The sequence below is a fragment of the Gavia stellata genome, chromosome 8, assembly GCF_030936135.1.
Source record: "Gavia stellata isolate bGavSte3 chromosome 8, bGavSte3.hap2, whole genome shotgun sequence".
In the NCBI taxonomy this organism is placed as follows: domain Eukaryota; kingdom Metazoa; phylum Chordata; class Aves; order Gaviiformes; family Gaviidae; genus Gavia; species Gavia stellata.
Genome location: NC_082601.1, coordinates 21,372,754 through 21,438,017, shown reverse-complemented (window position 1 = coordinate 21,438,017; position 65,264 = coordinate 21,372,754). Strand labels below are relative to the sequence as shown.

Here is a 65,264-nt window from a genome sequence, read left to right as displayed (position 1 = left end):
CTGTGAATCAGGTACAGTATTTTGAGATTCTTTAGTAAACATTTTATGAATGCATCTTAGAAACAAGTCCAAGCCAAAGTAAACATTAACAGAAGCCAATGCAAATCCTGAGCAACTTTAAATCTCATTACTTTTTATATGCATATACAATGTTCACAAATAAATGCACATACAAATTTATATGCATACACAATGGCCTCTTGTTTGTCAAGACTCCACCTGGAAGATGACATGTTTTCCATGCTATCACTACAGTAAGCCTTTACAAATTTTCCACCATCTCTTATGCTATGTCAAAAATTAGAACAGGTGACTGTATTCTTGTGAAATAGGAATTCAGTTATGTGTAATCTTATGGGCAAAACACAGATTATTAAGGCGAGGGATGGGGGGGCGGGGACGACAGCAGGGTGCCTGATCAGCTTTCATGGATCAAAATTTCTTCTGTAATAAAGAAAATTTATACCCCCTCAAACCACATACTGTATTCTGCTTTGCAGATCAAAAATTCTCGTTGCCATGGGAACAGCAAAAAAAAAAAAGCCAGTCATGACATAGCAAGGCTGTAACAGAAACATGTCTGCTGGGAAATTACCAGTAGTCCAGGTTTTCATATCAAAAATGCTTGGATATTTTCAACCTGAAAACAAAAAGCTTCCTTAAATCTTATTCCCAAACCCTCCTTCCACAAATATTTTGCGAATTTTCACTAAAACCTGCTCATATATTATTTATACAAAATAAGGTAAGCAAATTAGTGTTCAAGATGTACTATATACAAGAATACCAAGTTGTATATATGTCTTTTCAAGATATGCTTGGTACAAAGTGTGCCCTAACAATTAAATTGCTCAGTCCATCTATCCATAGGACAATAAACAGATCTTTCAAAAAAACACCAAAAAAACCACAAAAAAACCTAAAGCACTTGATGAGAAGCACACAAAAAAAAGAATATTGCATAAGACAGACTGTATAAAGCCAGATTTGTAATACAATTGTTTAAAACAATATTTCAAGGTTAGTTATACATGCATTTTGCCCTTTGTATCTGTGTTCTCACCAGATAACAAAAAGTAACGTTTGATTACTAAAATAGAATATCATGCCTTTTGCTTTGAAGTGCCAACAGCCTTCTCAAAGTGAAAATCAGTGTCAAACCTAGCATCCTGCAATTCCCACTTGAACACAGTTCCCAGAAGTGTGAATAAAAAACCCAACATGCTGATCAAAGGATCCATGTAATAACATGGAATTCATACTATCAAACATACCCTTTTCAGCACCCCATTATAAGATTATAGAGGTGCTAGATTTATTTTCCTGTCAAATACGTACATGATATGAAAAGTATCGGCAACACCACATGAGAAGTACTACATAGAAATGCTGTTAAAATGATGTGACCTTTAGGCCGTATGCTGATTTGTAACACAAAATGAAGCTGGGAAGAACCTTGGAGAAAACAGTTTTGCAGAACAGTATCTGCAAAAAATTGCTTTTGCATGTCGAAGCAGTCTCAATATGTATTTTTAAATACATTTTTCTTTTAACAAAATACATTTTTCTTTTAACATTACAACTACTTAAGTATCAGATTATGATAAACTACTTTAAAAAGAAACCTTGGAAACTAAACAAGTCTTATCTGCAGACTGGTTCATGGTTCCAGATGGCTCTGCAGAACTGCTAATTAGGAGATACATTCTTTTTTATCTGTTCTTAAATACATACTTTTTTTTAATCTGTTCTTACAACACTTGCTTATCAGACAGCACATTACACAGAAGGTAGTACCACTGAAATCAATTAGTTTTGATTAACTCTTAATTTCATCCCCCTCCCTGGAACACAAATTAGGGCAGCTGCTTACAAGTTAGCCATGCCCACTCTCCTTTATGACCTAGTCTGCATACCCTGGCACAGAACAGCACAGGTCTTGCAAAATGCTTGGACAAATCATCAAATAACTGAGGATATTCAGAGTAATGGAAGGCACTTCCAATGGAGCGTGTACTCACCTGGGGAATGCAACAGTTAGTTTTTTTTTACCTGTCAAAGCCATACAGTAAATAGGATGATGCCGGTTTGGGGGGCAAGGGGGAGGCAATACCTGCGTCTTTATCATGGCTTGCAAAAATTGTAGATGTATTTAAATTTGGCTCAAGAAGTCAAGCAATTTACAATAACAAATTGAAATAGTTAAGTGTGCAATACTTTTAAAGGTAAAATTTTATGTTCATAATAGTGTGGCATTATTCATTTGACAAGTTTTTAGAAATAGCAAAAATACAAGTGTCTTTTCCTCAGAGGTGACTGGTGAGGAAAAAGGGCTGTGGAGTAAGAAAGTAATATAATACAATAAAGTATACTACAAATAGTGAAAAACGCATGAAAATATTTAACCTTCTAGATAATTTTATCTGCATGCATCAGTCCTTCACTTAACACTGCATCTGTTTGATGAGTCATTATTTCAGTAATACGGATGCTCTGCGTTTCTCAGATTCACACAAACATTAGGCAGACATCTTCGGTGCCAGGGACATCCAACTCTCCTTTTCCTCTGGCTCACTGTTTCTCTAAATTAGTCACCAACAACCACCTGTAGAAGATTCCCCTATTTAGACTGATCTGTTTAGAAAAGAAACCAAACCACAGTTCAGCCCCTTTCAACCCCCTCTCCACTTTGAACAAATAGATCTATGTGCTGTAACATCTGTCTGCAGTTAAAGCAAGCTGCTACTTCTGCTACCCTACTACCAGTGTGACAAATACCAAACCAGGCTGTATTCTGATCTGTACCCTCTCTACAAGGCCATTTGTTTCCAAAGTACAACAATTTACAGTAGCGGATGTGTGTTATAACAACACAATTACAACCTCCTGCAGTTGTTTATTGCTTATTTCCCCCCCAGAAGTTGCTATGCAATCACAAGGGCAGGTAATAATTTTAAATTGTCACTAGAATAACGCGACAAAATCCAGAATCTAAACAGTGAGGAACAAGACATGTAACAATGATAAATTCACAGTAAGGTAACATTGCATGCTGTAAACACTTCTCTGTCTATTATGCAAGTAAGGGTCCCCACAGAGCGAAGAAGCCAGCCTACATTCAAGTGCTTTATATTCCAGAAATCTGAGACTACCTAACTCAAATTACAAACAGATTTCTCTAGGTTCAACCTAACTTAGACCACATGCTGCAGAAAGTTGTGTTTATTTCATGATAAAAGCTAGGTAGATCTAAAGAGCTAAGATATCTAAGAACATTTTAAAATAAAGGATGCTTAGGCACAAACAAAGATAAATAGAAACAATCTCTGTGAGTTCTCTGGTTTTCCTGCTCTTTATTGCATTCTCCATCTTAAACAAACGATAGATGAGATTTTTAGTGACTCGCTCTCAACTACTGAGGTATGTTGCTGGGCTAGCCTGAACTATGCTTCATACAACAAACACAAAAATAACATTAAAACAAAAACCACAGATAAGAACAGGCATACAGAAAGGGCAGACCTTTCCTTACAGTCAATTTTTAAAAGCGGTATTTTAGAGATCACAATTCCTATAGCTTGCTTTCCTCTGACAAGACTCAACAGCACAGAAGTCATCCTGGAGTCACCCCAGGGTATGCCACTCTAGCATCTTTGCCTTTGTGTCTTTATTTACTTTACCACTTCACAGAGTAAAGATATTAAAATTTACAAACTTCTTAGAGCTTTATTTTTGCCACACATACTATGTAAAAAATCCATTCTCCAATTTGCACACTGACGAAACAAAGGAGACAAATGGGTACGTGCAATCATTTGTGGTGGACTTTAGTTAATAAATCTTCCCCCAGTAAAACACATCCTCATTCAGAATACTGCAAAATCAGGTGGGTACAATTCACCCGCATGAGTGAAAGAAGATGGGAAGCTGAACATGCCTTTCATGCTGAAGCAACCTGTTTATTCTTTAGCTCTACTAGTTTGTGCCAGCCACTGCCCCTGCCCAACAGTCTGTCTTTCCCGCCTACTTAGACGAGAAGATATTTCAGGCAAAGAAAGAACTGGTGGTACCTGTTGCTCCAGGCTTTGCTGTGCTAACCAGATTCAGAACATAATTTTTCACGCAGGACTAGCACAGTCTTGCAGCAGCACAAGATTTATCCAGAACCACGGAAACCCCATGAAACGTTTCCCATTTATTCCGCTACCCCAGCGGACAGCTGTGGCTACACCAGCCATCCCCAGCCGCCCTCACACGGCTCTGCCACCACCTGTGCAGCAAGGCGGGCAGGCTTGGACCCCCACCTGCACCCCAGCACTCCCGCGCCCCGGTCTGGCACAGCTCGGCAGACCCACCTCCGCCAAGGGACTCGCTCGGTACAGCTGGGAGCGCAGGTGCTGGGGCACCTGCAGCGCCTGGGGACGGGGCCCTAAAGGGGTGCCGCAGGCCACCTCACCCCTGTTACATCTCAGGTGTCAGAAACACTAGGAAGGGTAGTTTTATAGATGAGGATGCAGTAAATCTTTGATTTGCAGACAACTACTCTCTCTGGGCAACTTAGAAACCCACGTACTAGTGGAGTTTGTCCTCTTACAAAGAAGCCCCCAGCTCCTGGGCCAACACCGGGTGCACCTTTGCTCCACAGCCTCCCCTGCGGTTAGAAACACCCAACGCGCTTACGGGTCCTCACCTGAAAAACTGGTACTTCAACTAATCCTTCCACCGCCGGGGTTAGTCGTCCTCCACTGGCAGTTATGAATAAGAGAAGTAACGGGAACGCCTGGCCCCCTGCCCTCCGTCGCCGGCGGAGGGCCCTGCAAGCGGCGCTTCCCAAGCCCTGGGGCTGGGTGACACCGAGCGGCTCCCGAAGGCCGCTGCCTCCCCCGCGCCGCCCTCACCTGCCGCCGAGCTGGGGCCGCCGCTCACCGCCTGCCCGGGCCGCCCTCACCTGCCGTTGGGCCGGGGCCGCCGCGCGCCGCCTGCCCGGGCCGCTCGCAGCCGTGCCGCGCGGAGCCCTCCTGTCGTCCGGAGCTCGCTGTCCCTCCCAGGAAATGAGCAGCCCTCGGCCTGCCGGCGGCACGCCGCGCCCTCACCGCCCGCCAGCGGTCCGCCTTTCCCCGCGCTCCCCTTACCTGTCCCCGGCGGCTGCAGACGCGGGCGGGTCCCGAGGCACCCGATGGCGGCCGGACTCGGAGCGGGCGCTCGCCACCTGCCCGCCCGCGACACAGCCCCCACCCGCCGCTCCATGCCGCGCCGCGCCCGCCGTCCGAGCGGAGGATGTGGCGGCGGCGCACCGCGCGGAGCGGCCGGGGAGCGGCGCTGTGCCGCAACTCGGCGGGGCCGGTGGCCGCTCCGCAGCACTCGGCCGTGGGAGCTGCGTCCCGGCGAGCGGCGGCGAAGAGCCAAGCGGCTACCGCCCGGCCTGTGCCACTCGCCTCAGCAAGGGCCCCCTCTCTGAGCCAGGAGGGCGACCCCACCTCACGGAGCGCTCGCTGCGGCTTCATGAAGAGCAGCAAGGGAAAGGCCACTGGGGCTACCGGAACGCTCGTTTCTCGCCTACCTCAATCCGGCCCCGATTGCCGCAAAGGCCGCGGGGGGGGGGGCGGGGGAGCAGAGGTCCTTCTGTAACGGAGTGGGTAAAATGCAGGAGATTGCTGTGGTGAATAAACTTGTGCATAATTGGTTTTCAATGTGTTAGCAGATGTTTTTAGTAAATCTACAGATATGTGAAAAAAAGGGAGGGAACCCAAGCAAAAACATACCTGCTACTTATTTTAATTGTACTAGTCTTCTGTTAAGTACGAATCCCTGCAAGAAGTATAGTGATTATTTTCTGAATGTTCTAATTCATACAAATACATTCTGTGTATCTGCATTTTCTTCAGTACCTTTCCCTCCACGAAACCAACCAGCCAGCTGTAACTTTGGTCCTTAAATTACAGAATTTCAGATCTTCTTATCTTTTTGTATCTTAGACCCTACCCTGACAACTGGTTTTTCATGGGCAGAGGAAAAAAAAATCTAACTGCAACACTGGGCCTAAGAGCTTGCTACATTGGTATAGCAATGCTCATTTTGGAGTAAACAATCTCAACAGACAATTAGTAGTTGAAAACTCTCGAGAGAAGAGATGAAAAGCACCACCCTACTGCTCCATTTGGAAGCGTTTCTCCTGGTCTGGGGTCCACACCCAAAGCTAGGACTTGCACATCTCATACATGATTGGGTATGTCTGGTTTTCCTGATACTCTACAGGTCTACACATCGTCCTTAGCTTTTAATTTGTTCAGTGTATCCTACCTTCAAGGCATTTACAACAGAGAAAATGTCTTTTTAAAAATAGCACTCCAATGTGATTGCTACTTAAAAATTTGGCTCTACTACTTTCAGTGTCACAAATGCTATTTTATTCAGAACCAATTTTAGCGTGTTTTACAGGACCACAGATGACTTTGCAACAATGTAAATGAAATCTCATTTTAATGCATTGAGAAGATAGTCATATGTCATAGTCAAAAGAAAGCCTAATGACAATGTCTTGTCCTTCGATTTGTCAGGAAACTGCTTTGTGTCTCAAAGTATAGGAAGCCCTGCTAGGGCAAAAATGAATACTTTGATACCAGACATTTTTCCAACACACTTCCAAGCATCTCATGAGGGATTCTGTAAAGGGGAGGTGGATTAGGTAATTTGCATGACAAGACTGACACAATGAATACTTATATTTCCCCCAAAATTCACTGCCACCACGCTTGCAATGCCTGTTCTACACCTACCTTCTGCATTCTGGTATCCGCCCTTTCATGGGCATGTACGCATCACTCTGTGTATGCCAGCTCCCTGATGGTGAAAAGTACTGTCTGTAAATTCACCATAGAAGTTTAAAATTATAGTATTTTTCACATTATAATTGCATCCAGGACCCTAAGATTAAAAAAAACCCTATGAATTTGATGCTATACCAAAACTTCCAGCAAAGTTTCTGCTGACTTCTACCTCTCATGTCTTAAAGCAAAACAATAAATTATAACTATTTACAAATTATGTAGCAAATAAAATTTTTCTTATAACACAAAGATAATTCTTCACTTCAAATGTAAAATATCATTGAAATTATACATACTGGTTTGCAGCCTTGATAGCTAGATAGTTTCTTTAACATCTGTTTTTCTAGTTGTCTCGGAATACCTGACATGAAAAAGGTGTTTAAGCATCATGTACATATAAACATTATCCTACTATAGAATAGTTTTAAACATAATTAATAACCTGAAAAGTATAAGTGCAAATCATATAGAAGATATTTCTGAAAGCATATGGCTTCAATTTTTTACTTTTTGAAAATATATTATCATGAGTTTTAATCACTACTCCTTATTTCTAACATTTTATATATTCATATTTTATTTTCATAGCACCTCTTGAGAGCCAATAGTTTTTAGTGATGAAAACAAAGACAGAACAATTAAATAGAATAAAAAATGAAGTCTTTATTCTTTTGGCTCAACTGTAATGTGGTTTACTGTTCTTTATGGTAATAGCATTTTCCTGCATGCAGTTCACCGACACACAAGTCAATATTTTTGTAAAAGGAGGAGTCAACATCAAATTTTTGCTTGTGTAAGAAACACAAAATGTCCTAATGTGATCAATTATACAAGTTTGCTATTTAATTCCTGTGGAAAAAAAAAAACATTGTGGATCCCACATTATAGTTAGAACAGTTCTAGTGCAGCATGAATCAACAAGAATAAGAATAGTCTATGTAAACAAACACTGGTAAAGATTTTATGAATAAAAAGACTACCTTGAAAGTTCTGATGCAGGCAGTGCTAGAATTTTAAACAAATCTTCCCCACCACATTTCAATTACAAGTTATATCTATTTGGAAGCAAGTGCATTTTGGACTCAGTTTGAAACTTATTTCACATTAAAATGTGTGCAAAAATACAGTACTAATAAAAAAGCAGAAACCTAAAGCTACCCCATTCTTTCCTTTGTTTCTTATTTTGTGAAGTTCTTGAATTAAAAAGTGCTATGGATAGAAAGTAACAAAAGTGACAGTGACATCAACCTGAAGATAATTCTCATTTCTTATTTTATGTACAAAACGCTGAAAAATAAAATAAAATGGTATTTTTTACAATATTTATATTTTCTTAGAAAATTCTATCCATGTATTTTTCAACAGATTAAGCAGTTTGCAACATATCCTGTACAGTCTGACTATACACCGTACAGTAGTCACTTAAAATTTTAGAATGCAAAGCAAGAAGCTCTTAAATAGCTGCAAACTATTGCTTGATGTCATGAAAGAATGATGACTGTTTGACCAATTTGTTTCACTTAACCACTGAGATATGGCTTCCCATATTAGACGTTTAACAGTGGAAGGAGTAAAATTACAGCAGCAAAGGCAAGATAAACATGCATCAGTGATAGCTTCCAAACTATCTATAATGGTACAGAATACTTCATATTAGCTGTTGAAAGCTTGCAAACTACACTTATTGTGGTACATATTTGATGCAATAAATATTGTGCACAGGTCATTATTTGTTTGCTCAAACATGCACCACGGGATAAAATAACTATTTACATAGACGGTACTTTTTTAATCAACACATACAATGTCAACCTTGCTGAGAGCAGAAGATGGCTAAACGATACTGCAGGGTGAAGCAGAACAACTTCATAATCCTTAAGTTTTGCAGGTTTTTGGTAAATTCAATTTTGCAAGTTCAGGTAAGCTGTTTTCTACAGAAGAATACTTAAAAATGGACTCTATGTCCCTTGGTAAATTTTTTATGCAGAGTTCGTTCAACTACGGTTAAATGACTTATGAAAAAATAAAACATCTGTTCTATTATTGTAGACTCTATGGGACTTTACAGGCACATTAAGATTTGTCTGAATGAGATACTAGATGGATACTGTTATTAAGCACCTCAAAAGATAGAGCCACCCTGAAACATGGAAGTAGTCAGACTCTGCTGCTTTGTGCGACGTCATGTTTTTCCATGCATGAACTACAAGTGCAGCATGCCTTCATGCAGATCACTTCTGTCTGTACATTATAGAGAATCCGAGAGTAGAACACCTGGTTCTCATACCCCCTTCCCCAACATAAAACCCATTTACAAAAATAGTCACATATAATAGTAAACAACCTGTGAATTAAAAAAATGATAAGTTCACCAACACTGATTCTTGTAAAAATATGGCGAATGTGGCTGTTGAAATGCAAACAGTGGATACAATTTTTGTACTGCGTGTTTCATGTTAAACACAGAGATTCATAGGTGTGCACCTTTTTTTTTAACTGGTCCCTACAGTCTGATTGGCCATTTTATCTTCTCTTCAGCAGTGTCAGCTGGTAATAAAAACAATAACCTCCTGTCAGGATGTTACCCTGTTTTACAGAGTTGCAGTTTGATGACGAGGGGTCACTGTCTTGTTATAGGCACTGACCTTTTTTATATATATATATAATTATATATATATTTATATATGCAAAAACTGTCAGTTTGGCATGTACCTCCTACAGGAGTCTTGTTGACACAAATACATACTTTCTCAGGCTGTAAACAGTTTATCACAAACAGAAATCTGTGTTACTTTTTACTTTCCCTGCTGTCTTTACCTTTATCTTCTTTTTCTGATTTGTCTTTTTCATATTTATCCTTGTCTGGCTTTGTTACACTATCATAGGATGGTGGGGAGGTTGTGGATGGGGTCATATCTGTTTTTTCTGGAGTAGAGTTCTCATTTAGTTTATCCATAATCATATCTTCTTTCATGGGCAGATCATCCTCATCTTTACCTTTATCCTGATTAAATATACATGAAACTTTTTTGACTTTTTGCCTTAAAAGGTGACGTCTGAAAGCACGCTGAATAATGACAGCAGATACTTCCTCCTGTTTCCGTTTTAATGTGGTTGTAATTGGTTCATAGGAGACTTTAGAAGGATTGGCTGCCATAAACCGATCTTCCATCTGTATTCTGAGGGCGTCCATCTCCCCACTTTCCCCCAAAACACGCTTTGTGAAAGCAAACAAGATGTCAAGGCAGTGAATTCTGTCGCCGCTTACCATGGGCAGATCCATTGCAATAAGCTGGACTTTGTTTGGTTTTGCTATAAGAAGAGGAGGATCTAACGAAGCTGCAAAATCTGATAGTTTACTGAACTCTATGAATTGTGTTGCATCGGGATCAAACTTCTCCCAAACTTCATAGAACATCTCAAAATCGTCCTCACTCAAGGGTTCAGCGCTTTCTTCAGTAGCAACGCTGAAGTTCTCCAAAATCACAGCAATGTACATGTTCACCACTACCAGAAATGATATGATAATGTAGCTGACAAAGAAGAAAATCCCAACGGAAGGGTTGCCGCAGTCGCCTTTCACAGAGCTCCCCGGATGATCTTTATGGGGGTCACAGTCTGGCTCCCCACTGTTAAGAATTGGGGCTAGCAAGCCATCCCAGCCAGCAGATGTGGTAATTTGAAATAGGCAGATCATGCTGTTGCCAAATGTTTCAAAGTTGAACATGTCATCAATCCCAACTTCCCGCTTAACATAGGCAAAGTTGGACATGCCAAATATCGCATAGATAAACATGACCAGGAACAGCAGCAGACCAATGTTGAACAAAGCAGGAAGAGACATCATCAAAGCAAAAAGCAGAGTGCGGATTCCCTTAGCGCCTTTAATGAGACGCAGGATTCGACCGATTCTGGCAAGTCGGATGACTCTGAATAGTGTCGGGGACACAAAGTATTTCTCAATCATCTCAGCTAAGAACATACCTGTTGAAACACAAGTTAAATTAGTAAAGAATATTATTACATTTAAAAACCACTGCTAAAGATTTATCCTACAAACATTGTAGAACTTTAAGAAGAAGAAGATATTTGAACAGATTTTAAAAATTAGCCATTCTGGTTTTTTTACAAAACCTTTACATTTTGCTATGCTTTGGAAACCCATAAATCCCAACAGAAATTCTGAATTTGCAGGATAATGAAAAACTGTGTCAATGCTCTAAGTATTAATTGTATGACTATGTATGCAAACATACACACAAATATACAACATCAATCTTTTTTAGAACAAACTGGTAACTAGTGTATGTAGACTAGCAAATGCTGAGACCAGAAGAATAGCTTTCTATTTAACTGTAACAAAAATAATCTCAGTTAATCTGAAGAAGGATCATATTTATAGTAGTATTAAAATGCCATGTAATCAAGTTACGGTATTCAAAGAAAGTATGTATATTTGAAGAGAACTGCAAATTTTTAATCACACATGAAATAACGTGACCACAAGTTTAGTATTAATGACACAGCAATTCCAAACATAAACAAACTGATAATAAAAAGGCTTCTTAGAACTCACTGGAGTGGAAGAATTGAGCATTATTTTATGTGCCTCAAAGCAAAAAAATAACTACATCCTGTTTCCATACAAAAATGGCAAAACCAATTTGCATATTAAGGAGTTCTGAGAAGTTAAAATGACAGAATTTTTACTCAAGTTCTTTCAGGTTTTCTGCTCTAGATAAAGCAAAGATTAGCGGAGCCATGTATTTATTACTATATCTGCTTCAGCTCTGCTTCTCCAGTTGCTCACTCTAGCTCAGGCATAAAACCTCTCAGGAGGTTTTACCCTGCTATCTGGGGTGCTTGCATGCTAGCCCACACAGATTTTGCTCTTGGATTTTGGATTGCTGGACTCTTTTCCTGCAACTGGCACTGTTAGGTTATATCAAAATTGCTTTTCATATATGGGTTTGTTTCTATGCTGAGGAATTTCTACTGAATTCAGAATGAAGAACTTATTTCAACTAATAGAAAAGTGAGAGTGTATGAAAACTATTGCTAAAAAATTTCTTACCAGTGTTCAGTTATTTTATGGATAATACGAAATCAAAAGAAGGAAAAATTGTGATCAGACTTTCTAGTGACAATGTTGAACCAAAATATAAATAGATTTTACACGCCAAAAATGTTTCAGTTTCCACAGAATTAGCCATCTCATAAAAATGAATTGTTCTTACCTACTATGGAGAGAATGACAACCACAAAATCGAAAATATTCCATCCTATAGTAAAGTAGTAATGGCGAAGTGAAATCAATTTCAGGACACATTCTCCAGTGAAAAGGACAATAAACACCAGGTTAATCCAATATAAAATGTTTTCCATGTCCTCACTCTGATCATCTGTTTCTACCATCATTGTGACCATATTAAGGCAGATAAGTATCATGATACTGATATCAAATGCTTGTTTTGTTACAAAATCAAAGACCATGCCTTGGAATTTGTTCTGGGGAGGGAAAAATAAGATTCATTACGATATGCATTGGGTAAAATTTCTTTTTCAAAATTGCTACAAATTATTTAAATCTAGTATCAAGGGGATTTTATGTCTTCCATGAAGTCCTCCATTTGTATGAATTTTCCGGTTTGTACATGTAAACACAAATTAAATAGAAATGCAACTACTGTGTTTATAAGCATTAAAGGGATGATTTAAAAATATGCATGGTGCATTTTTTTAAAGTTGCAAAGGAGACTTTGCCACCCTGAATGAGTGCACTGCAAGCTTTTGTCACACAGACTATTAACTGAATGCTTAGCTTGGCAAAATTTGAAAAAAAATAAGCGGGGGGGCGGGGAGAGGAGGATGTGAGCAGGCTGAGAGTTAATAGCACTTCATTTGCCAGAAAACTTATAAAGTTTTCAAGCCCCGAGTTCAGTGCTCTTCATGCCACCAAAATAACCTTTAAAACAGTAACTTCCATTTTTCAGCTATAGAGAATTTACTGATGGCTGGACTGACCACTGTGCAGGTTCCACAATCCAAGGTAGAATTACAGAGCTGGAATCACTCTCTGCTCCAGCCAAACCCTGCTCTGTAGTGCTAGGATAGCCCTGCTCAGGAGAACAAACCATTGTATGGATTGTGCAACAGTAATGTGAGGTGCAAAAGGACTTTTCTTCAGGCAATGATATGGTAACTTGCCCCCATGCAGCAGTTTCAGAGTCTTCCTCGATGATTGAAAAAGTCCGTGCCCTAAAGCTTTCACATATTTTGACAAATACACTGCCACATTTAATTGTTCTAGTCAAACCAGTGTTTTGAAAAAATGCCACATAAAATGTCATTGCCATCAGCAGAGAGAAAATGAGGGGGGAAAAAGGAAAGGGAAGAGTCCTCCATATTCAGACTACAAAAGAGAAGAAAATCGGATTTCAGATGAATAAGGCTTTTCTTATATCACCTGGCTTTTTAGGTTACAACTTAATTCAGCCTAAGGCATAAATAAAATAATCCCATTTTTAAATAAATGTAAAAATAACAGAAAATATTTTTATTCTTACTGCTGGTCGAGGTATAGGCTTTTGTGGTTTCTTTGAACCCAATTTTTTCATTGCATTGTAGTATTTTTTCTGTTCTTCTGTCATAAAAATGTCTTGACCTCCAAAGTAAACCAAAGAGGCAAAAAAATGGTTACAATCACATATCTCTATTGCTTACTTATAAACAAAGATACTGAATAATAATCATCAGTCTTGTTCACGTTCTCATCTGTGGGAAAGTGAGAACAGACATAAAAATCCCCTTTTATCATGATTATTAGTACTTTGGTAACAGAAGAATTGCTTTACAAATTCCAGTCTTACTGTTCAAGATTTTTTTGGAGAGACTCTTGAACTTGCATTGTTTGTGGTACACCTCTGCTTTTCATTAGGGAGAGGGGATGTACAGAGGAGGGAGAGGTGCCTTTTCTTTGTTCTACTAAATTCCATCAGTTATTACAGAGACACAAACTAACAAAATATTCCAATCCCTTTCTCTTGTTTTTCCTCTAGAGTAAATTTGGGCAAAATTTCAGAACTGACATCTATGATACAAAAGGAGTATTAGAAGTTATCCAGATGGTCATATTTCACAAACTCTTCTCCCTCCACTGGGGCAGGACTTGAAGCAGGAGATCCTGGAACTACTATGTGTAACGAGTTAAAAAAAAAGCCAATTTCTCTCCATCTCAACCCATTTCAGCACATGGATCCAACAGCACTTCCACCACTCCAATACCACTTTGTATAGCCAGATACTTTAGTTAAGTTCTGAAGCTGAAACACTGATACCGTTTGAGGCAATGTTGACAAAATACGAAAACTAAAGAGAGTACAAGTAAGGATAATATAATGTGTATTATTAGAGTTCAGAAATCTACACTGCTGAGCTCTGAGACATGAAGGTAGTATAGATAAGAGTTTTTATAGCTACATTTAGCTATTTCAATGGTTAGCATTTTTATGAGTCTATTATAGACTCCAGCCCCAAATGCACATCTTTACAAAGATGACATCGAGTATTCCACTAGCCATGGACAGACGTCTGTTGTAACTTGTCCATCAAACGCTCATCAAGCCAAATCATAAGCTTTAATAATTTAAAGTATTTAATATGCAGAGCACACATTAGCTTATCATAAAATGAAAAAATAATATTTTCTGAATAAAGTTATTGTGAATAGACCAAAAATAAGCATTTTTTTTAGCTTTCTTTTCAGAATAATGATGAAGTACTTATCTTCTTTTTCTGCTGGTTGAAATTGTCTATGATGACACCAATGAAAAGGTTCAAGGTAAAGAATGATCCAAAGATGATAAAGATGACAAAGTAAAGATACATGTACAGGTTATCTTCATACTTAGGTTGATCCAAAACCTGCAAAAAAGGCGTAGACACTAAGCCTTAGTTTAATTGTGAGCACAGAATCAAATATCTGCTGGATAGTATTTAGGGCTCTGTCACTCTGATCTTTGCTACTTATGGTCAAATTCCCCCATATCCATCCCACTGATCTTCAATGGATGAAGTTACATTCTTGACAAAGAACTTTTTGCTATCAAATTTGATATTTCATTTAAAAAAATGTAACTGGCCTATATGAGTGTAGAATAAATACTGAAGACACAATTGGTTTAAACTAGTATACTGCCATCTGCCTGAGTCTACAGACAACCAGAAACACCAGCTTGTAAAGCTGCAAACTTTTCTGTGTATCTCGTGGGAGGCCCCTGATGTGGGCTTGTGGAGCTTTCACTGCTATAGGCACTTAGGAAACTGCCCTGGATTATGGAATAGCGGCATCCAAGCCATGTTTAGAGTAAGCATATTTTCTTGGTACAGCTATGCACATTTACGATATTACAACAGGCCTCCCACTGTGAGTGTAGCTTACCAAAAGAGCTGGAGTATAGTTTATTCAGTTGTCTACTTAGAACTACAGGACAACTTGCACCAAGGGAGCAAGGGGAAAGCAAAAGGGTAAGAAAATGCACAGGTCAAGGTAAGAATAGGAACTGTGCCCTGAAGAAAGGAATCAGGTGGCTTGCAGAGCACAGTGAAAGTCTCAACTTTAAAAAAAGATCAGTGTTACAAAAAATCCTCTCTAATCTGTGTATCAGTGCCTGTTTCCAAATGAAAATAATGCCTCAATGCACACAATGAGAAGAGGAAAAGGCATTTCATGGAAATAGTTAAGTCTGCTGTGGCATTGAGGAATTTTGGTCCAACTGCACCATAGAGAACATGGAATCCTTTAGGACTGCTCCTCTGCTTTCTTTGTCTCCTGTATTTTTCCTATGGTTTCCATTTTCTTTAACTACAAAACTATAATAACTCCTTATTCTCTCATTTTTACTGTTATTTCTGAAAGATGTTAAAATTACATATTTAAATCTTCGAGCTCATACAGTCAAAACAAATGGAATCAAGGGACTATACTTACATTACGAGAATCCACAGCTGCGTACATGATATCCATCCATCCTTTAAATGTAGCCTATAAACAGAACACTGGTGTTTACCTCATGCTTTTCTTGGAAAATGGCTTGTCAGAAACATTGTTTAAGAGCTGAAGGCTAAGTGTCTTTAGCGCTTATCATAAACACCTGCACAGTGCAATGTTAATAGGTGACTCTTGCCTTCTATTGTATGTTTTATTCATATGCGAGAATTGCAAGCAAATTCTAATACCTGACTATAGAGAACACAGCATCTATTAATAACTTTTATCAATTATAAATGATATAAAAGTTGTTTTCTGTGTATTAGCAAAGTAGGTGTACTTGATGTAGATTCAATGCAGCTAAGGTGAATTAGGTTTGAATTATGTATTTTTTCTCACAGTCAGCATAGCCTCTACACTTTGTATTATTTCTGTAGTGTGATGGATTTATCCCACACTTTGCAATTCCAAACCAAGAAGTGAGAGACAAGATTTCTGAATGAACAAAACAATAAAAAATTACTTTTTACTGTTACAAGTAAACAATAGAGATATATAAAGAGAAAGAGAAATTAAGGAGTGGTGACTTACTACTTGAAGCAGAGAAAGATAACCAAGGCCCACATTATCAAAGTTAACCTTCACATTCTTCCACCGGGCAGTTTCATTGTTTTTTATGAGCTCCTCACATTGACTATAGTTGTTGATTTGACTGATATCAAATCTCTCATCAGTTGTAGTGTTAACACAGTAGTAAAATTTTCCAGCAAATAGATTTACTCCCATGATACTGAAGATCAGCCAGAATATAAGGCAAACAAGAAGCACATTCATAATGGATGGAATTGCTCCTAAGAGGGCATTCACAACCACCTAGAGTACAAACAAAACCAAAGAGAAACAGTGTAAGAACACGGGCATCAGTATCTTATAAATGCTTCATCAGCCTTTCTTAAATGTAACACTCTATTTTAATTCCAATATCTGTGTTACACTTTCTTAATTGTTGAGAGTAACAAGAAAAGCAGTATAGAGGAAAGATAAAATGACAACATAATTAGAGGGAAAAATATACAAACAGTAGCAAATGGTAGTTTTAAAGAATGGGAAAAAGAAGAACAAACAGGTAAAATGAACTAAAAAACCCCAAAAAATCAGCACTTATTAATTCTTTTTAGAATATTTACTTAATGTATGTCTGCAAAAACATATCCATAATATTTCTAATGACTGATTGCATCAAATACAATAAACTTTTTACTATTACATGTTTACTGGATAAACAGTCCAAATCAATGTTGCAGAGCAAAATTTTAATTGAAAGTAATTTTAAGACTTCTTTTAAATAAAAGAAAACTCAGGGATGTATGCATGTTCATTTGCATGGTTATATATAAAACCAGAAAAGCAAACATGTTCAAATCAGGAAACCAGCTGAGTAACTGAACACAAAAAAACTGGTAGTGTTCAGGCAAGTGGCAGGTAAGACTTGAAGAAGGAAAAGTCTTAATTCCCAGATGAATTTTGGGTAAAATCAGGCTTCAGGAAAGAAAAATATGAAAATGAGTTCAGGTATGATGATGATTAAAAACATGTGAGAATAAAAATAAAACAGTAAAGAAAATAAAAGTAGGGAGAAAGTAGGTCCATTATGAATGAGAATTATTTATTTAATGATTAAATTAATGAACTGCTAAATTAGTTAACTCCTATTTTTAATCTGTTTGTAAGTCTAACAATATAAAATTTAATAACTATGGAGCACTGCTGCCAATTTTCCCAAAACAACTGAATCAGATCCTTAGAACGTAATGAAGATTCTGTTTTAAAAATGCAGGATATTAGGTATTACATAGATGAGATTATTTATAATTCATTTAGTTTATACGATGTAGGTACTACAACAGGTCCTCTAGCACACTATGCTGTTTGCTTCTGTTTGAAATACAAATATGAAGCTTAAGCCTGTAAAATATTTTGGCATTACATTTATATCTACAATTAATAGGTTCCATAGAATCAATTACTTGTAATATTAGTCATCTAGGTAGATCACCTTTCATTCCTTGCCATTTTACAGAATAGAAAATAAAGCCTTTGAATGTTAGAGTAGGTGATGAACCACCACCATGTACACCATGTACTAGACTTGGGCTGAAGGAAAGGAGAAATACTTGGTTTACTTTCAGGGCTCCATTCCTGCCAAAACAATACCTCTTTGGGGTGATATATACTTTGGATAATATTCGAGATCCTACAGGACTTCAATGAAATTGTTGTCATGTTAAACTTAGGACCTGGACCAAATGAGATTCTTTTCAATATAAATTACTCTATGACTCTATAAAAGCACAGAAATGTGGATGAAGTGTTTATTTCTAATGGGGAAATTAAAAAAAAAAATCAAAATGGTTTCTTACTCATACTAAAAATCTCCTTAGCAATACCTATTATAAATCAATAAGCAAAAATAATATAGCATTTTATCACTCATGAGCCATGCAGAGAGGATTCCCTGACTAATGGATAAATCTCTTCTTACTATTTCACTATCTCAGCAGTGCTGTCTTATGTTGACAGACCTGTACTCTCAGCTTTGTCAATGACACGACTGTGGAAGGCCATGAGGAGTAGTTTGACCTAAACAAATGAATAGTTTAATAGTAATGCTGAATTAATTAAAATTGGAAATCTCCATGAACTCACTGATTTTAGTGGGAATTTTGACTGGAATATTAAATGGTGACATAATTTTTTCCCAATTTGAGAATATTTTCCAAAGATATATTAGTTATTATTTTTACGTTATTTTTATTTTAAGTTATCTCAATTCTTCTACTTAAAAATATAAGTAGATTTCTTAAATGTAATAATATAATCCATCAGGAATAATTATTGAGATATAAAGGGATAGTTAATGAAGTGAAAATATTTGTCCTCGAGCTTTCAGTCTCATTACACCCGAGAATTCTGTTCCTCTTTCTGCTACAGCTGCAGGTCCAGTCATGTTGTTCTTTCTTTAATTGCTGGATTTCTACAGCTGACCTACTTTCTCTGTTTTTAGTCTGAGTCCTGAAGCTATAGCAGGACCAGCTTGTAACATGAATCATTTGAAGATACACCAAACATGGTGTTGAGCATCACTGAAAACACTGATCCAGATACCTCCTAGCTTCCATTTGTAGTAGGGGTGTGAGAAAAGAGGGCAAGGCCTGACAGCAAATGAAAGTAGGGAAAGCATTAGAAAGACTTTAAAGGAGTTGTTTACCGGTTAAAAAAAGGTAGTATGTGCCTAGCACCATATAGCAGTGAGTGATACTGCTTGGGACAGAGCATAGACAGATTAATTATACTCCCACAGGCTACTTCATGAAGTCCCAATTGCACATTAAAGTGTATTCGCCCTAACAATAGTAGTAGTGGGAAAATGCAGGGGAAACATCATGTTTTCTATAGGGACAATGTTTTCTATTAATTACTGGTTTGGGCAGGCACAAGTCCTGATCCTAGAGAATAGTGTGGTGGATTAAAAATTTTAGATGTGTAGAATGGAATTTCTTGCTTGTGTATAGGAAGTATAATGCTCACTGGAAGTAATTTTAAGTGCCTATGCAAATATGTGCACCATACTATATTGTCATATTTTCAGTTCATAGATGTTAAGCACCAATGAAATTACTATGTTATGAACAGACATCTTGAATTTCCATGTATCAAACCTTAAAATCTTCTCATACTAATTTTTTCACCAACTTGAGCTACTGTATCTTTAAAGACATTAAGCCTGAAATTAGTTACTTTAAACGAGGCAAAATTCATTATATCCATAGGAAAATTTCAATGGTTAATTGCTAACTGATCAAAATATAGGTCACATTTCTAGTCTGAAGTTATCAAACTTCATCCACTACTTTTTATTATATCTATTGCTAAAGTCATAGATCTCCTCCTTATCTGGGTATTTTACAAAAAGACACAGTTAGCAGATCAGGATCAAATCAGTAGGTAAAGTTTACACCAACGTGGAAGTTATGGGATTGACAATTATCCATAAACTTTCATGACAAAGTGATTGTTTTTTCATTACCACATTAAATTGCCACTTAAGCAATTTACTTTGCATATAAAATTTGTAATATTTTGTATTCAGCTTTTTGCTAATCATTCTCATAAAAAACCAACAGCTAATGTGTTTTCTAGCAAGATACTATTGAGATTTTAGATAGGCCTTATATGTGATATAAACATCCCAAATTTTCAAATTTGCTTCAGCAAAGTTCGAGAAATTTGTTGGAGGCAAGGAAGTGGTATTTTCTATTCGAATTTACAACCTTTCACCAAAGTCGGTTCCCTTTTTGTTCAAAGTCTTTTACTTTCCACACACATAGAGCATCACATTTTCTTCAGAAGCTCACCAATTTGTAGTTGACTTATAAATTTGCTAATCAGCTTATAACCTGGGGTGCCAAAGATCAGTGAATGCAGTAGGGAGCTCACACAAGGATCCCTTTCAATTACAGCAATAGGGTTTCATCTCAGGTGCATCTGCTGATTAGATCTACAGCAGTATGGCCAAGGCAGACAGATGGACCCTGAAGGTGTAAGTCAGACATCTTCTTGTGGCTGGAGCTAGAAATATCTACCATCTCCAGTTGTTGACTACTGCCACTAAAAGAAACATTTCTAGAGCTTTCATGTCATAGCAGAATACATAAGGTCTTTGTCCATTTCAGTGCACTAAAGAAGTGACCTAAACTAATGAGTCTGACTTTGCACTGGAATAGACTGTGAGAGGGTCTCAGCTGTGGTAACTGATATGGTGATAACAAACAGCTGGGGACAGTAACCTCAAATATACCCGACTTTGTCAGCAAAATTCTTCTGGTATTTTTTCAGGCTGCTTAGTGCTCTATAGATTATAATCAACATTTTTAAATCAGTATGGAAAGCAGTAAGCAACCAATTTAGGCCAGAAATCATAAAGCCAGCTCCATCTTTGATATACTAGAACAGTTGTCTTAAACAGAATGCAATAGTCCTAATCTGAAAGAGAGAAGGTATTTTAACACTGCCAGTTTACTTATTAACATAGGAGTTCATTACAAAACTTTTAAATTGTAACAGAAATTCCCAAGTAATATTTACAGTAAGTTAAAAGATATTTCATAGACTACACACAATATTCTATACTTGTATGAAATACACATGTGAATATACATGTGTGTATATGTGCACACACTTTTATGAGGAAGTATTGTTTTTTTAAAACTGTTCTGACTATAGTAGGATTTATTTGTACGGGATAAATTCAGTTTTGCAGTAACATTGCATAGATCCATGCAGTTGATAAATCCTTGGGCCCTCCAGGAAAATATGAAATAGGGTGAAAGGCCAAGGAGCCTAAATAAGTATAACAATGTGTGCAATAACACATGAATTCATATAAGCAGATGAAGCCTTTTGCTTATATGTTAGTGATAAATGTGAAATATATAGAATGGTAGTGTAGCATTTCTGCATGGATTTGTCGTTGATTATTCTGCATGCATTGTTTCTGTGTATGCATGCATTATTTCAGATTCTTTCATTTTGTCTTACCCTCATCCCTTCAAATCGCGACAAGGCTCTTAGAGGTCTCAAAGCTCTTAGTGTCCTAAGGGATTTAATCGCACCAAGTTCTGAGTAGCCCAAGGCATTAGCTGTTAAGCTAACCAAAGAGACCTACACAAAAACAGAAAGGCAATATTGCTCATTCATCTTGTATATCCTTTCAATACATATGGTGGGAATGATGTGTGCCCTGAACTTCTCAAGAAGATTCAAGGCTGGACCTCTTTCTCCAGGAATCCTTCTATAATGCAGAAAGATCTTTCAAATCAGACAAAGTGGAATAAAAGTGTATTCTAGGTACCTGTTGATGAAATCATGTTGGTAGAATGGTATAAAAATGCCTTCTAAATTCACATAAACCAGTCAACATTTGGTGGTATTTAAAGAAAAATGAAGTCACATGCAAAAAGAAAACTCCCAAAAGTTGTGTGAATTGGAATGGTCAATTTAGGTCAGGACTTCCCATGATATCTTCAGAATTTGATGAGAATGTAAAAGCTCTCAAAAACCACATCCAGACCTGGCCTTTGGTCAAATGTAACTTTCTAGTGTCCAGAAAATCTTATTCAACAGCCACAGCTACCAGTGCTGTTCAGATTTAACCAGACTAATCAAGACTGATAACCAACTGTTTGTTAGACAATGGTAGAAGCTTCATTGTTAGGCATATCCACACTTCATTATATTCCCTGTGACTCCTTTAACCACTTCATCAATCCTGGCTTGCATAACGCTGGTCTGGTCTGCAGGCAGATGAATAAATAAACTAGAATAGCTGTAAAATAAATAATACAATTATCTTTCATCAATAATCCTTAGAAATGTATTTATAGTACACCATTGGGAAGGAGTGGCCCTAGTAAAGAAAAAGAAACAAACCATCTTCTATTTCCCTCCATTTAATGCCCTTCCCTTCCATCCTTCCCGTTCTCTCTTAATTTTCATTTCTAAATTAATCTTTTTGTTTTGTTATCTCAATCTTCTGACAAAAGATTAAAAAGAAAAATGCTTCAGACATTAATTTTTTCCATTAAAAGAATAACACCAGAGAAAGATTGCCATGAAAAACTAATAAAGTTATTTATAAAGTTCACAGAAGTAGCTAAACCACAGATTATCGAATAAGAATTAAATATTTGTTGATAAAGACAACAAACATGTAATGACAGTGTAAAGTATTGTCCATGGGGTCTCTGTAAAGCTCTACTCATCACGGTAATTTCTACATCTGATGATTGAGCCAGTAAATGTTTTACAAGAGTACAGACTCAACCACAGATTACTAAGTGTGCATATAGTCATGTTTTATCACAGGACCTGCAATGCTGGTATGGATTTAAAAGTTACAATGTTTTCCAAGCTCTGTATAATAAAGACTTCATGGTATATCATATCATTGTAGTTTTAGGGAGATACATAGTGATTGCTAGAGAATTCTGCTGCTTTTTGGAATGAGCAAAAAAGTGACTCAACACACATTCTTACCTTGCATTCCATGGGACTTACATATGTGGAACTGAGAGATGCCCTATTAGCACAGACAGATGTAGTCAGGCTATTGGGGATGGAATGGAAATGAATGTCTGCTATATGGTTAAAGATCCGTAGACTTCCATTTATGCTACCCAGTACTATGCATACATTGTTGAGCATGTAGACTTGAAATTATAATGCACTTCTCACTAGGTCTCCTTTAGACAACGTGTATCTGCTCCTTGGTGGTGCAGCCTTTTGAAAATCATTTGAGAACCCATTCTAAGGGAGCTCATCTACAGTTCTCCAACTGTCTCTTTAAGGTCGCCCATACAGGAGATGCAGTGAAAAGTGCGAGAATACTGAATAGTACAATGGAACTGAGATTCCTAGCAGTATTTTCCTTTCATATTACACAGAGTAAGTGACAGAACACTTACAGCAGTTGATTAGAATCTCAGAACCTTTTAAAGAAATTGCTTTGAAATATTTAAATTCCATATGCAGTAAAAACTGAAGAGGATGAACAGCATGCTTTCCACACCGTGAAAAAAAATAGTAAAAAGCATCATTTCAATAAAGCACTACAACTTCATAAAACTAGAGAATATAAAAAAAAATCTCTAGAGTAATAAGTATATGTAAATATTTTTTCTTTTCTGAACTGAATTAAAAAACATACCACAACAATAGCTTTAAAATAGAGTTTCCATTGAATAAAACAGAAAGCTTATCCTGAAAACATGGTATTCTGATTTTTAGACCCTGTCATTCAGGACATGAAAAAGAATACATACATCAACAATCAGGAAGTCCAGCCAGCACCACGCATTAGTGAAATAGGTTTGAAAGCCATAAGCCACCCATTTTAAAAGCATTTCCAGAATGAAGATGTAAGTAAAAACTTTGTCAGCATATTCCAGCATGGTCTTGATAGTTTTACGTTGCTCTATGTATATATCTTCAAATGCCTGTGAAAAAGATTTTTGAAGATATAATTAAATGTCTTGCAGTGTGGTATATAGTAGCCAAGAAAGAATTTGAATTGGAAAGATATATGTGATTATAAGGCATATATCCTTCCCTCAAGCACAACTTTTGCTTTCACTTCATACTGTAGTCTTTTCATAAAGCTGGGTCCAAACACAATATTCAGCTTTCAGCTGAGCTGAACAGTGATCCACAAAACTTAATGTAATACCATTCTCCAAATCTCATTTTCATTCATTTCCATGGATAGCAATGGCTTATTGACATAAGGATTTCCCTTGTGGTAGCTACAACTTTTTATCAAAATTATATGAGGGATTAAATGACTCTATGATACAGAATTTTTGAGGAACTAATAATTGAAACCAAACTATACATACTAACCCACAAAGCAATCCTGAACAGAAATTAATAACTCTCTTTTCAAAAGAAAATGTCTACATTGACAGTGAATCACTGTGCATTGACCCAAGTGCAGCAAGTACACTGTATTTTGCTCCTGCTATGAGGAACTAATTACTTCAGTACTTAGTGCCCCTGATTTAACATCAGTCTAGTAAAATCCCTGACAGAATCACGTTGCCACCTTACATCATGACAATTCAAGTTGCTGTTGATAAGTTCTTAGCTCAGCTGTGGTTTATTTTAAATATGTGTAAGACAAAAAAAAAAAAAAGCTATTATCATCAATATGAAGACATGTGAATATCAGTCTGATATAACTAATTTCTTATTTCCATTAACACTATATTTTGAACTTGCCAAACAGTTTGTCTCATATCCTGTGAGCAAACTCTTACATATCCTACAATACATTCCAAATACTTGATATATGTCGACATTATAACATTTATGAATTGGATATTAAATTCTGATATTTTACCTGCAGCTATATAATTAACTGTAATTCTAAATGCTTGCTGCTTAAAATAGACACTATAGTTCCACATTGAATTTACCAGAGCACCGCTGCTGAGAAGAATCATGAAGACAATGAAGGTCTCAAACCAGTTGTGTTCAACAATCTTATAGCAGGTTTTCCTAAGATTCCACCAGATTTTCCCTTTCCCATCTTCTACACTGACTTGACAGCATTTGAATCTCCGAACACAGCCTAAGTGCAATAATAAATTTTGAAATGTCAGAATAAGGTAAATATTTATTAGGAATCACAATGAACAGAAGTAATTTGGCTTATTTCAGTACTACTGCGATAGGTTCTTGTAAATAAGTATCGCCTATTTGAGGATTTTCATTTCAATATTTGAAGTTAAAGCTTTGTAACTCTTATAACACCTTCCAAGGAGAGAGGGAGCACGAGAACAATACATCTATGGCAGTACCTCTGAAGGAGTTACTAATACAAACAGAAAATACAACTATAATCACAAAGCTTCTTGATTTTGAATTAAAATAGAATCCAGACCAAATCAACATAGTTAGGTCTAATCACCTTGCATATATTTTGCTTTGCCTACCTTCTGTAAAACAAGCCTCTGGTTCCAGAGCTTCTTCAGGTTCTGCTTCTGGCTGTTCCCCTTCTGGAGGTAGTCCGATATCAACTGTGCTGCCTTCTGATGAACTGGATGCATTTAACTTCTGTGAATGAAACCCCACATAATTATTTTTTTCAATTTTATTTATTTTGAGTAGAAGTTCATGTGTGAAATGCATACCAAAATATTTTGCATGTATTCCGTGCTCTGAGATTAAAATAATTTCTTATCTAGAATCTATAATGCCAAATTGCTCTACTACAGGTGAGGTCACAAGATTAGAAACTACATCGTGTGCATTTTCCCTATTGAAAATATTTTGATATTTTCATACAAGGAATTGCTGAAATTATTAGACTACTATTCTGAGCCACACATAAGAATTCTGAAATTAAATTTCAGTAAGTTAGGAATGGGTGCCTTCCACACTTTGTACTCTTTCATTATTCCAATCATGTGGCTGAAATTTAGATTACACTTCAGATAGCATGTGTTAATACAAATAATTTTCCAACATCATGACCAAACCAACAGCAAGCTGCACAGATGTATTTTCATGTCTCAAGTAAATGTTATTCTATCAAGTCTGTAAAATCTAAAAAGTTATAATATTAACTTTTCATTACCATTGACATGAAAACACATGTTATGAGTTGTATAGGATAGTTTAAGTCTCTCTATTTCCAAAAAAGCAGCACATTACTTTAAGAGCAGTAGCTGGTATTTTGCATTCTCACTTGCCAATGCATTTTCTGAATTTATTGTGCATTTTGAAACTACTTATTACTTTTTAACAGTACACATACATGTCCAATCACTCTAACAGCCCCAAAAAAATCTTCATTTTTGGAGGACTAAAGTGAAAACAAATGCTTTAAAAACAATACTGTCATAAAATAATACTGCACCAATGAATCATACTGATAATACAATCCAAATCTTCAAAATTATTCTTTCACACCATCACGTTATGTTGGCAGCAGACTAATATGAGTACTATAATAAGTAAAAGTAGTTTGATCATGGCATTCTATGACTTTTCTAATGTTATCACTATGTGGAGTATAACATCAGTAAAATGGCTGCATTGATAAGTAGCTAATTTTATAAAGGGAATGATGTAAGCCGATTAGAGTACAGTCTATAGGGAATTAATATTAGACAGAGAGATGGTCCATGGTAACATTAAAGATATATCTTTGCTGACACTTAAAACTGAAGTTAGAGGCATTATTCCTTTAAAACATGTTTGAGAAGCTCCAAATTCTATACAGTTTTTTGTAAAGGAAATGTAAACTATATTAGTATGTGAACACAGAAAGTACCATAAGACTTTAATGGAATTTTACATTGCAGACAATATTAAGTATGTTCTTCAAACAAGAAGATTAATTCCTTTCTCCCCCACTCTGCTTTTATCGAATCACACTGGCAATGTATCGTGTTGTGATTTTGACATAGGCTTAACTTTGATTTCTATGTACCATGGTACAGTATAGCCCTCATTTTAGACGAAGACCAAACAAATGGAAACATTTATTGTAGGGTACATTATGCATGTAATTTCAGTGATATCTGCACACCTATTTCCTTTATGTTTCTTTGAAAATCCCAGCTTACATATTCATGTCTCATGTTTGTGCAAGAGCTTTAGCGTCTATGAGGTTAGGTCCAATGTACAAAGACATGGATGCACACTTTTCTGCAGATTATTATTTACAAATTTCCCGTTGCAACATACCCGAATTATAGATAATGCATGGCAGTTTGGTCATTGTGGAATACTGCCTCTAAAATGGAGAAACTGGAGAGTATGGGATAAATACTGTAGTCCTCAAGTAAGGACCACAGCATTTAAACATCAGTGGAAGTCAATCACCAGTTTGAGGAAAGGCCAGCAATACCATAAACACAACATACATTCCAAAGAAATTTATATATGTGTTAAAAATTGAGGTTTATCAATACAAGACCATAAATAATTTTTAAACTGAGAAGTGACTTTCTGTTTATATTATGTAGTTTTCTTAAAATGTTGCTTGCATCATTCCGATCTGGACAGCATTTCTAGCAGAATGCTGTAGTAGTAGCAGAGCAAACAAAAATTATGAACTGGTTAAACTATAAGTTTGAAAGACCTACTGTCCATTCATTTACAGGAAAATGAAGAATTCAGTAATTCAGACGTTACACAGTTAGTTTAATCAGCACATGTTAATTTTAAGAAGGGGTAATGAACTATTATAACTGAAATTGCAAAAGACTAACAGTTAACTCAAGATGGAAGATTAGAGATATCCACTATGAGGAGAGATCAAAAAGATCAGGTAGAGAAGCTAGACAATGATACAGTAAACCAGTCAATTATCAGGAACATCAGAAAGCCATCTTTCTTTATGTGGGGCAGTATATATGGTGAGTTGTATCTTGCAAGTCTCTTCTCACTGAAAATCTGGTAATAATAATCACATCAGTTGAGCTAAACAGAAAAATCCTAAATCAAATCAACAGCAGCTGATACTTGAATCACAACAATTAAATGCCTTAACCCACTGAGAATTCAGTTACTCTTCTGCTGTTGATGTAACAGTATTTCTTGAGCATGCTGTTCTATTATACCTGAATTTAGCTCTAACCTGATCAGTATATGGTGAAGCATATTATAAAAATTATTCAATAAATTCAATCTGTAATAATTCAGTATCATTTGGGGAAGAAAAAATTAAAAATTTTCAACAGAAATAATTACTTCTTTTTTTGATTGCTTCTTTGTTATTTATAACATCGACTTTATTGTATGGCATTCTATACAATATTTATAAAATTTAGTACGCATTACAAACAGCTAGGAAGGTTTTATGATACAACATCTTAAGATTTTACCAAATCGATTAAGTTCAGTACGCTAGGAAAACTTTTCAGTAACAATCACATATTTCCACAGCAAACTTCTGCTCTGGTATAAAGCAACTGACCCAGGGATGTTGTACCGATTTCTATGTATTCAACACAAAATCACCTGGGAATGGACCATGTTATTGCTGATTATGTTTTGTCCATACCCTTTAATACATAGGAAGACTTTTTCTACCACTTACTGTGACTTGCCAGGGTTCACAAATATCGAATCCAGCTGGATAGGTAGACTACCTCTAATTGCAGACCCTGATATGTTAGGTATGTAGCATATGTCCCAGTTCTTTACCTTAATATAACTCAAAGTTACCTTTGTACCTGATAAATTCTTCTCTGCCCACCAGCATTACAAAAACTGGATTTAGGCAATGCTTTATACTTAACATGTATACAGCTTTAAAAAAAAATATGAACCTGTAGGAATAAGATAATCATCAAACCCAAATGTTATCTTTGATATAATAGGAAGCCCTTTTTAAGCCTTTTTTATACCATGGTTCTACGTTTCAAAAGTATTCAGTTACCCAGATTATAAGAGATTTATCAGGGTCAAATATTAGACACTCTTTGAGAGTTATGATCCTAGATTTTTTCTGAGTAGTATGCTAAGGAAATTATTCTCAGAGAAATCTGCTTTTCAAAACCTCAGAATGTACATACTCCATCTCCTTTTCACAGAAGACAATAAGGGGACAAAAGTACTTACATGGTTCTAAAGAAGCAATATGCTGATTATCATGGAGAGTTATATATCTTTTACTTCACATCTACAAACAGCATTGCCAGGCATGCTTTAGTCAGCAATACAGTTCAGTATGAGCTACAGATTTTAGTTTAGCTTTCAAGATAGAAACTGAAAGTGGAAAGCAGCTTGCCTATCAGAGCAGCATCGCAAAAAGCAGCAGCCAAGATTAGGTCAGGAAGTTTTTGACATAATTACTTTCTGAACCTCAACAACATCTCATAGATTCATACAATTCTGCTTCACTTACAGCCAGGCCACTTTGAGCTTCTAACATTTCTTTCTTTCTTTGTTTCCAAGATGATTATCTGAGAGTAGCTGAACAGCTCTTAGTTTAACATTTTTAACAAAGCCTGAGATTTCATGATTGGCCAAGATGCCACTAATAACTCTTGAGATCATAATTTAAGGGACTGAAGGAGCAAAGAGCAGAACAGACATAAGCAGGAAGATGGCGCCAAGAGAAACCACCATTTTGGTTTTGCTTTTAATTTCTGTTCCTCCCAAATACCTATGAAAATGTTAAATAATGGAAATTATATTGTTTTTATTTTCTCAGTGCTGTGTGGCTGTCAGTATGAAAATGAGATGTTCTGTGATATAAATGGCAATATTATATCCAAACTTATCCAGTCTTTTTCAGTACAACTACATCACCTATAAAATTGACCAAGTGGTAAATATCATTGTAGTTCCACTGGTATAATTAAGTGGAATCTGGATGTCAGTCTTTCTAGCCCTTATACACTTATACAGGCATAATAACTCTATCAATTCAAAAAAACAGATCGTTGTAAATCAGAGCAAAACAATTCTGTGATGATTATTGTTTGCAAATACTGCAAAAAAACAGGATCCTTAAATTATAGTCCACTCTGTACTTCATTACTATTCATAATTCCTTTGATCCACTTATTCATGAGCATTTGATAAATGAAAATGTTTGCGAGAATGTTGGATGAAAGCAAAAGCATCATAAGTAGCAGTGGAAAAAGCACTCCCACTGGAAGCTACTTAAAAAGGCTCTTTAATTCACACAAGCAATAGTGAAAGGATATTTCTGAAACAGAGTGAGGGACTACTGTCTGTAAAGATTAATTAAGCAAATCCAATTAACTCTAATATTAACAATTTAATATCGCCCACTATGAATCACAAAATGCCAATACAATGTAACGAATTCACAAACAATCGAAAACCTAAATTCTTCAGAGTATCCAAGGATTTTGAATAACGAATATTTTAAAATCAAAATATGACTTATCAGATAAATTATTCCTTACAAAATATAAGACAAAAAGCTATGCAATAAGTATATTTTAACTCCACTGATCTACCAAACTGAAAGCAGCATCATACAACTATGGTGTTGTAAATATTATGGTAATGTTTAACAGGTGAGATGTAAAACATACTGAAGCTGGGGACCTTCTGGTCCAAAATCAGTAGCTTATTTACTAGACTGCTAAACTTTATTTATTACTGGTAAGATGAGAATAAGTTTAAGTTTCTCAGGGCAGGGGAGGTAGTCAATTTGTGATGCATAAATTAAAGAGGTATGGTAAGACTGAATTGGACCAGATCTTGCTATCAGATTTCTCTTTGCACCTCTACACTTGTAAGTGTGGGTGTAAGTAAGAGCAGAACTGATCTCTGAATGTTTGACTAGCCAAATACCAGTTTTGTATGAGCTTTTTTTAACCAAATGATGGTCACATGCTTTGACTGTTGAAATTAAATGAATTTCATGCTTAATGTTGCTTCAAGGACTGCATATTAAGCTCCAAAATAATTAAATGCTTATACAAGTACTGAAGAAAAGCATTTCTAAGAAAAAAATTGTGAAAAATAAACGTGGCTATCATGAGTTTGCAAGTTACCTCCATTATAAGCTAAAATACAATAGCATGAAATTTTCTAAAACATCTAGCAGCCTATCATTATCAACACAGTTTACAGATGGACTTATATAAGCTTCTGATGAGAAACATAGCTTACATGTTACATATTCTGTCTTCCTTCAAAAGGAAAGAAACCCCTTCAGAAATAGAACCCCAAAAACTTTACCATCAAGATTGGGAAAGGTACGTAGCATGCACTGCAAAATACTATTAAAATGTCATGGAAGGTATAGTCTCTGAACCACAGAAATATTGGGGCTGCTGATCTTGCCTGACCATGCTGTGATGCGAGTCCCGTGACTCAGCAGAGAGCAGCTGTGCATGTTTGTACTTTATTGCAATGAATGGGACAAGATCATAGCTGAGAGCATGCAGGCCAGTCAATATCCATTAAAAAGTGATTATATAGTATATACATATAGATGTATAACTTGCTTAGGTAACCTGTGTAAAATTGGTGACACGATGCTCTGCCTCGCTAAAAGGCACCAGAGCTGCCCGCTTGACTGATCCAGCTTGGTTCTAATCCTGTGAGAAGTAAGAATGGTAGGAAATGAAGTTCAGGACACAGCACCTCTGCTCTTTTGCGCTGAATACTGCTTAAAGTAAAATATACATTATTAAGGTGTCTGCAACATTATTAGGAAATCCCATATTTTCCAAGACATTTAAAAATATCTTGTAACTTGGTATATCTTGGTGTAATTACTAACCTAAAAGTTACACTTAGCATAAAAATCTAATTATTACACAGCTATACATGCACTACAAAATTTTCTATATAAACCATCCCCATAGTACTTAAGGACCTAAAAAGGAAAATATACTTTTTATAGCTTCTACGCTGGATAGCAGTAATGCAGCTCGGGTCCAGGGACCTTTATGTATAGGACAACAGACTCAGCACAGTGGCCCCATATTTGTTAATGACCCTGCTTCCATGGTAAAGTTTTATTTAGGATTTGTTCTCTAATTTCCTTATTACATTGTATTCCCCCACTACCCTTCTTACGGACACAATGTTCTCATAATTAATTCTGGTTTAGGTTTCAGGCAATTTTCTAGAAAATTCCTTGTAAATTCACACCTACTACCTTGTACAATATTGTATGTATTGTTTCTAGAAAGGCATAATCTGGTTAATATTTCCATCAAAGTACTGGAAAAGATGTATGTTATAATAAAGAATTCACCAAATATTAATATATTTAGTTAAAACTTGCTAATAAATTATAATTACTTTGTAGAAATTCCACTTCTTACCCTATACCACAGTGAATAGGTGTATGCATGTGTATACATACAGAAAAGCAAAAGCACACAGACACATACTCATTAGCACCTGGCTATCTTGTGCATAGTGTTCCTATCTTGTGCAGAGTGTTTTCACAGTACATGGATGCCTAAGCTGCTTTTAATTTGGAATACTCCTAACTGAACATGGTTTGGTGGCAGTTTCTAACTTCATCTCTTTTAATTTGTGATATAAGCAATGAAGTGACTGGCAACACTTGGCAACAGCAGAATCATATAAATGGGAAAACATGAGAGGGCAGAAATGGGAGGCACGTTATAGCATGAGAAAAAAGAGGAAGCCTTGAACAAAAAGCGATTTGTAGTCACTTTTTATGTTAAAGAAATGCCTTCTTTTGCCGCGGATCATTTTCATGGCAAGAGTGTTGGTCCTGTGACTAATAAGCCACCACTTTTCTCTATATCAAAAACCATAGTGGATAAGAATTATCTGGTGAAGACTAGGAACTAGGATGAAGATAAAAAAATGCACTTTTGTGATTAAAATCTTTTTGAAATTTAGGCACTTATAAGAAATATGTTCACAATGTCTTTGCTTAACTGCTGTGTCTCTCTTGAAGGTGCCTGAAATTTGTAAACATTTCCCTTCAATTTTTAACATTCAACTTCTGCAAGAGTAAGAATTTTTGGTCCTGAATATTCTCAGAAGAGTTTCAGGCTTGACCAGTCAAAACTGCTTGGCACTAGCGCATTCCTGATTAAATATGCATTTCTTTGTCTTATCACCTGATCTGTTTGCAGTTCCTGAAGCATGATTAACACACACATACACAGGATTAAGTGCCTCCAAGAATGCAATGAGGACATGTTTTCTTTTAAATATTGTATCTGGAGGAGAAAGCCTTTCTTTTGTGGTGGAAGCTTAATGACTGTAGCTCATGTCTCAAATGTGGGACAATCCACTTCAAAATTTTCCCTATAGGAATTCAAACCAATATTTTTGTCACCTTTTAGAATAACTCAGTTGGGGTCCTTCCATTGGAAAAAGGAAGGATTTGGCTAATGAAGACAGTCAGCAGTCATACCCTCCTGTTACACAATGAAGAAATAGATGCACCATTGTCATTGTGGTCACACTCAGTCCTGCTAACCACCAGCCTATAGGTTTGAATAAGGTACATCCTCCATCTCTTATACTGACATAATGCTCTTGTGCAGTAAATAGTTAAAGATTGAGTGGACTACTAAAAGAAGCAAAAGGGAGAATGTTGGTGATCAGGAATTCATATGGGAAATTCAGGTTCCGGTCCCTATTTCAGTGCAGTTTCTGCATTTTAGCCACTGACTATTGACTGTTAAAAAATTATGAACAGATTTTGTAGCAGGGAAAGATTTCTGTCTCAAAACAGATACCTTAGTCATTAGGCACTGCCAAAAGTCATGTTCCTTCTTACTACCACTGTTCAGTGAATCACAAATTATTTTCCGCACAATTGTAGCTTCAGCATAATAAATGGAGAATACTCCACTAGTACAGAACAGTCCTGGGATTACATTTTTAAAAACAGACTTCAACAGCTAACTAATCTAATAATCACTAATAAAAATATTTAAATGACTTCTTTCTCAGTCATTTTAATGACATATAGTGTTTAAATTAGTAGAATCCAATTACACTTCCAAATTACTTTTTGTGGAGAAGTTGCCAATTAAAAATTATCAGAGCTATAATCTATTCTGATAAAACTTCAGTTAATATGTACGTAACTTCATAATCTTTAAAAAAGAACAAGCACAGGAAGAGTATATAGGACAATTTAAAACACAGTTTACTGCTACCATGAATAGTGGTAATATCAGAATCAGTTACATTAGCAGAATTAATCTGATATGGGTGGGAGCTCAAAATAGGAAGCGAAGAGAGGAGAGTTTTCCTGAGTGCATATTGCTGATTGTACTGGGACTTCACAGTCAACTATTCAGACTGTATCTGTGTCATAAGATTTTCTTTTAGTGTCATTCGTACAGCAATATCATCTGAAGCATCATTGCCAGTTACAATATATCTGCAGAATAACAACAGTATCTTCTTCACACTTCCCAATTGAGGCCTTTAGAATGTTTTATGAAACATTACAGGTTTAGGTTGACAGTACCCTTGAAACTAATAGAAATACTACGCTAACTTTACAGACAAATACAGAATGACGGGTATTTATTACTCCACCAAGATAGCAATAAATATTTTGTGATGAAGAAATCCAAAGTATTCTGTTTCCTAGTACCGAACTTTAAGACATTTTATTCCCAAACTTCCAGTACATGCTCTGGCTATCACTAATTGCTAAGCAGGGAAAAGGCTGAAAGTGACAGATGGACTTTAACATAGTAAGCAGGAAAAAAAAGAACAAACCCAGAAGGACCAAGCCTATACCAAGAAACTATGTGATTTACAAAAAGACAGAAAAATCACCTGTGCCATTACTGTCATATGCAAACATTCTGTGTGTGATCTCACTGATAGGTGGAATTTGACCAGATTAGCAGTAGAATTTGCTGCTCCTTTGGCAGCAGTAAGTTTTGAAACAGTTAACAATGGGATGATAGAACAATGGAACAGCAGAAGACTGGAAGGACAGAACAAAGCACTAGCCCTGTGTGGTGTAAAAGTGCCTGAGGAAGATTCCTTTTCTTATCCTATGTACAAAGATAGAATAGAATCAAGCAAAATCCTACATTCAGACCAAGAAACTTTCATATAATCACCCTTTTTGTTACACAGAATAATCAAAGGTTAAACTACAACAACTTCTGCTTTGTTCTACACCCAAGTCATGGTTTTGAAGAGTAAGATAAATACTAATATAAACAACCTTCAAAAAATAAATATTTTTAAAAGAACAATAAAGACATTACTGATAAGAAACAAGAAAATACGACTAAATATGTGATGCAGTCTGTACAAAAAAGGATCTCAGAAGAAGAATCATCTTATCCATACTTACGCCCTCAGATTCAAGTGCAAGAAAATCACTTATGAAAACTTTTATTTTAGTTTATGCCTACACCATAGCATGCAGTACTGTTCAGAAATACCCATGCTAATTCTGAACGAACTAGCATCAGTGCCAAGCATAGCACAGACTTACTCCACTTGAGGTGGTGTGCCTCCACCATGCACAATTGGACAGAGCACTGGGTTAACACAATAATAACGGCTTCGGCATCCACTGTAACTCACTAAGTGCTAGCTCGGATTTGTCCGTTTGGCACCACATTGTGCCAGAAAGAGATGCATTTATTATGGTCACAGTAAGTAACAGATTCAAATATCTTAAAGTTTTAAAAAATATAATGGGTAGCCATATGAAAGGATCTTATATTGAGAGATAAAGCTTCATAACTTTTTTACCATAAGGCCATTACTTCACTTCTTCAGTGGTTCTGCTACTATAAGATGGATTATTAATGATTTATATGAAATCATTTATATGAAATCATTCAGTGATGCTGGTCCGGTATTCATATGTACTTCTGATGTATTTTGACTATATCAAAAAGGTTAAAAGCATCAGAATTAACTATTAATTTGACAGGAAGCACTCCAGAAAGCAGACAAAAGAGTAAATAAACTGCACGGATGAAATAAGCATGCAGAAACTTGTGCACCCCCCCCCCTCATTTTGTAAGACTTTTGGTATTCAGGGCTATTAAATTGGTTCATTTTCTTGTTAATGATTTAACTAAATAAAATAGAAAAAAAGTATTAATTTTCTAAAAAATTATCTTATGCATCTTGATTATTACTGTAAACGCAATACTGTACTACTATCTCATTCAAAACCCGCAACCTTACATCAATTTACCTTAAATACCATTACAAGTTTGTATATGCTGTTAAACAGGAATGAAATAGAGACTTGAACTCAACACTAGTAACCTTAGGAAAAAAAGAAAAGCATCAGAGTATTTTAAATATAGAAATAGCCGTACCTCTTTGCTTTCTTCCAGGTCTGACTCACTGCTGAACTCCTCTGTATTTAAATTTTCAAAATCTGATTCCCCGACAGCAATTGGCACTGTCACAGTGAGACTTGGATTGTTTATGAATGACATGTAATCACTTTCATCAACAACATATTTTTCCACGCTGCTGCCTATGCCACTGGTAGTTCCATTCCCTTCTTTAAGATAGGCAAGGTTTTTACCTATTTCTACTATTGTGTGGTTGGAAATACAGCTGTCTTTTTTGTTGTTTAGGTCTTCAAGAGGTTTGATTTCATCTAAAACTTTCTGCTTTCTAACAAAGGCTTTTTGGATGAATTCACGCACTTTTCTCTTCACATAATCTATGCCTTTCTGAATCCTTGCCACAGCAATCTGTAGATTGTTCATTTCATTATCATCGTCTGTAGCAGCAAGGTTGTCTGAACTAAATGAGCTCAGCAGCAAGGCCAAAAAGAGGTTGAGTACCTAAAAGACAGTAAGGAGAAAATATACTGGATCTCTTATTTTTAAGTCATAAAAAGTAATTCCATTATTATTTGTTCAATATGACATAATTTTTATTTCACAGCTAGCACTTTATTTCAACCCACCTTCCTGTTATTCTTTCCAGTCCATAATCCCTGTCCCCATATTTTATTATAACTTGCCAAAAACATTTTTAGCTTGTTTAACTTGATTAATATAGGTGAAAATCTGAGCTGTTCCTTGACTTTCTCCTCCACACTGGAAGTAGTGCAGATCTGTTCCTCAAAATGGAGAATGACATAAGGAGGCAGGATACAACATGATGTAGTAATTTATGCAAGCTACATCCGCTGTAGTGTTCATAGGTGAGGGGAATGCAGACAGACTCCAGTCTTCTACAGTTCACCAGACCATACTTTCAGTATCTCCAATTCAGAATATAATGGACTCATATATTTGCCAAGAATATATCAGTCTATTTTTGTTTTGGGCAGAAAAACTAGCTAAGAGATAAAGAGTCCACAGATGTGTTCAGTTTTAGGAAACTATTTCAGGCTTTCTTGCATGACATTTTACAAACATACAAGACAAATTTGGACTACATGTAGTTATGACAGACTATGTGCAAAACTGATTAAAAATAATATTTAAATTATATTTGTCAATTCTTCCTGTTGAAACTTGCAGAATATTTTAGAAGGTATACCACAGGAATCTCACATTAGTCCAGTTAAACTTGGTATTTATGCCTGTGGATAAGCATATTTATAAAATTTGTGGATGATACCAAAAAGAGAAGGGATAGCTAGCACTCAACAAGAAAGAACTACAATTAGGCATAACCATGGCAAATTGGTAAAATGATTCAAAATCAATATGGCATTTAATTCTGAAGTATTAGTGTGGAAATGTTGGTTATGAAAAATGAAAAGTACATATACAGAAGGTGTGAAAACTGGCAAGGTGGAAGCACTGTAGAAAAGGGCACATAGGCTGCATCAGAAAAGCAATGCTGGTACAGAAATTTCATGTGTCATTTGCGGATGTATCACAAGGAACGCTGGGTGTAAGACATGGAAGTATAACTATTCCATGTTATTTGGTACTTTTGTCTCTATCCAAAATGCTGCTTGGAAGGAATTCAGAGGCCAGTAGCAAAAGGGATAAGTAGTTTAGAAATCATCACCTGTGAGAAAAAATTGAACAGCTAGGCTTATTTTTTTTCAGAAAGAAAAGACTGAAAGTTGAAACAGTAAGCCTTTAAGTAATACAAATGTTGTCATGAAGACCAACTGTTTTCCATCACTATTGAGACCAGTCAGTTTAACTGGCTGTAAAAGGTGATTTAAGTTTGATGGTTTTTTAAAAGGCATTTTTAACTATAAGCATAATTCAGCACTGATCTTATTAAAGTGGTTATGAAGTTACTGAAGATTTAAAAGAAAAGGTGGGCAAACGTTTTTCGTAATCAAGGTATATTTGAACCTGGTTTAGAGAAAGGGCAAATTAATTACATGATTTCCTAAAGTCCTTCTCCAGTCTTCCTGTCTGATTTCTAAATCATGAAAAGTAAGAAATATGTTCTAATAGTTTTAAAAAATCCCCACCGATTACGTACCACTAGGTTTCCAATCACCATGACCATCATGAAGACAGTAAGGCACATAGTTTGGCCTGCAACCTCCATGCAATCCCACATCGTTTCTATCCATTCTCCACACAGTACTCGAAATACAATCAAGAAAGAGTGGAAAAAGTCATGCATGTGCCAGCGTGGAAGTTCACAGTCACTAGAGATCTTGCAGACACATTCCTTGTAGCTTTTCCCAAACAGCTGCATCCCAACCACAGCGAAAATGAACACAATGATGGCCAGCACCAGGGTCAGATTTCCCAAAGCCCCCACTGAGTTGCCAATAATCTTAATCAGCATATTTAGAGTTGGCCAAGATTTTGCCAATTTGAAAACTCGAAGCTGCAAAACAGAAGAATAGTATACAGTAATTCATGTTACTGATTGTAATGAAATTATTGCTATACATTTTATACTTCAGTTACCCTGTGTCTAAATAATGTCTCATGTAACCTTTAGAAACTTTAGTTACAAAATTTGTGTTTCCAGTTCTTTGTACAATACTAGACATCAGCAGTCTTAAGTCCTGATTCAAGTCATAAGAAGTAAAAAATATTATCTCTATGCTCATTTCAATTACTTTGCAATTATCACAAAGTCTCCAATTCAGACTTTGCCTCTTTTGGTGACTTTAGATATCTATAAGCAAGTTGTACTTGTTGGACAAGTCTTTCTCTTAACTCTAAGAGAATATTACTAAAAATAAACCAGCACATATGAAATGTGATCAGCTTAACAGGATTGTAAGTGTATAGACACTTCCAGATCTCTTTCATCTTAACTGGCAGAGAGATGGAAGAAATAGTTTTCCTAGAAAGAGAAACAAGCTAGAGTTCTTAATGACAGGCATACAAGTTACTTGCAAGTATCTTTAACAATATCTTTTCTGTCATTTAAAATAAGCATAATGTGTCTTACAACGTTTGTCACACAACATTGAGAAAAACAGACAAAGGAAAGTGTTATGTTAAACTAGAACTTGAAACAGACAAAAATGAAATTATTTGGAAAGATACAGCAAGTGTTCAGACAATTGAAAGAGGAGAATACTAAAAGTAATCTAAATCTAAATATTATTTCATGGGATGAGACATAAATAAAATACATAGATGTGAAGTTAAAAACAGAATTCTATTACTGAAGGAGAAGTTAATCCAGGCAGGTATTAGACTTTAGGCAAAATGCAATATAATGCTATACAGAGAATCAGCAAATGGATTAATTTATACCCCCTCTTTTTTTAAAGGGGGTTTATTTAACTTTAAATAAAAGTTAAATATTTTTTGCTTTATTTAAGGCAAAAGTTGAGCTTGATGACTAGGAACTCTAGCTTCATGTCTCTTACTGTGTAGGTCTTTTCAGAAGAGGATTCGATCATCAACTTGCATGCTAGCCTAGTCTTCAGCAAGATCAAGGTTTTTCAAGTTCCTATTCATGACAGAGATATCTCATAACAGACAGAGATACTGTAGTGACTTCTGAACAGAAAAGCTGTTAGACAATGGATGGACCCTTGCAGAGGATGGTAAGAAGAAGGCTGGTACTGATGAAAAATCCATATCCAAAGAAAAATCTTAACACTACTCTCTTCTAAAACTAACCATGTAAGCAAACTGGTAATGGAAGTCTATCAGCTAAAACTGTCAATAAACTTTTATTAACTAATCCGTTATTTACTAAGTGATTTACTAATCTTCAGTCACAGGTAGTGAGGGCCTGTAGCTCTTGCATTTTTTTATTCCCTCATCTAGGGAGAAAAAGACTCTAAGAGATACTACTATTAAAAAAAGTTAATCCTTAACGCACACTCACCAGAAGAACAGAATTGATGTTGACAATGTCTTGAAGAAGAAATAGACGTTACTAAGATAATATGTAAAACAAACTTGACATAATAGATACGTGCCATCTAGCAGGTATGCAATTTAGTATTTTGTAACTTCTTATGAAAAGTTCTTCTGTCTTAGCCAAAGATGTAATGTACAAATGAAAAATGCACAACATACATGCACAAATACAAAAATATAACATAGAAACATGTCTAGTATATTTACCAATCGGAATGATCGAAGGACAGATAATCCTTCTACATTTGCAAGGCCGAGCTCCATTAAACTAAGACTCACAATAAAACCATCAAAAATATTCCACCCCTCTTGAAAATAATAATAAGGATCCATGGCAATTATCTTGAGAAACATTTCTGCTGTGAAAATTCCAGTAAACACCTGCAAGGAAAATATAGTTTCTTACTCTAGTTTAATGAGAAAATATTAAAAAAAAATAAACTAATGGTATCAACTTTTGGTAAGTTATTCTTCAGCAAGGAACCCATGATAAGTCTGAATAGCTTCTCTGTATTGCCATACATTTGGGTTAGGAATTAAATTCAGATTTGAAGCTTACATATGCATCATTACGTTTGGCTTCCAAAGAAAAAGAGGCAAATGGGAAAAATATGATTTTTATCTAGCCTGCTAATATGCATGTATAAATACCAATACACAGTATCTCTTCTGATTTTAATGCTCAGTTTTTCCTCCTTAGATCTCATCTTTGCCCTTGGGACATCTTTTTGCTTCTAGGGATAAAGATAAGTTTATGAGAGGGACAGTTATTTTATTAAGAAAAAAAATTATACTGAAAGTTGAGCTGAACTATTCTTTTCAGGATGACCTGCAGAAGGCGCTGTCATGCCATTCACCATTTCCTGCGGAGCTGCAGTATATCTGCCATGCTTACTGGGTCTTTCCCCTCTACAATTACCTGAACACCCAGGACCTCAGGAGGTCCTAGTGAGGAGCACAACAGGTGTGGGAATGGAACTGAAAGTTCTTATGATTTGTAAGTATCCATCCAAGAAAAAATATTAGATAAATCCCTTTAACCAGCTTCAATGACAGAAGCTGTATGTTTTCAAAATCAAAATGCATACTGACTCAATAAATCTTACTATCTTTTGCTCCATAAATCAAGAGTGCTGAAATCCACAAATGTCAACAAAGAGGGATTTGATACAGCTTAAATTTAAATTCAACTGTCCCAAAACTTTAAATATGTAGTCAACATTTTCTTTTAAACAATGTACATAGGTCACAGAAGAATTGTTTAAGAAAAATGCATTTGACATACACAGTACATCATGAAAGACTTACAAGGTTTCCTACTGAAAGCACACCACTAAACTGTTCTGTCATTGGATAGTGCTCCATGGCCATGAACAGGGTGTTTAGGACAATGCAGATAGTAATGGCCAGATCAACAAATGGGTCCATCACAATCAAATTTACAATATGTTTGACTTTCAGCCAGGGAGTACAGCAGTCCCAAATCAAGCAAGTGTTAGCAAATTTATACCAGCATGGTGGGCATTTCTGTCTGGATTCTTCCAGCTCTAGAGAGAAAAATGAAAATAACATTTTAAACATATTTCTCTATTGCAGTATCACCTGAATATTTCCTTGAGGCCTAAATGCTGTTTTCCAAGGTACTGTTGATGAACTGTGTTGATATTGTAGACCTTTTGAAACCAAGGCTACTGTCAGTCAAAAGACATTACAATTAAAAATATTCTGTCCCACTATGTTTTAAATTTGATGTACAAAGAATACTAAATATTCAATAGATAAAATAACCATTCACAAGAAAATACTACATAGCCTGCAAAATAGAAATTTGTCTTAGAAATCTGGCATACACGCTGGGCGATGAGTGGATTGGGGTATTGGTGGATGAAAAACTGAATATGAGTCAGCACTGTGCGCTCACAGCCCAGAAAAACAATCTCATCCTAGGCTACAGCAAAAGAATTGTGGCCAGCAGGTCGCAGGAGGTGATTCTCCCCCTCTACTCTGCTCTCGTGGGACCCCACCTAGAGTATTGTGTTCAGCTCTGGGATCCCCAGCATAAGAAAGACATGGACCTCTTGGAGTGGGTCCAGAGGAGGGCCATGAAGATTATTAGAGGGCTGGAGCACCTCCCATGTGAGGACAGGCTGAAAGAGTTGGGGTTGTGTCAGCCTAGAGGAGAGAAGGCTCCAGGGTGACTTTCTAGCAGCCTTTCAGTACTTAAAAGGGGGTCTACAGGAAAGATGACGAGGGACTCTATAAGGGAGTGTAGTGATAAGACAAGGGGTAATGATTTTCAGCTGAAAGAGGGTAAATTTAGATTTGATAGTAGGAAGAAATTCTTTACTGTGAGGGTGGCGAGATACTGGAGCAGGTTGCCCAGAGAAGTTGTGGATGTCTTCTCCCTGAAAGTGTTCAAGGCCAGGCTGGATGAGGCTTTGAGCAATCTCATCTAGTGGAGGGTGTCCTTGCCCATGGCAGGGGGATTGGAACTAGATGATCCTTAAGGTCCCTTCCAACCCAAACCATTCTATGATTCTATACATAGAATTAATAAAATATTTAAAATTTTCCTCATGTAAGATAAACATTTAGAACAAACCTGAAGTCAGACAACTATTTAGACAGTATTATGGTCCACATGTGCAAAACTGCCTGTTATTACCTTCCCATTTGCTATTTTGGGCATAGTCATTTAAGCCTCAAAGTAATGTTTTGCCCTTTCTTACAAGAAGTTGCTTAATTCCATGATTCAGGTTCATTGTATTTAGCCTTACAGAAAGAATGTAAACCTTCCTTTGTGAAACAGCATGTCTGGTGAATTGGTAGAAGGGGTTTGTTCTACTGCAAGAAGCATAGCCGTTTCAGTACTCTAAAAAGAGCTTTTACCCCAAAACATAACATCACTAGGGAAACACTGCATTGATCAATTGCTTTCTGCTTGCATTTAACTTGGAAGTTTGCTGCTTCCACCTCAAACCTATTAGTATATTGAAAGCTTTTCCAAATATATTGGTCCATCTTTAAAAAAAAATATACAACCTCTATGTACAAATCTCATCTTGCCTGTACCCTTTAGGCTGAAATAGCTGCCTTAAAACACCACTGCTACTTAATGTATCATACATTTAATAGCATTTTATGGCATTGTCATACAAAAATTCTGTTACATACCTTCCATTGTGTTTGTAAGCATGCTGGCTATACTCATTGCTCTTTGCCTTGCACTAGGATCTGTTAGGTAGTCCATAGGAACATGGTAAGAACTAGAACGTCTCTTTCTTAAGTCAGTTTCTGTAGTAGTGCCCTGAAAATAAAACACTGATAAAATAGCGTATTGATTGTTCATTTAATAAGAATAACACTGCAAATTATTATAAAAGTATAATGGTTTAAAAGACCCTGCTGTCCTGCACCATGCTCCATTTATGTTGTGGTTTTGCAATAGACGAATATATGCCTAACTTTGTATATAGCAAATAGTCAAATACATCAGTAGGATTGCTCTTGTGCTTAAAGAATATGTTTTTAAGTATTTTGCTGAAACAGGGCTGGGACATTAAAACAGATTTTAGACTATAAACAGTTTTTAGACTATAAAAAGTTCCACAATGCTTGTCAATGAGCTCTGCCATAAATATCTTTCTAAATAGGCAGTGAAGTCTTTTTCTAAACATGAAAATGCACAGCCCACACAGCTAGCAATAAAAGCACAAAAAGTAAGTGTATTTTCTTAAGGTAACTCTTAATTTAGAATAAATTATCTATTTCCTAGAGCACATTTTCAAACAAAATAGAAGAAAAAATATTTAATAATGTTGACATCTCCAAAAAAAAAAAAAACCACCCTAGAAATATTAACTATGTGACAGGAACACTATCACAACCCATGTAAGTTGTACTATCAGTGTTATATCAAAAGTTTCATGTATGGTCAGTGGGAAGTTAAATACTCATTTAATATATTCCATTAAGTAAATATAATTAATTTATAAATTTTTTTTCATTTTGATATCCTGGCTGATATACAAATACAGAATCTTCCAGTTAAGTCTTCAGTTAGCATAATGAATCAATGGGTATAAGACTACACATACTACATTATTCAATGCTTTACTATGCTATTCTGTTAATTCCCAGTAAATTAGCATATATTTTCAGTTTCTACTTTAGCTTATAACTGGAATATATGAAAAGAGCATTCACAGCTTGGCCAGAAAGGGAATCATTCCCAAGTGACTAAATTTTGTAGAAACAGTAGCTGATCACACAGGGAGAGGACATCATGCCTGAGCTATTGCAGACTTCCTTACATTGCTAGCAGTGGCTGCTTTATCAATCATCACCTCTGGCAGAAGCTGTCCAGTAGGTGACGTCAGAGCTGGCGGCCCACCGACTAAAGAAACTACTCCATTGCAATCCACAGTGCTGTGCATCTTCCCATTTGCTGGAAGTGGAAGTACTGTCCTGGATGACCTACTGGCCTGACTAATGTTACTGTTGCGCCGTTCACCATGTCTATGAGGAACAAAGAGAGAATCTCTTCGGCTCTCATTGTCTTCAAAAGTGCTGTGCTCATCATCAGCAAAGTCATTTTCTGATCCTACATCTTTTGCTCGACCTCTGAAGCTGAAAAGACTTGTTCTGCTATTGCGCCTTGGGGAAAACAGGGAGCCACGAATGCTCAGCAAAGACTGTAGGCAAATAAAAACAATGATTGTCAGATGAAAGTCCTTTTAAAAATAATGTTTTCATACAGGGGTAAAACCCACAGTGTTAGTATGTCTTAAAGGGTAAGGTCATCTACAAAGAAATGAACTGGTACAGCCCCCCACCCTCCAGTACACTCCCTTTTGGATAGTAAACAGAAAGCACATAAGTGACAGACAAAGACTAGTTATTTTACTGCTTTGGATATATGAAATCAATTGGTTTAATTAGAGTAAAAGAAACTGCTTGACGGAATTGTTTCCTCTGCCATTCTGCCTGTTTTATTACCAACTGTTCATAAACTGGGTAAGTACATCTAGACACTATTTACCCCACGTTGGCATTAGTCTGACAGGCTGAGTAAATAAAATTTTAGGCAAATTTCCTGTGACTCAGTCTGCACACAGAGGTAGCTCCCAAATAGTGCCTCGTCGAAAAAACATACAAGTTTTTTCAGATACTAGTCAAGTAGGCCACAATAAGGTTTTTATTTCTTTTTTAAAGTCTCAGGTATGCTGAACATGCAAAGATATGCCCATATTTTTGTATGAATAGTCTTACTAATCTTCATCAGTTTACTCATGTGAGTAAATGTCCTGCTATGGGAGGATGTTTTAGGATCAGAGTCAAAATAATGCTCTAATCTTGCAAATAATTACACATGTTCTTAACTTTAATTCATATCAGTGATTCTCTTGACTTGATTGATTGGCATTAGCACCTGATTTCACCCAAGACCTCTCTGAATAGCAGAGATGATACATAACAAAGCAGTGTCTTTGCTTCTCTTCTGCAACTTATCTTTATGGACCTGAGCTCCATTGTTCTAGGTACTGCAAAATGCAGAACAAAAAGGCACTCTGCAAAGAACTTATCATCTAAGTGTAACACAACAGATGGATACAAAAAGAGAGGGAATACAAGGAGGCAAAATTGATGGGTATGATAAACAGTGGTCTTAGCTCACCTGAAGTCACTTCCCTGTCAAGCTTTCTGTAGGCAGCATGGTAAAAGAGAGTTTTAAAGAGGGATTTGAGGAAAGCAATGAAGTGTTCTGTGGAAACTCATGGGAGCTTCTTCCAAGCATGATGGGCAGCATACCAGAAAGAGCTCAAAGAAACTAGTTTGAAAATTTAACAGGAGGTTATGGATGCTGGCATGGGTCAGTCAAAGCTGGGACTTGACTTGTTTACTGTAAGTAGACAAGGTGGGTTGGGAAGAACTTTAGGCACATACGTTTTATGGTATTAAAAAAATATCTTTAGGTAGATATGTTTACTAGCAGATTAGGTAAAAGCAATGAGATAGGTTAGTGCTCTTTGCAACAACATTCTTGATGAATACAGCAGTAATTGGGACATGGAAAGAGGTCCAAGTTAAAAATTATTCACAGTTGTGGGCCCAGAGTAGAGTTTTAAAAAAAAAAAAAGAAAAGAAAAAGAGCGAGAGAAGGGAACTAGGAGAAGACCTTGTGGAAATCCCTTAGAAAACCGTCAAAGGGGTAAAAGGATATTCTAAAGCACAACTAAACCAGGAAAATTGAGAGGAGACGAAATCATGAATGTTAGGAAGAGTAAGTTTTCAAGAAGAAATAATGGTCAGTTACATTGAAGGCAAGTGAAATGTCAAGGAAAATGTCAAAGATATAAACCTGAGTTTTGTCTAGAAAAAGAATATTAAAAACTGGTGAGTGGAATTTCTGTTTAGCGGCTAGAACCCAGAGTAAAAAGGAACTAAGTTTGGAAAACCAGAGGGGAGGGGATTGCTAGACTGTCATAGTAAACAGCTGTAAATGAACTTGGAGATGAAAAGGTAAGAGAAGCAAGTTGTATGAGGAATGCTTCATTTCTTACAAGATGGATGAATTGAGCTACAGTTGAATAAGGCTGCAGTTTGAATGAAGACACAAGCAAGAATATGCAGCTAAGGGATCAGATGGGTCTTCAACATGAAGCTGAAGTCAATGGATATAGGTGTGAAAATTTGTATAAGAAACAGAATGAATCATGAACTAAATTCAGCAATGAAGTCTTACAGAGACTAGACAGTTAACAACATAAAACGGTGGCAAACCAAGGGGGGCAGGGGAAAGGATGCAGTACTATTAAAAAAGGAAGTACGTTAGGAAGTAAGTGGAGGGAGGAGTTAACTCTGAAGAAATAGGAAGCTAGAAACATTATATTCCCATCACAGTCTGGTCTAAAGAGGACAGTCCTTAATAAGAAAATACTGGATGAAGAGGTCTGAGCTTCTTTGAAAATGGGAGCTGGAGGAAGTGGTACATGAAGAGAATACGGATGCTCATGATCTATTTAGGGATGAAACAGGCTTTCTAGAGACAGTAATAGAAGAGGATTAAAAAGGAAGGAATGAGTTTAGTAATAGTGACTAAAAAGAGGGAGAAAGCAAGTCATAAATACCAGGGAGAATTGAGAAGGTGGGGATAAAAGGGAGAAGCATATTGAGGCACACAAAGGGGCAGAAAAAGGACAGAATGGATGTGAGATCTGGACTTGAAGTGCTGAGGGGAGAGTTGGAGGTGAGCAAATGAAGAGGAGCTCTGAAAACTGGAGAAGGGATAACAAAACTATCAAATGAAATAAATGTCTGGATGGGAGATGCAGATGGCACTCTGAGTCACTGGTGTTTCAATGTAAGTGAACACATGCAAGGACACGTTGCCACAGATATTTCCACCTTCTTTAAGATAACGCAATTAATGGTCTCACATGAATTAATTTGTCAAATTTCGCAGGAACATTTATGCAATTTCTACTCGGTTTTTTGCAACACAAATTTAGTACTTTTCTCATTTAAAACATGAAATTCCTTTGTATGTGTGCACCAAATTTTGATCCATTGATCATGCTGAATACATCCATCTTGATGGGGAGATAGGTCCATTTTCCTTAAGAAACTTGAAATACAACTCCTTTTAATTAATACACATGATTTTGATTTTTCACACATAAATACAGAATAAACTCACAATCTCTCAAATTCTTACAGTTTCATCTTTGGCTGAAAGTATTAACTTGGTCATACTTTGATTTAAGATATTAAAGAATCTGTGGTATCTTTTGCAAGATTTGACCAAACTACTTTACAGGGTTTTGTTTATAGGATGAGTAGACAACAAAGGTGTTTAAGAGGTAATAATACTATGGTACCTGGTGTGGGGAAGAGAATCTCTTTTCATATGTCAGTCTATTCCCCTCAATGGAAAATCGGAAACCTTTCCTTTTGATGCTGTCCTCTGATTCAGATTTGTGAAATTCTTCCCCATCCTTCTCCTCGCCTTCAGATTGTTCTTTTTGCTTTTTTTTCTTTCTTCTATTCCTCCTTTCTTTAGCACTTTTTGAGCTCAGTTTTGATGCTTCAGAAGAACTTTCGGAGAATCCACCTATTCCACCTACTCCACTATAATCTCTTGAGTCAGCTGCTGCAGCTGCTGCTGCTGCCTATATATACAAGCACATATGCAATTTACAACATTTATATAAACACACACCATTCACTATTTTAAATTTATTGCCATTCTTAAAAAAATAGTGATTTTGAAACAAAAGCAATGATCCCACTTCACTCAACCCAGCATATCATAAGAAGCATAATTTGTGAAATACCACAGGAACCATAATTTGCCACTGCTCCATAAACCAGGAGTTAGAGCAGCCCAAGGGAAAATGTGCTGTCAGAGAACCAAGTTAACACACATCTGTTTTAGATTGGAGCAATATGTTGCAATGAATTTTTCACCTGAAATACTATGTAAAAGTAAGGAATTAAGGCTCAAACAACAGGAAAAATCCCTGTTAACACAGGGAACATAACAAGGAACCAACACTTTCTTACACTATTTTGCTGGGTTTTGAGTACTCTCTAGTCTATTAAAGATCTGGTGTAATATTGTTTATCTCAGTTTTGCAAATCGTAATCAGAGATTTGAGTTAAACTGCCGGCTATTAGCGACCTGTTTCTGTTTGAAGTTTCGAACATTTGTGGAGCATCTGATTAAAATTTATTTACAAATAAAATAAAAAAACCCCCCACAAACCAACTAACCAACCAAACAAAAAAACCCTATTGCTGACTTTAGTCATGTGCTTACATGGAAGACAAAGTTCAACTTCTGCTCTATGTGGCCACATGCCAAGCAGACATTATCAATTATCCTATTAAAGATTTCAGAGTCTTCAAAAAATGAAAAGGAATTTCAGGGCAGTATGAATCATGATGTCTGTACCACAGAACCATTTTCTCCAGTTTCTCCACTTTTTCCAGTTTTCTTTAAAACTGGAACACTATGGCTTTCTGCTGTGAGAGCTGGGGAAGGAGTAGAAAAAGCCAAATGTTGCTGAAGCAAAATATTTCTCCAACAGCACCTACAATAGTTTTGCTTCTGTTACTAAATAAGCAGAATTCCTGGGGGTTTTTTTCCCCACATCTCCATTTCACAGAATCACAGAATGGTTGAGGTTGGAAAGGAACTTCTGGAAGTCATCATGTCCAACTCCCTGGCACACACAGGGTCACCTAAAGCAGATTGCCCAGGACCATGGCCAGATGGCTTTTGAATATCTCCAAGGATGGTGATTCCACAGGCACTCTGGGCAACTTGTTCAAGTGCTCAGTAAAAAAGTTAATTTCCATCTCCAATTTGAAAATCCAGTATTTTAGCTTATTGGTTGTAATTTTTGTCACAAATTAACAGGTTCACTCAAGCCAGCAGAAACAGTGCAATGGAAAACATTAAAGATTGTTTGCAAAACGAAAGACTTTATAAGACTGGACGTAATATATATTGTTAGGAGTAGGGAAGTAAAAGTATTCTCATATGTGGACGTAACACATCAGATCACAATCATGAATGGAAGAAGGAATTTTACTTTACAGGGATACCTGAGCTTCTTCCTGTTGCTTTTTCAGTTGTTCCAGCATTTGCTGAAATTCTGCTTCTTTCTGTTCTGCTTCTTCCATGGTTGCTTGATTCTGTTCTTCATAGGCCATGGCAACCACAGCCAGGATCAAGTTAATCAGGTAGAAAGAACCCAGGAAAATGACCAAAACAAAAAATATCATGTATGTTTTCCCAGCAGCACGCAGTGTCTGGGGAAAAAGAGATAATACACATTTTTAGCAGACTTTTAAATACTGTTGCGTAATATGATAGCATCTGTGTTATAATGTAGAAACACATTATAAGATTGCTTTGTGTTAGCACAAGATTATTTAGTCACTTTTTCCATATACAAATAGTATTATAACCTGGCTACCTGTGCAAAAATCCAAGTTTTGTGTCTACTATGGTTAAGGTAAATAAGATTCTGTAGCTTGAATACTTCAGAACTTCTACCAATGATAATCTCTAGTAGCAGCTGCTGCCCCCATTATGAGTCTATATTATAGGCTTTAAATCTAGCAGTAGCGGGGCCATCTTACCTTCTTGTCTCATCAGTCCTAAACTATGATGCCACAATGACAGTGCAGTATACAAAATGTCATGCTGCACAAAATCGCTGTCCTTCAGGTTAAGGATATCTGCAGTTCAGGGACAAGATGCAGCCTTTTCAAAGACAACATATTTGTACTAGACTGCAAATCAATTTAACTAGCATCTATTTACAGAATATTTGGGTAAGAAGCTTTAACAATTTAAGTTCATTTACTCATGTGTGAAAAGAAACAATACTTAACCACCTTCATAAAACAACAGCTATTTCTTATTGTGTATTTAAGTAGCACATGGGAACCTAAATCATGAACAAGGCCTCTATTGTTTTAGACAGCTTATATATGAAATAAAAGATGATTTCTGCCCCAAAGGCCTTAGGGACATGTGAATGAAAATAACTGTGCAAGTACTATGTAGTAATGGTATTGGTGATGGTGCTGTTTATTTTAATAAGTCCTCACCAGCTGGTAAAGATTCTCCCAAAAGTCCTGAGTCATCAATCGAAACAGTGACAAGAATGCCCAACTGAATGTATCAAAACTTGTGTAGCCATAGTTGGGGTTTCTACCAGCTTTCACACATATATATCCTTCTGGACATTGACTACAAAAGAAGAGGAAATGCTATTTTTAACAACTACTCTAAATTACGATATGATATAGTAAATCACAAAATTGTTCAGGAGTACCAGTTGCTAATAAAATTATGAACAAGTAAAATTTTATTCTACATGCCTAAGATAAAAATATATGTCTTATTGGTTTTCAATTTTTAATTCAATTTCCTAATGATATTTCAATGCTTTAATAATATAACTAATAGTAATCTACCCTTCCCCACAATTTGTCATATCAACACATCTTCATCAGGACAAGAGAAGAATGTCAACTAACACGGCTGATGATAAACAGTTGTCAGCAAGCTGGCAGCAACATTTATGCACATAGCATTCATTTGTTACCTTTAAAAAAATTAGCCTAAGATGCTGAAGAAAGTGCCTGTGTAAACTCAAATCACATAGATGGTTATATTTAGGTATAGCTTCAATTGCAAAACATCAGTAATTTGCAACTCTACAGTACAGTTGATACTAAAGTTGACCACCTGAGCTATTCTAAGTAGCTAATTATTTTTTCTTGATGCATAATGAAAAATCATGACCGTTTTCTTACCCTGCATCTGAGCTATTGCCACACAACAGAGCATCATTTTGTCCTTCCAAGAAGTAGAAATGATCTATTTTTAAAAAAAATAAATGAAAAAGGTGATGAGAAAGACATCATTTATACCTAAGGGAAACTGAGCAGTGATGCAGACTTCAACACTTTAAAAAAATCAGCAGAGCTAACAAACAGTTTAAGTGCAATATATAATGATTAGGAATTAAAAAACATGGAAAATACTGTTTTGACAGGAAAATGACTTTCTATAGAGTCTTGAAGTTGCCTTTTCTTTAGAAAATAGGAAGGTAGTTGTACAGCTAATTCTCAGTAACCTACCCAAATGAGTAAGATACAATGGGTGGATTACCAAATTGTGTATGTCAGCAAATGAGTGAACAAATACCAGGAAAACAAGACAAAGGATGCGGGCAATTCCCTGCCTTTGTTCATACATTTTGATATATACCATTTAGTGTTATTCATTTATAATTATTCATTACATACTATTTCATCCAAATATTACTTGCAGAAGTACTGAAATTTTTGCAGCATGAAAACACAACACAACATGCACAAGAGATTACTAACTGGATCTTAACTTGAGCAGCTGAAGGAGAAACCAAGCTTTTATTGTACATTACAAAAAATTACTACGCCAAATTCTATAGCAGAGGAATGTACTTGAAGAATCTATATGTATTTTGTTTAACAGGCTAACTATTAAAATGAAATAAAAGATAATTTAAAGAGATGGAAGTCTTAAAAACCACTGGCACATTCTTTTCTTTTCTTTGTTCTGCTTTGAGGCAGAAAGGGAAAACCAATTTGCCATCAATTCCTAGTTTGGGATTCTTATGGTAAAATGGGAATCTCTAGTGGAGATTTTTAGGTCAGGTGGCATATTAAGCTAAAGTTGCCAAAATTAGGTATGTTCTGGCTGTTCCCAGGAAGCAGATTGTTCCTTGAGATTCACTGCCAACTGGCATAGACTAGCTTAGCTGGCATGAACTAACCGAGGGCTAATGCTAAAGAGACAAGCAGGGAATTGCAACCAGTTCTTATTGACTGCTTCTACTCTGTTACCACCAGTATACAATAAAGACAGCGCAAAATCTGCTTATTTTAAAGAGAAAGAGAGAGAAAGATTATGTGCGTTATTTCTGCATCTGCAATCTATTCTCAGATATCAGATATATAAACAGTGGATTTTCAGACATTCCAGTGCCCACATAGTCATGCCCCATGAGAGATCTAACACCTACTTAAAAAGCTTAAAAAGTTTAAAGATGCAGGTAGGCACCAAGCTGGATTTTCAAAATTGTCTGTGGGCCTAATTCACATTCTTATGTGGCACAGATCCTACTCTGCTTAGCAGAGGATCCAGTTAAACTATCCAGTCAACTCAACTCTCAGCCCACTATTTTGGAAAACATTTAAATAATAAATTTTGCAACACAAAGATGATAATGATAAAGTAACAAAAATAGTCAATATGAGTTTATAAAAACCATGCCATATCTAAAACTATTCCTGTCTCCTGCCAACTCAATAACAGGACAACAGTCATGGGTACAAGTCCTACATGACACTTTCATAAGCAAATAAAGGAGATCTGTTCTAGCTGGAATCATCACAAAATACTTGAAAAAAGATTCTCAGAGAGCAGTTGCCAGTGGCCCTATGTCAATTCGTAAGGGCATCTTTCTGAAGATCCTCCAGGGATCTGTGCTATACAGGCTTTTCATAACAAGCTTCATTACCAACTCAAGACATGAAATAATAGAAAAAATGCATCAAGTATTCTGAAGACATCAAGCTAGGAGAGATGATTGAAATTTAGAAAAAGCTGGTCTAAAAAGCAATTGGATTTATTTCAACAGAGGCAAATGGAAAATGCTACAGTTGACAAGGCAAAATGAAATACATAAATGCAAAATAGACAGGATCTGGCCACAGCCACTGCTGTACAAAAAGATGCAGTGACTGTCATGAACCGCAAGTTGACTGTGAATCAACAATACAGTGCTGATATAAAAATGATGTAATTTTGAGATGTGTTAATAGGAGTGTTCCATATATGGCACATGAAGTAATTACTTCTAATTTGCACCTTTATTAGAGGAGTCAGTACCAGATTTTAGCATCTCATTAAAAAAAAAAACAACAAACCCACAACAGAAAAGGAAAATGAAAATCCCAGACTAATTGGAAAGGGTCCAAAAAAGAAAAAAAATCTGAAAATAAGTATAGAAAATGCAAACCAGAAAATAGGCTTGCTTGGTTTAGAAGAGACAAGAAATAAAGAAGGTAACAGTTTTAAAATATCATAAAGAGTAATATAAAGTAGTCTACAATTATCGTATTTCTAAGTCCACAGGAGAAGTAGTAATATATTCAATCCAAAATTAGGAAAATTTAGGTCAGATATTTAGAAAAAACTTTCTATTTGTGTGATGCAGTGCCAGAAGCGGCTAAAGGGGAATGGAATGGAATCTGTTTTTCAGATGTTTTTAAGAATAGGCTATCATCCAAAATCTTCTCCAAGATGAAATTTCTATGATACTACAAGCATGCTGAGATGGTAAGTACATTAAAAGATTATAAGGCAATGAGATTTGGATCCAAAAGCATTTAGCTCTTAAACAGAGGTTTCCTAACTTTCAGTGATACAGGCATCAGTTACAGCATTTATACAGACTTTATAAAGAAACTAGGATTATGCCTAATTACAAAGTTAAAACCCTAAATACACTAAAATAGGAGAGACTGAATAGATAAATAAGAGAGACTGAAGCTATTTACCATTGTGAAAGACAGAATAGCAATATAGTATAGGTATGTTCAGAGTAGTTCTATCTGAATTTTAAAATAATTTTTGTTAAAACAGTAGTGACATTACATGATTTCAGATCCCATATTAGGACTGTCACACTATTTCAGGAGGCTTGAAGCTAGCACGGAAATTTCCGCTTTGTGCTGCAATGTGGATTTACTCTAAAAGTCATATTCATTAAAAGGTAAAAAGATATTTTGGTACCAAGTACAATATTATGAGTATGTTAAACAACATTATGACTGTTCTTTTATTTACTACACAAAATGAGTGCTTTTATGTCTCTTGGCCAGATTACACCATCTTAATTGCAATGGAAAGATACTGATGATTTTTTATCTGTTTAAAAAATTCCAGAAAAATCAATGCAGTAGATGATATAATTAACTCTTACTTCTGTCTTCGATGTACTCATCCCAGTTAAATGTTGTCATTGTTGTATTAATAAATGTACCATTTTCACCTATAGAGCTATTAAAGTAGGAAATAACAGTTGTTTCAAAAGTAGAATTGTCTGGAGGCCACTGCAGGCATTTATTCCTCAAGTTGCCCATGAACAGCTGCAGTCCTATTAGTGCAAATACACTCAGACAAAACACAGTCAGGATCATAACATCTGAGAGCTTCTTCACAGACTGAATTAGGGCTCCCACGATAGTCTTTAGGCCTGCAAAGAGAAAAGACTTTTATTACAATGCTAAACAGATACTAAACACACAAAAAAAATCATGTGAGTTTTCCTGACAAGATAAAGATTTCATGCAAAATGGCAATTAAATGAGTCTAATATTTGTGATATAATAATTTTCATGAAAAGCCTTATTACTTGTGAAGATGAATGAAAAGCTGTAAGTTTATGCTTATTTTATAGTGTACAGAAATAAAAAGTAGACAATACCAAACATATTGTTTCTGCCAAAACAAGTGATTTTATTATTCATGCTACATCTCAATCCTACATAGAAAAGCATCGTTTGCTTTTGCTGATGCTTCTTGCCCAAACCTTTCTTATATAAACCTTTTCAAAAGTATCTGCATTAGTAAACCCATTATAAAGACATTATAAGTGCATATTGGAATTATATCTTCATAATAATCTTCTTACAATATAAGAAGGGTGATGGTTTGGAGAAGAACGACATCTTTAAAACAATACCCCATGCATGGCCCATGCTATCCTTCAGAGTTTAATTTTTTATACATGACTTAAAACTGAATTACGTTGCTATATCAAGTGCCTGCAATAAATGATAAAATTTGCATCAGTCTGAAAGCTTAAAATTAACTTATACTTAAAACATGTAAAGGAAAGCTTGATGTCATAAGATGCAAATCACATAGGCTGTTTACTGCAAATATCTCATGCAAGAATTTGTTAAACTCAAAGGCTGATTTTTTTGAAAAGAAAATACAACTAATATAAGAAAAGCAAGAATAAATTTAAATAAAATTACATGTCTTGATTCCTGCTTTTTTATTTTGTTAACAATGTGTAGCAAACAAGGCGTATGCTTTAAAAATGTGAATACAGCCTTTGTGGAACAAAAGTCAGCCTCGGTGTTTAACCTTGCTCTCACCTGGAATGACTGATATTGTTTTCAAAGCTCGGAGAACTCTGAATGTTCTCAACGCTGAGACATTGCCCAGGTCCACAAACTCTGTCACATATCTGTAATAGGGGAGTTCACACACAAACACAATGACAGCACACAAATAACAATTGGAGTTATGAGGGGCCTAACACCTTACACAGTTACTTCTTACCTGGGATTACAGAAATAGTTTTCAAAGCTCTCAATACTCTGAAAGTTCGAAGAGCTGAAACATTGCCTAGGTTTACAAATTCTGTTACATACCTGTAGAATTAAATCACAGTTACTCAGAATTGAGGCAGACTTTATCCTATTTGCTTGGGTCTTTGATCAAGACCTCTTCACCGTTCACTGTATTTTGCCTGTGTTATAAATATGCTTCTGACCATAAAATTAAATTAAGTTTCATCAAAATAAACCACATTGACTAGATGTTTGAAACCTAATTTGGTCAGCTTATAGCAGGAAGTCAAAAGGATTCCTTTAATTCTGGTATGCAGAAAGGAGACAGGATATGAACAGTTCAGGCTGATGACATTCACAATCCTAACAGGCTGGCACACCATGCTGGCCTCTGCAGCACATGCTTAGTTAGAAATACTAAAATGTGTAAAAGAGGTAGAAGAAACATATTGAAACCGCAGGAAGTCCAGGCTCCAAATGTTCTGGCTGACAAAATATGAGGCAATTTTTAGTCACTAATTTCATGCCACCAAAAAGATTTAAAAAAAAAATAAAATAGAAGACTTACGCAAATGTAATGACAGTGAAATCTAGCCAATTCCATGGGTCTCGAAGAAATGTAAAATCTTCTAAACAGAAGCCCCTTGCAAGAATCTTAATAAGTGACTCAAAGGTATAAATTCCAGTGAATGTGTATCTGAGGAAAATATGCAAGACAGAGTTTATAGAAATACATACATGTTATGATTACACATTATGCTCTCTAGTTGCTTTATTCTCATCTTCTTTTCTTTAAGCAGCATAAGAATTTAATGGAAGTTACAACCAACTTTAAACACCTGCAGAATTTATACCATAAGGAAGAAGGAGAAATCAATTTATGATTAAAAGACTAAATAACAACCAATAGCTTAAGTTCAAATTCTATAATCAATACCGAGATAGTTGCAAAGTTCCTCGTTACTTCATTGGTGCATGTTTATGTCCAATCTGAAACCATGTTATAACCAAACACGTGTGGATTATGTTAGGATTTCAGAAGTTGCTTCCAGACTAAAAATCTCTTTCCTCACTGTTATTTTTATGCTAAAATGTTGCTCAGTACCATGAGCTGGCAGTGTGCCAACCCTTATCAGCCCTCATGGACTTTGTTACAAAGTGTATCCAGTGCTTCACCTTCAGCAAGACAGGCATAGTACCGGAATGAAATGAGTGTTTTCAGATGCAAGATCCTGTGCAAGAACAACCAAAAATATTTACAAATGCCAATAGAATTTGACTACTCATTTTGACTAAAAATGTGGTAGAAATGTAAAAAGTAAAAGTATTTAATTCTGGCATTGTGAGTAATTTCAATTTTCTAACTCCAAAGGATGTCATCTTGAAATTTAGTTTCATTTGTATCTTTAATGGAAAAGAATTCAAATTAAATTGCTTAAAAGGCTTGAAAGGTTTTCAGACTTGAGCCAACCTGAAACCAATTTTCCAATGTGATTTTTTTCAGTTCAGTTACTAAACCAAAAATTTCTTCCCTGCAAAACTTTACTCAACAGATGAGAAGGACTTCTCTTGTATATCTAAATGGCACAAGATAATGACATGAAGAAATATTCAAGGCAGCTATCTTTACTTATAAATATTTACTATATGCTAGACATCCTGAATACATATATGTTCATATTGAACTCAAAATGAGAATGCCCCCACTAACTTTAATAGCCCTATGCTTTAACTTTTGATTACTGAAGATTAAACAGGTACATATCATCCAAAGCAGTTAGGAATGAAGAAGAAGCAGAAGCATAAACTCTTATTGCAAAAATGAAGCACCATGAAGAGCAGTGTTTCACACTACAGTCTACAGCCTTGGAAATATCACAAAGTATGTACCAATTGTATATTGGCACCACATAGTTGACATCAGATTGGACCTCTTCTCTTCCTACGAGAAGAATAGCCAATCACTTCAACACTTTTTTAATAGCTTATTTTTCATACAAGCTTTCCATTGTTATATTGTCTTTGGTAAAGGAAAGCTGCACTACGGTGAACATAGCCATCCATTAGATGATCCCTTTATCTGTAATGGTTATTGCAATAGAGATAGAAGAGTGTATTTCCCCTTATTCTTGCACAGACGTAACATAGAATGCAGTGGAAAATATTTATAATCCACTTTTTTGCGTGGTCATAAGACTAGATTTTTACATGTCCGTCTAGTACTGCAAACTTGTAATGAGGGGAGTGTTGTAAAATATATGTATTTAATACTACACAGAAGAAACTAGCATCAGAATAGCTGTTGAAAGGATATGCCAACAAGGTAGCTGCTGCCAGTGGATGCCATCCCAATAAAAAATAATTTACAGCAGTTTATTTCAGATTACTGAATATTATTCAAAGAAAATCCATTTAACTTACTCTACATTCTTTGTCCAGTCTGGAGGGTTACTCATGGTCATAAATACACAGTTGGTCAAAATAGTGCACATGATAAGCATGCTGAATAATGTAGGTTAAGAGTTAAGGAATGTAAGCCAGAAAATCTCATAAAAAGAGTATCAAATAACACGCTACTTTGGCAGATTTCCACTATGAGAAGCTATTTATCCCTCCACTGCTCTGTTAACACTCAGGAAAAAGCCCTGAATATGTTAAAGCTTCCATAATCACTGCTTTATAGCTAAAAGAGAACAACCACATACTAAAAATCAGGAAATCTGAAAGATATTAAAAAAACCCAAACCCTTAATTTTAAGAGAACCTTAGATGATTTTTTCTTTTAAATAAAAATGTGAAAGTTTGAAGTAGTAGCTTCTAATTGAATGGAATAACACAGAAAGCATTTGTTTTGGATGATCTAGACAAACCTGATCTACTTCATGCATACAAAACAGCGAAAAATACATTTTCTTCACTTTTCTTCTTTTATGTTTCACCATAAAATTTGGCATGTACCAACATTTTTGCTTATCATTGTAATATATATATTGAAATCTAGTTACCACATAGTAGGAGAGCACATAGGGAAATTTTAGGGAGAATATTATTTTATTACTGTTTGCTTTATATACAGCTTTTGTAATATAAATGTTGGTGGAAGGGAAGGCACATTATATTCTCACAAAAAGAAATCTAAAAATAATTCCAGAACAGGTCCAAGTCATAGATAACTTAATTGATTTTAACAGAACTGCTCTGGATCTACAACCTTTCACGCTCAGGACTGATGATGTTCTTAGAAATGAAAATACAAACACCAAAATGAAAACCACACAGATGATGCACAAAATGTCCACATGATGGCACCATCACCTAAAACTAGAAAGAGGACAAACCTCGCTTTTGAGAAGAGCTTTAGCTTCTGCAACTAAAATGCAGGTTCATACAGTGCTCCAAGATAGAAATCCGAGTATAATGGGGTGGGAATTACTGTGAGGTTCCCCTCACGAGGTTTTCTTTGCATGCCTACATTAATGAAAAAAAACTTCAAGCAACAGAAATACCTCTGCCTTCTGAACTGTCAAACAGCTGTGGCATTACACTCAACAATTCTTCAGGTTTTCTGCTCAGTATATATATTTCAAATCCTTTACTCAGAATCTAGCTTCTCACTATATAATTCATGTATGAACAGAGCAGAAGAGAAAGAAAGGTATTTTAAAACCCATAAAAAATAATGTCTTATAAGAGTGTTTCACAAGCCTGTATTTAACATAGGCTTTCAAAATCCTTTTTGATGAGATGTCCTCTCAGAGTTGCAAATCCACATTATTCTTTCATCAGTGGAGAAATAACTAGAATATACCTTCCCACAAGTTTAAAAGTTTTTTTAACATTCTGACTTTGGTGACTCTAGCTCCTCACCAGCATCTCAGTCCCATGATCTTCCATTATTCCATGTAATTGAATAATGCTCTATAACATGCTAAGGAGTGTCATATAATTGACAAATAATTATTTGTAGTGGTACCTGTAGCAAGCAAATACAAAACAGGCTACGTAGTGTCATGATTGATTCTGAAGTCATTTGTAGGCTAGCCATTGACAACATCCAACACATAACAACCATTGTAATTATCAGACTTCCATTATAACAAGATTTTTAAAAATCCTTTCAAGATTTATTCTACATGACCTTAGGATCACTGTATGTAATGCTACACAAAACTGTTTTCAGTGTGCTTATGTTAGACTCTTGTAAAATGTAAGTGTGCAAACATTTGTACTTGTTCCTTAAGTAAGCAGACTTGCTGAAGTCAATGCCCTCATTGCTCGTATCAGACCAGTGGGATGCCTACTATAGTCAGCTATCAAAACACTGAAAAAGACAAAATAATAGGTAAGTCAGTATGATCATTTAGCTTTGCAAATCTCTATCTGCAATGTGGAAATCTGATGACCTACTTGAAGACTGAAATTAAAATATCTACAGGATTACAAGTGCATAATGCAATAATGATCAAGAAATAAAATAGACAGGTAAGATACATATAGGACTGAGAATGTATATAAAAAAAGAAACCTAAGCTGTTTTATCAACCTATCCTTCTACAATTGTGATCTGAATCAGAAAATGAAAAGGAATAATGAAACCATATTTTCACTAAATATTCATGCAAGCACAAACCTGGGATCAAAGATTTGATTTTTAACACAAAGTGTCAGTGAAGAACTGAAAGTATTTTGAGCAATATACTTGCAGTTTATGAACAATGTGGTGGAGGGGAAAAGATGAAAAAAGATGTGATGATTATAGGAGAAATAAGAGGGAAGGGAAAAAATATGTGGGGGAAGAAAAAAGACACAGGAAGAAATTGCAAAGGATGATGACTCGTCGTCTGGCTTCTGACATTACTATATTAAGATCCAGCAATGAACACAAATGTAAAAAGGGAATACGAAAAAGAACAGAAGACAGAAATAGTAGAGAGAAGAGGGACAAAGCACCATAGATCATATTGATCCTGTGACATGTGCCAGACAATGATTTAAATACTAAGTAACATCTCATTCACTACAGTTTTAGACTAACAGCTTGAAAAGGATATGAATGTACCAAAATCTTAATAGCTATTTTTCTAAGAGGGTTGAAAGGAGTTAACATGTACAGGGCAGAGGTGGCACTGAATCGGAATATTGCCTTCCCTTTATTCAATACTATAAAGGTCTGGAAAAAGAAACACAGAATGAAAAATAGCATTTAAAAGATACCAAGTTACAAACAAGTTACAAGTTGAAACCCAGAATAATTTTCATTTCATCATTAATCATATTTAGTCAAATTCTTCTTCCATTTACACCTCTCCCAGAATCACAATCCCCTTGTCCAGTTCACACATAGTAGAGTCCAGCCAAATTACTATAAATATAATTACATGAGAACATTTGAATAAGTTTATTTAGAAATCATAAATAATCCTGATATTGCTAGCTAGAAATCAAAAACAGGTATATAAGTTACAAATATACATAATATTTGAATAATTAGTATACTTTTTGTACCTTATATACACTGAGGTATGTAACTTCAAAAAAAGAATGAGAGCCATTAAAACTTCAACATTCCCTGAATCAAATAACCAGCATTAATTATCACCTCAAAGTTCTATGACAACAGTACTACAAAGTGATCTAAATTTCAAGAGTGATCTTCAAGAAAATAAGGAAATTGAGAGTGTTCCATAAGCAGTTTTTCAACATAACACTAATGTACTGGATAGGTTTTGCTGTACTTTAAGAAAACAATAACACATTGCTTCTGTTTTTAACTATTTCTTGTGAGAGTTTCATACCTGCAAATCTGTCTGTTTTTCTTATGTCATGCTTTACTTTTACCTAATACAGAATTCAATAATCCATGTATTTTCAGTCTCTCCACAGTTTCAGCAGTAACTTATGCATATTGCCAACATTAAAAAAGAGCATTTATAAATGTAATAGTTTTCTTAAAACATGGGAAATAAAGAAGAATACAGCCTTTATTTAACATGCCGTAAGGTTTTAAAATATTTAGATTTCCATGCATTTGGGGAAATTCCTATCTATTTCTATCATCTCTTCTGTCTACACATGGGTGAAAGTTCATGCTCATGGAAGGTAAGTGGATCTAGCTAGCATTGTGGCAGCCCTAAAAAGCCCAAAGGGAATGTAAGCCATGCAAACCTGGAGCACTGCCAGTAGCCATGATCTGCCTCAGCTGGAATCAGAGGGCAGCATTTGTAAAGATTACGCTCTACTTTCTGAGCAGGTGTGCCAAATACAGCAGCTGGAATCCTGAGAACACAATGCCTCCCCCTGCCTGAAATCATAAATTTCAGCTCTTCCAAACTGAATGTATTTGCGTTCCCAGATACCCATTGACTCTCAAGCCATACTTCAGTCCTTTGTTGTAGAGCAGAAAGGATTGGTCTGTAATGTACTATCTTTGCTACCATTGCTTTTCAACTCTATTACTATTCTTCCTGGAGTGCAAGAAAATTTGCCCTCAAATTAGAGTTTTTCAAATGTTTTCTGCTCCCTTTATTCTGACAAAACCTCTGATGAAGCATCATTTGTGTGATGCTGACTCATCAAGACATATTAAAAAATTAAAATGGAGTCTGACCTAAACAAGGATGTTCAAAGATATGCAAAGAACACCAGGAAAAATAATAAGAGAAATTATAATTGCAACGCACATATATCTCCCACCAGAAAACACTATGCTTTTGGAAAAGATCACGACAACTGCTATGCATTTCTCAATCAGGAACAAGCAATTCAGCAGGATTTTACTTCACATCCACAGTTAATTGCAGAATTACTTTTCTAGTTTCCAAAGCATGATAATAGGTGTGCTAACTCTAGGATTTCCAGCACTGTATTTAGCTATTTACTCCTGCAGAAATGGGAAAGAAGGAAGGAAAGGGATCAGCACTTTGACCCAAATTCCATTTGCCTTACTTCCAGACTTCAACAGTGTAAATCACTTGAGTAAAGGGAGCAGAACATGATATTTAATTGAAAACCTTGTTTTCAAATTTGACTCACGATTCTCCATAGCATGAATTGAGTTTTGGAAATTCTGCAATGAACATTTAAGGTACCGCTGATTTTTTTTAAAGCTGTTCTCTCTGTTTAGTTTACAATGGTACGCTTGTATTGTTATTGTTTCAACATATTAGTGATGAGGCATACCCCTAATTCTTGCAGGAAATATCTTCATTTGTATTTTTCTACTTAGTTCAAGTTTGACTCCGAACAATTCTTGGGGTTTTTCTTCCTTTATTTGAAGCAGGTTTTCTGCTTTCATGGTTTTTTTTAAATTCACTTGTTTTTATTCACTAGCTAATCTCCACAGGAAAGAAAAGAAAGCACAAGAAAAATCTTACGAAGACACAAAAATAAAAAAAATAACAGTAATTTCTTCTTTACTGGTAGAATAATGATGGTGCAATACATATGATGCCAAAATCTAAGGGACTGGAATTCTGGAGGAAACCCAAGGCCATCTGGTCAAAAGTCTGAAGTTCAGCACTTTTGTGCTTGGCTACAACAGTTGTTGTTACTTTAAACAAAAAGAAAATATGTGGTTTTATTTTATAAAAAATTAACATATCTATAAAATATTTTAAAAATTACATAACATTCTGTCAACACTCCAAGAGAAATTCTTACCTCCTCTTTATTTATTTCCCTCTTTTAAACACCTCATCTTAGATAACAATCATAGAACAATATAAATCTGGACATGAAAATTTTTCAGCCAGATTATCTAAGTCGGATATATGATGCCTCTATAGAGTACAAAATGGAAGAGGAAGGTCTTTGTCGTATCTTGAGAAATTACCTTTACATACTTCCCTATCCTTCCCAGCAACAAGAGAATGTAACCTAGGCTTTCCACGTGACAGTGAAGAAAAATACTGAGAAGGTGTCTAGCTACCTTTGAGATGGGTTTCATAGTGAAGATCTGCTCATTTCACATCTATAATACAGCAATTAATAAAACAATAATTCTAAAGATAACCCCTGTACTATTTCTTCAATTCTCCTGTGCGTAAAACACTGGAAGTTACAAATTTTAGTAAAATACTAGTTATATTAAAATAAACTTAAATACGATGAAATCAGCTGCTTGGGGAATATATTATATGTAAAGACCGGGTCCAAAATACTGGAAATACTATGTCTGTGAGAGGGTTCCTTGTATTTTAATCTTCTTAAAGTCTGATAGAAATATGAAACACACTCACTTTTTTATTGATATAATATGGGTCCAGGTCTTCCAAGGGCTCAGACACCATTCCTGGAGGTATGTCGCCATAAATAAATGGCAGTGTCTTTCCTGCCTCCAAGTCGCTATTTGGCTTTGGGCCATCTTCATCATCATCATCTTTGCGTTCTTGTTTGGATTTTTTAGCTTTTTCTTCATTGACACGCTGCTCAATAGCTGCAAGTGATTCTCTTGTGAAATAGCGGAAGCTGTCAGGTCCTGGTGGTACCAGCACTGATTGTGCCATCTTTTCATCCTGCACCTCTTAATTACTGTTTAGCCTCTCTCATAAAAAAATGCTAAAAATATAAGAAACACAGAAAAAAATTAGAGCAACACAAATAGCTACAAACAATGTAAAGGAATATACCTTCAGAGAATTTTCTGTGGGACATCTTGTTAAATTCAGTAATGATCATCCAAGAGGAAGCTGCTGTGAAATGGATTTTTTCATTTGTATTTATTTCAAGACAAACCATTTTCCTTTGCAGCTGGCCTCTTAGAGTTGTCTTGAAGGTATCAATTCTTAAAGCATTTAGTTAAAATTCACTTAGTGCTTATGGCAATAGATTGCCAATTCTATAGACTGCATAAAAAAATGTCAGGTACAATATAATAGCACCTTCTTGCCTTTATCAAGGGTAATGCTATCCATTCCAGTGAATAAAGTAGGAGATATTTTCCACCACATTCAGTGCGAGGAATCAACAGTTCTGAAGTGTTTCTGGTTTGGTGTTGAGGAGTGTTGACTCCAGACAATTCACCTCCTCATTATCCTGAAAGCTGCACCTTGGACCAACCCTCCCTCTAGCTAGAAGGACCAGAAATGACTCCTAGAATCCACCACTGCCATGTAAGGCTAGAGGGATCAGTCGAAAGTACTCTTCGGGTACAAATATGCTGCCTTCGCAGAGCTGCCA

At 35.9% G+C, this 65,264-nt stretch overlaps 1 protein-coding gene across 8 annotated transcripts; it reads right to left on the bottom strand.

Annotated features, from left to right (window-relative positions):
- Nucleotides 1–9,615: 9,615 nt before the first annotated feature.
- On the bottom strand, nt 9,616–64,591 carry LOC104252008 (sodium channel protein type 2 subunit alpha). 8 transcript variants are annotated; one of them, XM_059820774.1, is made up of 26 exons: nt 64,325–64,591; nt 61,131–61,257; nt 58,509–58,599; nt 56,656–56,784; nt 55,890–55,981; nt 54,707–54,979; nt 51,489–51,552; nt 50,778–50,919; nt 49,764–49,970; nt 48,032–48,322; nt 44,465–44,845; nt 43,326–43,458; nt 41,460–41,698; nt 40,359–40,532; nt 38,290–38,646; nt 36,192–36,671; nt 25,368–25,488; nt 24,849–25,003; nt 23,697–23,870; nt 21,415–21,537; nt 16,408–16,689; nt 15,817–15,870; nt 14,613–14,750; nt 13,394–13,498; nt 12,065–12,335; nt 9,616–10,811 (listed from the first exon to the last, which is right to left on the bottom strand). In XM_059820774.1, exons 1-26 carry the CDS (start codon nt 64,589–64,591, stop codon nt 9,616–9,618), a joined length of 6,066 nt encoding a protein of 2,021 aa, XP_059676757.1. The 8 variants fall into 8 exon arrangements, with proteins under 8 accessions (XP_059676757.1, XP_059676760.1, XP_059676762.1 ...); XM_059820777.1 differs by lacking the exon at nt 55,890–55,981 and adding an exon at nt 56,077–56,168 and having other exon boundaries at nt 58,509–58,598; nt 61,139–61,257; XM_059820779.1 differs by lacking the exon at nt 55,890–55,981 and adding an exon at nt 56,077–56,168 and having other exon boundaries at nt 44,498–44,845; nt 58,509–58,598; nt 61,139–61,257.
- Between the last annotated feature and the right edge of the window lie 673 nt (nt 64,592–65,264).

What these genes read in the sequence shown, in the direction of transcription:
- LOC104252008 (XM_059820774.1), bottom strand. Translation starts at nt 64,591, where the DNA reads ATGGCACAATCAGTGCTGGTACCACCAGGACCTGACAGCTTCCGCTAT. An exon ending in ATCTTTCTCTGCTTCAAGTA is followed by an intron (nt 15,871 to 16,407) that starts GTAAGTCACCAC and finishes TTCTGTTTATAG; the next exon opens with GCTACATTTAAAGGATGGAT. An exon ending in AGCCTATACCTCGACCAGCA is followed by an intron (nt 12,336 to 13,393) that starts GTAAGAATAAAA and finishes TTCCCTCCCCAG; the next exon opens with AACAAATTCCAAGGCATGGT.